At 42.4% G+C, this 72089-nt stretch overlaps 2 protein-coding genes across 2 annotated transcripts; both read left to right on the top strand.

Moving 5' to 3' along the window:
• Positions 1-19877: 19877 nt before the first annotated feature.
• On the top strand, positions 19878-32759 carry LOC145413475 (adipolin-like). The gene is made up of 6 exons (XM_080283173.1): positions 19878-20048; positions 26027-26270; positions 27183-27337; positions 28271-28464; positions 30741-30860; positions 32702-32759. Exons 1-6 carry the CDS (start codon positions 19878-19880, stop codon positions 32757-32759), a joined length of 942 nt encoding a protein of 313 aa, XP_080139299.1.
• Positions 32760-43909: 11150 nt separating this feature from the next.
• On the top strand, positions 43910-68736 carry LOC145413370 (uncharacterized). The gene is made up of 13 exons (XM_080283048.1): positions 43910-44059; positions 45774-45947; positions 46710-47021; positions 47615-47847; positions 49892-50059; positions 50330-50471; positions 50888-51100; positions 54375-54498; positions 55430-55532; positions 59395-59510; positions 64233-64324; positions 68004-68126; positions 68659-68736. The coding sequence occupies exons 1-13, from the start codon at positions 43910-43912 to the stop codon at positions 68734-68736; spliced, it is 2028 nt and encodes a 675-aa protein (XP_080139174.1).
• Positions 68737-72089: the final 3353 nt, after the last annotated feature.

The following is a 72089-nucleotide window of genomic DNA, read 5'->3' as shown; positions in this document are numbered from 1 at the left end:
ATCGTTGTCATGACCCTTTCATCCCCACCTGAGACTGGGGAGATATATAGTCCAAAAACAAGCAAGAATAAAAGTTTTACAAACTGATGTCTTCAACGGAAAGGGTTAACCGACGCTTTTCATGCCATTTATTTTTCTTTATGATGCAGACTTTTTTCCCTCTTTATTTTTCCTCCCGGTCAATTTTCTCACCTATATATCTTTGGTTTATTTTAAGGTCGAGATTGTTTTTTTTTTTCCTTTGTCGTTTTCCAGCCTTTAGGTTTTTCATTTCCTTTCATTCGCTTCTTTTTTTAAGCTAGATATTGTATCAATACATTGGCTTCCGTCCTTTCAGTTTTCTCATCTCGCATTTTCTTTTTTTTTAATCATAAATTTTCTTCTTCGCTGTTCTTTCTCTACATGTCCCATATCTGCCTTATATATATATATATATATATATATATATATATATATATATATATATATATATATATATATATATATAAATATATAGTGTATTGAATTTTTTTCTTGTGATTCTCAGTTTTTCCATTACTCCATATTTATTGTCCAATCTCTTCGTGTAGTTGTTTTTACCTTTTCTTTGTACTGTCTTCCAGATCTGTCTTCCTCATTTTGGATTCATCCTTTTTATTTTCGTCGTACAGCTCTCGTTTTTCATTCGATCCAAATAATCCTCCCTCCCACTCCATCTTGTCACCCTTCACACGTCAGTCGCGCACTTCAGCCACAAAAGACCAAACACACTCATGCGCCATCATTTCAAGCCCTGGCATCTCTCTGTCCCTTTCATCTCCCCTCCCCCCCAGTCCTTCCATCCCTGTCCCATTCTTGTGTGCCCTCCTGCCTCTCTCTCTCTCTCTCTCTCTCTCTCTCTCTCTCTCTCTCTCTCTCTCTCTCTCTCCTTCCCGTCCTTTCCCTCCCCTTCCCTTCCAGTCCTGTCCATTTCTTTCCTATCTTCACTTCTTTTCCTCTCCTGTTTATTTCTCCTTTCTCTGCCTGCACATCACATCCCCTCCATTCCATTCCATCCCCTCCCCGTTCCTTCCTTCTTTGTTCCATCCTTCTCTTTCTGTTGGCATCACTTCTATCCCTGTACCATCCCTCCCCATGCTTATCTTTCTCCACATCCGTTATTCCGTTTCCTACGATAGTGTACATTTTCGTTAGTTCTTGCAACCTCCAGACAATTTTATTTGGTTAAAACGAGAATTCCCAAACAGGAGCGTTGTGGTGTGGATGTGGATGTGATAGGAAGCGTTGGGAGGAACACACTGAGGTGGTTTGGCCATGTGGAGAGGATGGAGGGTGAAAGATTGACGAAGAGAGTGTATGTGAGTGAGGTGGAGGGTGGAAGAGGGAGGGGGAGACCGAGGATGAGATGGAGGGATGGGGTGGAGAGGTATATGAGAGAGGGGGGTGTGAGTTGGGAGCAGGGCAGTGAAATGGCGGGGGACAGGGCGACTTGGAGGCGATTTGTTTGTGGCCACCCCAAACGGAATTGAGGCGTCTGGCAATAGATAGATAGAGAATTCCCAAACAGTGATGGGGTTAAAGATAGATGGGAAGATGCATAGTAAGAGAGAGAGAGAGAGAGAGAGAGAGAAGGCAAAGGAGTAGCAAAGGTTGAACAATGCGTTAGGCACCTTAAAAAACCATGTTGTGACTCTCAGGCTAAGAACTGGGGATGGCGCCAAGCAGGGTGTTTGTGTGTGTGTGTGTGTGTGTGTGTGTGTGAGAGAGAGAGAGAGAGAGAGAGAGAGAGAGAGAGAGAGAGAGATGAGAGTGAACTTATTAACCAATGAGAGCAAGGTGGATGGAGAGAAAATGAAGGAAGAATGATGGAGGTGAGAAAAGGAGATGGAAAAGAAGGACGAAGGAGAATGAGAGAAACAGGATGAAGAGACAGGTGGATGGAGAACAACGGAAGAAAGGAGAGATGAATCGTGGTGAAGGAAGGCTGACAACTCTGAGGAAGGAGGATTTATGAGAGACGAGGAAGATGGAGAGGCAAAGAGGAATGCGAAGGGGATGGAAGGAAGAGGGGCAAGGGAAAAAAAGAAAGGAAATCATCTTAAATGTCAGGACCAACTGCCTACCCCCGGGCTCCTACGCTCCTCATGGGGCAACGTAGGATTGGATGATGGATGGATGAATGGAAGAGGGAATGGAAATGAAGGGGACAAGAAGGCATGAGGATGGGGAGTAAAGAAGAGAGGAATGGAAGTTAGAAGGAGAAAGGAAAAGAAGGAGGATGGAGTGAAATAGATTGAAATAAAAGGAAGGAAGGAAGATGGAGGGAAAAAGAAAGGAGGCAGAAAAGAAGTAAGGAGATGACTAGGGATGGAGGACGATGAACTATGTGGATGGAGAGAAAAGAAGTGGAGAAGGATGGAGGGAAAAGGAGTGGCAAAGGAAGGTATACGGAGAAGAGGACGGTAGGAATTGAGATTGAGAGAATTCTCACCAAATTCAGGAGTTGGTTGGAGGGACGTGGAGTGGGCATCTATCCTTGAAATGATCGGGACTGCTGTAGTAAATCCTCGGGACACTTCGAACACGTCCATTAACTCACTGAAATCGGCTTTTCTTTTTCATAATATTCTTGCCATCTCCTGGCGATTTTATTCAGTTTAGTTTTCGACTTTGATGGGATGGGTACAGCCTTAATAAATTCCCTTCAGTACGAGAGTGGTGCTGGAGAGGGACGCCTTCATATACTGGCACCAATGCAGCCGGGTGATGGAGCTGCCCAGCATCCCCCCAAAGGAAGATGGTGGGCTGCACGAAAGGGACAGTGTCAGCTTGCAGTCCACCCTGTTTATGTTCCGGATGAACCTGAGGCTGCAACTACTATAACCAATACGAGAGACCCTTTCAGCTCTGAAAATAATCGTCTGGAGGTAGCTTGAACAAAACTTAAATACGTCTTCGGACAGAAGAGGTTAAGGTGAAATATGCAGAATAAATCGCTCAAGATTTGCTGCGAAGCCTCCCATGGCACCTAGATTACGACCCTTAAACTATCCCCAAGAAACTCAATCCTGGGCATTTCTGTGTTATCTCTGAGCCGTATTCTCGTTGGCTTTAAGAGGCTTCATAGTGCTTCCTCCTTAGCTTTTGATTTTGCCCACTGCACCTTACTATTCTCTTGTATGCTGTGTCCTTTTAGTATTGACAGAGTTTGCATCAGTAACGTACAGTACATGGGAATATTAAATTATAATGGACAAAATTAATCGCTTATGAAGAGGTAGTGCATAAAGTTCTAAACGAACAAGAATATGACTATTGATGTGGCGAACAGATAATATTGTGTTGGTGATGGTGGGAGGAATCGGAGGTCCAGGTCAGTTCGGCTACGAATTGAGGAGAGAGAGAGAGAGAGAGAGAGAGAGAGAGAGAGAGAGTACGAAGGAAAATAAACATGAAAAGCACGATAGGAGCATGAAAATGTATTAAAATAATATGGAAACAAAAAAATTATGAGGAAAAATTACTCCAAAAGTGGAGAGTAACGATGATGAAAAAGGGGAAGATGAATGAAGATGAAGACACATAAAATGAAGACAGTTATACGAAAACTTGCAACATGGACGAAAGATGAGGAAAACAGGTTAGACGATAAGAAGGGAAAAACCTTTTCGTCTTTTCCATCATTTACCCCTCCCATTTTCTCCAGTTTGTCTTCCTTGTTCTTCATTTCCTTCACCTTCCTCCTCTTACGAGTTTCATGCTTCTGAGTCATGGGAACTTAATTCACTCTTTATTACTTTCTTCCCTCGCTTCCTCCCTCCTTCCTTCCTCCCACCCCTTCCCTGTCCTCCCTCCTTCCTTCCTCCCACCCCTTCCCTCCTTCTCCCACCCTTTCCTCCCACCCCTTCCCTCCTTCTCCCACCCTTTCCTCCCACCCCTTCCCTCCTTCTCCCACCCTTTCCTCCCTCCTTCCTTCCTCCCACCCCTTCCCTCCTTCTCCCACCCTTTCTCTTCCCTCTCTCTCTCTTTTATATCTCCTTTTTTCCCCCTCTCTCTTTTTTTTTTTTTTTTTCATTTTCTTGAGGAATTCACGTTTGTCTTATGTATCTCAGTGTGGGTGAAATATAAGCCAGTTTCTTAGTCCTTCATCTTTTCCTGTCTCTTCTTTCTCATTTTCTTTCATTATTCCTCTCTTTCTCTTTTTCTCTTCCGTCGTTGTAAGTCCATACCTTAGACCGATGTATCTTTCTTCTCTCATATTTTCTTTCACTATTCCTCTCTTCCATCATCTTCTCCCTTCTTTACTTTTACAAAATAGTTTCAACCCCACGTAGATCTTCATAATAATACACAGAATACTAGTATGTGGTAAATATTCCTACATGAATAGGCATACATTACAGCATCTTTGTTCTAACCTGAGAAATATACCGGGCCCCTTTCATGTCAGTTGATGGTCAAGTGTAGTCAAGACTTAAGGGTCGAATTTATTACTAACCAAGGAGACTTATTCCTACCTCAAAAGTAAGGCGCACTGAATTTCATGCGAAAACTACAGGCACTCCATTGTAGTGTGTACCTGAAGAAGACCCCTAATCTCGTTCATCTCAGTTGATAGCCAGATGAAGTCAGAATGAAGGGCCGAATATATTATTAACCCTACCTCAGAAATGAATTTCATGCAGCTACGACGTAGGATGCAAATCCCTAACTTCTCTCAGCTCAGTTGATGGTCAAGTGTAGTGAAATTGATGGGTCATATTTACTATTAACCAAGGAGACTCATTCCTTCCTCGTAAATAAGGCTCACTGAATTTCATGCAATCATAATATTCAGTTTTTGTGAGGGCTTCAGTTTCGTCAGGTAAAAACAAACCGTCAATAGGTTAATACCCGGCTATTCTTGACGTACGCACTCACCGTGAAAACATGGTGCCTCTAATTAGCTTCATTTTATCCACATACATCCACCTCACTGTTGCCTTTTTCCCTGGTGATTTACGCTTCGTCATCTCTATTTTCATCCGTTCATTCAGAGGCACCTGGTGGTATAGTGGTTAGAGGATCCCTGTCGGAGTGATGCTCTTGCATAGGGAATAATATGAGATTGGGGGTTACCAATTTTACAAGTTAGCATTCAACGTACAATTGCTATCAATAATTCATCATCATCGTTATCATCATCATCTTCATCGTCATCAGCCTGACTTTTTTTTCTTTTTCTTATTTTTTTTTTTTTCGCAGAACCCCAATAGGGGGCAGCCCTCTGGGTCCTCCTGCTGTTGAGTGGGACTACAGTTTTACTGTGTTCTTCTTCTTCTTCTTCTTCTTCTTCTTCTTCTCCTTCTCCTAGTCCTCCTCCTCCTCCTCCTCTTCCTCCTCCTCCTCCTCCTCCTCCTCCTCCTCCTCCTTTCTGGACCCTACCTCACCCCACCTGTGGGTTAGAGGAAGAGGCGGAATGACGACGACGATGACGATGATGATGATTGATCACTTTACCTCCCTTCTGTCATCACTTCTCAATAGTCTTCATCATCTTACTGTCTTTGTTTAGTATATCACTGCGTGTAATAACCTTTCCCTCTCACATACGTCAGTCCATGCTTTCCTGTTTTCATTCTTTCACGCTCCCATTTATCCTCCCTATAATTTTTTACGCCACCAGCTCTGGTGCCATTACCTTTTCATTTTCTTTTCCTTCATCTTGCACTGTCACTTTTCTAATTTCGTTTGTTTTTTCGTCTTTTCATGTTTTTTTGGCCCTTCCCCCCCCCTTTCATCTCTTCTGCCATTTTCGTTGTCATTTCCATTCTTCTTCGTCTCATCTCACACTCCCTCAGCACTTGTTTCATCGTCATTAGCATTCCCATTCATTTCTTTATCAATTTCTTTTATAGTACTTCCCCTTTTTCCGTCTTCTGCCCAACCATGGTCGGTATATTTTAATTTTCCTTTTTTTTTTCTTTTTTCTTTTTTTTTTTCCTTCAGTTCAGCTATCCTAAGAAAATGGATGAGGTATAGGATATAAGTCTAAGTAATGCATTAATTGAATGCCATTCTAGTAATATTATATGAGATGATTTTGTTTCAGCATTTGAGTTGACTAAATTTGTATGCAAAGCTACCAGATTAATACAACATGCAGAGGAGAGATTGATGCAAGAAAGGAGAATATCGAAAACAAGGAGTAAAATGACTTACTGTCACCGAGGTCGGATTCGGATATATTCTGACGCAAATGGTCTCATCGTGTAGGTTGGAGTAATGCAAGAACACTCGGTTTCCATGGGTCACCTTCAGTTCACTTCGTTTCTCAGTGTCACCTGCGGCATTGAGCATGAGAAGCTAAGTGACCCGTAACGTGGCCCAGTGAAACGGAGTGTTTTTTCACCTTTACTGCGACGTGCATGATCGGACAATAAATCTCAGTTTATAAGCTGTATGATCGTCGAGGGGGGAAAGAGGCAGACCGAGGATGAGGTGGAGGAATGGAATGAAGAGATCTGCGAGAGAGGGGATGTGAGCCGGAGAGAGGGCAGCCTAATGGCAAAGATAGGTATAGGAGTGATATATTTGTGGACACCTCATACGGAAATAAGGCATCTGGCTGGAGAAACGGCATAATAAAATTGTCGCTGGTTAGCATTTTTCTCGTTATGGTGTATTATAATTAAAAAATTATAAAAAACGTACAGCGGTATATTTATGTGGAACATGCACTGTTAATCGCAACTAGGTGTTACAAAGCGTCGTATGTTAGCAAGAAAACGACACTGTTCTGTTCCTCTCTCTCTCTCTCTCTCTCTCTCTCTCTCTCTCTCACACACACACACACACACACACACACACACACACACACACACACACACACACACACACACACACACACGGAGGGTGAATTACCATCTTATCCTAAGTCCCCAACACTATCACCCAGTACTACTCGTAAGAGTCGAGAGCTGAAGTAATGCACGTCACCCTTCTCGTTCAGAAAATCGTCCCATTAACGTATTGTTGTTATTATTATTATTATTATTATTATTATTATGATTATTTTCATCATTGTTGTTTTTGCTGTGTTCTAAATACCGTTGAGTGGTTTTCTTAAGTGTAGTGGAAATTTTTCGAAATGGAAAGGTTAGAAGCAGCTTCATTTAACCACTTCACCACTAAAGATCCGTCCTAAGATTAATGAAATGCATATGGTGGCGTAATCTCTTCAGCTTAATTTGGCCGAAATTATTGTCCTTTAGCAGTTTTTTTCACAGAGCTCATAGACAATATACGATAATGCTACATAAATTACATAAACTTCTTCGTCGCTAGCATCATATTCCGGCCTTAATGTCTTATTACAGCTCAGCGGTCAAGATAGACGGCAGTTGTGGGGCAAATGAGATTAAAAATAATGTAGATGGAGAGACAACAATTTTGGGCGAAGAGCAAAAGAATACTGACAGAGTGACGACATTTTTGGGCCAGGTTAGAATAAAAAAGTATAGATGGCGGGATGGTAATTTTGGGCCAAGTTAGAGTAAAAAGAAGAGAGATGGAGAGAGAGAAATGTTGGACAAGTTAGAGTAAAAACTGTGGAGATGAAGAAATGGTAATTTAGGGCCAAGTTCGAGTAAAAAGAGTAGAGATGGAGAGGGTAATTTTGGGCCAAGTTAGAGTGAAAAGAGTAGAGATGGGGAGAGGGTAAATTTTACCAGGTTAGAGTAAAAAGAGCATAGCAAGAATCAAATGAAGAGACGTCATGGTAGAAAATAAGGTTAAAGCACACTGTCGTCTTGAGTATGAAAACCGCAGCTAAAGATTTAAAGGTCCCATGAGGTGGCCATTTGGGGGAAGAGGAAGTGGAAGAGGAAATAGCAGGAGAGGAGGAGGAGCAGGGAAGGAGAGGAACGAGGAGGAGGAGAAGGGAAGAGCAGGTGGAGGGGGAGGGAGAGGGAGAGGAATAAAAGTAGAGGGTGAATAGAGAGAGAAAGAGAAGGAGAGGGTAAGTTGGGGAGAAGGACGAGAAGGAGACGAAGGAAAAGATGGTGTGGGGGAAGAGAGGGAGGAAAATGAAGTGGGAGAGAAGGGGAGAGGAGATAATGATGATGATGATGATGTTGAAGAGGGGGGGAAATGAAGGAGAAAGGAAGAAAGATGAGAGAAGGGGAGGCAGGGAAGGCTGTATACATTCACTTACGCGCAAACATTCACACACACATCTATCCGCAGTACAAACGTAAACGCTTACTCACATTATCAAAAAAAAAAAAAAAAAAAAATGTGTGTGTGTGTGTGTGTGTGTGTGTGTGTGTGTGTGTGTGTGTGTGTGTGTGTGTGTGACGATGTTTTTCCACTTAACTTTACGCTGCTTCGTTGCTTGTGTGTGTGTGTGTGTGTGTGTGTGTGTGTGTGTGTGTGTGCTTATGCGTGTGCGTGTGCGAGTGTTTGAGTGTGTTTGCTTTGAAGACGCTTGTACCTGAGCGCGTGTTTACCATTGTTTGCGTGTGAGAGATTGTGTGTATCAACTCGGATCGTCTCTGTATACATCTTTGCCCTTTGTGTGTGTGTGTGTGTGTGTGTGTGTGTGTGTGTGTGTGTGTGTGTGTGTGTGTGTGTGTGTACTCTTGAGTGCTTGTGTACGTGTGTGTACATGAGAAGTATATATTTTTGTAAGCTCGTACGTTTATAAATATACAGTCTTTGAGATCATATAGCCGTGTTTACGTGAAGACTGTATGTGTGAATATTTTGTGTGTGCGTGAATATGTGTACATGGGACGCTTGTGCGGGGAGTGAGTGCAGTAGACAGATTGACGGATTGAATTACTAATTGATAAATAAATAAATGGATGGGTGGATGGATTAATAGATAGATAGACAGATAGATAGACAGGAGAAAGGACGGATGGATATGAATGGATAGACAGATAGATTGAGGGGTATCTGTATCTATCTATCGATCGATAGATAGTTAGATAGATACAGAAAGAGAGAGAGAGAGAGAGAGAGATCTTTAGGCATATTAGTGTATCAAAAAAATGTGTTGTATTCTTAATGGCATATTAGACTTCATAAGACTTTTTCCTTTACTCTGAATTTTATATTATTTGATCTTGATTTTTCACTCGTGTGCTACCTCTAATGTATCAGATTCGACATAGTTAACATAATAAAGTGGTAAGGAAGAGGTGGTGGGGAGACTTCCGAGCCAAGTCAACGAAAACATGGCCCCGCGAGTACGAATGTGTGACGTGCGTGCGTGTAGGCGTGTGTGGCGTCAAGGGAGGTAATTACTGGCATCTCCTGGGGTCTGGGGTCTGCTCAGGGCTTCCGTCTTTACCCGTCACTCTCCGGGTCTTATTCATCCATCCTTTAATCATCTAATCTGTTTTTACCCCATTACGAGGGTATGAGCCCAGGGCTACGCTACTAATTCCCGACATTTAAGTCGAGAGTGACCAACCTCGTTCGCTGTCAAGTGGCATCATGGTAAATATAAATCACAACCATTCCTCGGATGACAACCCATACTAGCCCCATCCGATTGGAGTTCATTACCCCAGTAGATTACCAGGCGTTTAGTTAGTTACACGAGTATGGGTACCACCCATCCCCCTGGGCAACAGGAAATTATTTGGCCTGGTACCCAGTTCAAAGTCGCCTGAAGGTACCACTACATTGAGGAGTTTCCCCAGTTTCCCCTTTTTCTGTCCTTCCTCATGACTGTTCCTGATCTTGTTCTAGAAGAAATATTAGGACTTAGCAGAAATTGACTGTCGTAGTTTTACTCTGAGTGTCTGCCCTTATCCGTCAGTCAGCAGATTTTATCACGTGATGATCGCTCTTTGCCTGATGGTCTTATGGATTAAGGTGCTCTAACGGGATGATGTCCGTAACGGTCAACATCCAAGTGGTGGTGGAACATACTGCTCACGTAGTGACACTAAGAGGCGTATTTATAATCTCTCCTCAGCTTAAACTGCGTAAACAGTGCTGGTATATACGCTTGTTTATACATTCATAAGGATACCAAACACTTCTCCGTCGAAATAAATATTAGTGTAGCGGAGAAAAATCTGTAATATTAGTTAACCATTACGGAGACAAGTATGCAGTAAAAATCACCCCCCCCCCCCTTTAAAAAAAAAAAATCAGTCTTCTCTTCTTGTCATGAAAGCTGTTCACGATCGTATTGTTCTCAGCCTGCGAGTTCTTTCATCATCTAAAACATTAATTAGACTCGCTTACCTATTTTTACTATCAGTTGATCAAGATTCCCCCCCCCTCTCTCTCTCTCTCTCTCTCTCTCTCTCTCTCTCTCTCTCTCATGTAATTAAATCTAGACTGAAGCCAAAGGATGAAAAAGGAAAATGAAAGGAAGCATACGAAAAGGAGCGGGAAAAATGAAAGAGAGACTGGAGAAACGGAAACTATAACAAAGATGTTCAGAAATAGTGACAAAGAGAAAAGAAAGCATTATAATAGGATATAAAAAGGGAGAAAGGCTAACGGCAGAAACAGCAAAGAACAGAGAGCAAGCAGTGAAATGGTTCAAGGAAATTTATATGAAGAAGAAACCAAAGGGAAGAAGTTACAAAGTAAAATGAAGAAAAAAAAAAGGAGAGAGAGATCTACAAAGAAGGAAAGATAGGAAAGGAGATAGATAGAAGAAACGAAGGGCAGGGGAAAGGTGAAAATAAAAAAGAATGAAGATATTAATATGAAGAGGAAGCGCGGGAGGATTGAAATGGAAAAACGGGAAGAAGAAATATGTACAAAGAGGAAGGAAAAGTAGGCAAAGGACGTAAAAAAACACCACGAAAAATAACAAAGGTAGAGAAGATAGAACGAAGGTAGAGTGAAAGAGAAAAATATAAAGTGATAAGAAAAAATGATGAATGAAAAGATAAAATAGAAGATGGAGAAGAGAGGATACGATGAAGGAAGAATGAATGATACGAAAAAGGGAAAACTGAGAAGATGAAGATAGAAAACGGAAAAAATATGATAGGGTAAGGGAATGAAGTGGAGAGAAAGGTGGTTTCATATGTGTCTTCCAGCGACCTTGAAATGGAGGAGAGAGAGAGAGAGAGAGAGAGAGAGAGAGAGAGAGAGAGTGGAGGAGGGAGGTGTGGGAGGGAAAGGGATAGGAGAGAGAGTGAAGAGAAGAGTGCGAAGTGGGGGAAAGGGAAAGTGAGAGAGGGAAAAGTAGGGAAGTTCCCTTCCCGTCTATCTATCTCCCTCCCTTTCTCCCAGAATCTCGCTCCTCTTTCCCCCGTCCCTTCCTGCCTCAGTGTTGGCCTTCACTAAAGTTACGTCAGTCAGTCTGTGAGGATGCCAGCACGGGTATCCCCGCCCCTCGAGAGAGAGAGAGAGAGAGAGAGAGAGAGAGAGAGAGAAAGAGAGAGAGACTGGTGATATGAACGAAAGTGAAATTATACGAAAATATTGGAGAGAGAGAGAGAGAGAGAGAGAGAGAAAGCAGTAGTATTAGTATTAGTAGTAGAAGTAAAGAGCATCAACCAGGAAGAGAAGCAGTTTTAATGAAGTGGAGGAAAAGGGAAGCTCAGATTTTTGTTTGTTTAATTCACGTAGCTCAGTGGTGGAACCTGAAAGTACTGCAGCTCTGTATCATTTCCGTAGCACTTCACTGTGATTAGCATCGTAATCTGATGTTAATCCATTTGCAGCATATTTGACTTAGTTCATTGACAGAAGACGGCTGTGCTTTGGATCTACGTCCTTTCCAAGGCATTTGTTTGTGACTAGCATCGTCTCCTATAACTCAGCCTTCAAGACTTATAGAGGAATTATAGGACAGGTTTGAGTATGAAAGGCTTTGTATATGGTGAATGTGGGGGTTGTTTTTAAGAGGCTTTGGAAAGTTCGTAATACTAATTACTTCGCGATTTATTCTTTACATTACATATTTATTTTCTCTTCTGTGCTGTTGATTGAAACTGTGTCGACAGGAGAAAGATATGAATAGCAACAAAGGAATGTTAATATGTAAAACGCAGAACAAATCGCCAAAAAAAAAAAAAAAAAAAAAAAAAGGTGCAACGAAGCGTCCAAAGCCTGGATGTGGTGGCAGGGGAAATGACGGACACTTGGAGTGGGTGAGTGGCTGCTAGTAAACACAAGCCACTTAAGAGGACAAGACGGTGAAGTGGTAGAGAGAGAGAGAGAGAGAGAGAGAGAGAGAAAGAGAGAGAGAGAGAGAGAGAGAGAGAGAGAGAGAGAGAGAGAGAGAGAGAGAGAGAAGGAGGGGGGCAGACAGACAGACAGACAGACACAGAATTGCGGTGCATAAGGAAAGAAACGGAGCGACCGGGAGATGAAGAAGAAAATAAGGAAATGATAGAAACAGAAACATGGAGAAAGAGGTGGAGAAAACAGCAAAGAAGTAAGGAATTAAAATGGAACAGAGATGAAAACAGTTGTGAAGTAAACAAACGGAGTGGTAGAGGGAGGACGAGCGAATGAGGGAGAAAACAATGGAGATGTAAAGACAGAGCGAGAGAGGGAGGTGATGATTATAGTGAGAAAATTAACAGAGAAAGTGAGAGAAAGGAGATATAATTTGAAAAAAATCAAAAACAGGAAAGGGAAGAGAAAACTGAAAATACAAGAGGAACTAGAGATTAAGAATATGGAGAGATAGGAGTGAAATGAAGAAAAAGAGGGAGAGAAAAATGAAGAGACAATGGGGAAATAAACATTAGGAAGGAGGAGAGATTATAAAGACAGGAGGAGGGGAAGAAAAGGAACAGAGAAGATATGAAAAGGGTAATAGGAAGAAGACAGATAGAGATATGCAAGAGGGGAAAAGAGTGGGAAGGTGAAAGACGAAGCAAGGCCGGGGTTAGAAGTGTTGAAAGTTGATTAAGAATGAAAGGGAAGATGAAAGAGAGGGGAAGAAAGAGGAATGAAGATAGGTGTGGATATGTAAGAGGTATAATAGACGGGAGGGGAAAAAAGGTGAAGGAGAAAGTGGTAGGAATACTCAAGAGGGGAAAAGAGAGGGGAAGACAAAGGAAATGAAGATACAGTAGGTGGAGATATATCAGAGGGGAGGGGAAGCAAATTCAAGAGGAAAATGATGGAGCTGTGCAAGAGGGGAAATGAGGGGCAAGGTGAAGGACAAAGAAGGTTAAGGGCAGGGTCGAACGATTTTAGTTCTTTCATCTTAATTTGATGGAGATTTTCGTCTTCTTGCGGCTTATTTCCCGCAGTTCAGTGGCAGAATACGACAGTACTGCGAGTCTTCGTCCTCTCCATAGCACTCCATTAATAACATCTAATTCTAGCATTAATCATTTATAAAAGCTTGGCATTAAAGAAAAAGAGTTGGTAAAGTCACACCTTATAAAAGTGAAAGCAGTGTATGTCACACATGTTGTGGGGGAAGTGAATGAAGGGGAGAGGGAGAAGGGGTGATGGAGGAGATGAGGAGGAAGGGAAAGGTGAGGGAAAAGTGTCAAAGATAAGGGAAGCAAGGGGAAATGGATAGAGGGAAGAAAGGGGGAGGTAAAGAAATAGGGAGGTAAGGAAGAGAGAGAGAGAGAGAGAGAGAGAGAGAAGAGGGGGGAAGATGAAGGAAAAGGGACAGAACTGAAGGGAGTTGGGGAGAGTAAGAGAAGAGTTTTAGAGATGAGGGGGAAGGAGGGGAGGAGGAGTAGAGGAATCGGAGTTGGAAGGAAAAGTGTGTGTAATGGGAAAAAGGTAAGGGGTTAGCAGGGGAGAGAGATGGAAGAGAGGAAAGGAAGGAAAAGCTAGGCCCATTTTGTCGTCTGCTGAAGTTCCCGATGACCTTTTCCTAAGCGATTTGTTTTGTTTATTACCTCTTACTGTCCTCATGTGTGTTACATAAATCCTTCCAGTATCTCGAGACTCGGCATGAATAACGAACAAAAGAATATTAACTAGCCGTATCCAAAAATAAATCGTCAAGGAAGATGTGTTATGGAGCCTCCTTATCCGACGAGAATACGAGCCCTAGTGACGGAGGGGGAGTTGAGGGAAAAGGGACAGAGATAAGGGAGGTGAGTGGGGAAAGAGAGAGAAAGCGAGGGGATGTGAGTGAGGTGGGCTGGTGCCAAAGTAACAAGTGTACTCGTAAAGTCTTCACACATCACTCATCCCAGCACCTTACCTGTCTGTCTGTCTGTCTTGCTGATGTTTTGGTCCCATCTCGTTCAGGAGTCTCTTCAGCACGTCTTCTTTAGATTTTTCTTTTTTTACTATTACATTTTTTATTTCATGTCTTTTATATCGAGAGAGACCGCATGAATTGCACATGAATGAGCATTAAGACATTGCGACACGCACACCTTGCAATCGGTAATCAGGAACTTATTCTAAGTAGCTTTAGAGGTAGTGTAACTCCTTTTCCGTAATTATTTATTCTGAACATTACACTTCTGTATCCCCTTTTATGTTGGGAACTCTGTGGATACTGAACAGATTTAGTTGTTAAGACGCAATATGCAAAATAGATCGCCAAGGTAAAGGTGCTACTTAGCGTTCTGTGCTTCTTAACAATAAAGCCCTTAGGCTGAACTGAAGCTTTGGCCCTGCCCACTGACCTTGTCACTCGAATGAATGTCCCCATATTTGAATTGGGAATTTGCTAACACGACAAACTCTGGGACTGGGGATTAGATAACAGGGAGACAGAATACGGAGACAGACATACAAGAATATACGCTGGCGATAGATAAAATTGACAAGAAGAGGAGTCTGACGATAGATACATATATAATTAGTTTGACATCTTCATAATGGTTGTTCACATTTTGTAATAGGTTTCATAATTCTCTCTCTCTCTCTCTCTCTCTCTCTCTCTCTCTCTCTCTCTCTCTCTCTCTCTCTCTCTCTCTCTCTCTCTCTCTCTCTCATTGTTGTTTCTGTCATTTTAGTTCCCATATATAATGTTCTTCTTTCCTTATTGCTACCCAGACGGAAGGATGGAGTAAAAAAAGGAGAAAGAAAAGAAGAAATTATATGTGTCTGAGTAAAATTGTGTGAATGAATGGGCGGGCGCGCGTCCGTGTGTGTGTGTGTGTGTGTGTGTGTGTGTGTGTGTGTGTGTGTGTGTGTGTGTGTGTGTGTGATGTCAGGAGATTATCGTATGGCATTTGTTTGTGTGTTTGTCCAGTATGTTTAATGACAAGGGACTGTCGTATGGTGTGTGTGTGTGTGTATGTGTGTGTGTGTGTGTGTGTGTGTGTGTGTGTGTGTGTGTGTGTGTGTGTGTGTGTGTGTGTGTGTGTGATGGCAGGGGACTATCGTATGGTGAGTGTGTATGTGCGTCAATAGTCACTCAGTCGTGTCTGGTTTTGATAACTTGTGTGTGTGGCGGCTTGTGTGTGTATAAATGTAGTAGTCCCCCACTCCCCGCTGTCCCTCACCCTCTCCCTTACATCCTCCCTCACCCTCTCCCTTACATCCTCCCTCACCCTTTTCTTACTTTTCTCCCTTATTTCCCTTCCTCACGCTTCTTCTCCCTTTCTCCGTTTCTTACCTTACCGTTTCACCTTCCCATTACCCTCTTTCTTCCTCATCGTCCTCTTACCACTTCCCTTTCCCTCTTTTCCCCTCTTCCTCACCCAACTTCTCCTTCTCCCCTACCCTGCCACTCCCCTTCCTCATTCCGCATCATCCCTTTCCCTTACCCTCCTTTTTCCATTTCTTCCTTTCCCCTTTTCCACTCACCTTTCTCTTTCTTTCCTTCTTCTCCCTCTTTTGCTCCCATTTCTCTTCCTTTCCTTCCTTTCCCCTTTCCTGCCCCTTTTCTTTTCTTTTCCCCTTTCCCTCCTCTCCAACTCCCATTCTTGCTCCTGCCCTTCCTTTTCTCTTCCTTTCTCCTTCCCCCTCTTTCACTCTCCTTCTTCATCCTTACCCTCCCTTGCCCCTCCTTTTCTTTTCCCTTTCCTCTCCTCCTTCACCCTCCTTCTACGTCACACCTGCCCTATCGCCGCCTGCTGTGCCATCCTTTTTTTTTTTTTTTTTTTTTTTTTTTTTTTGTAATCAGAGTAGTGTATTAGTGTTATGGTCGGACCGCCTCATAGTGACCGTAAGACCTGTGTAGTCTGTGTATCAATGTAACTATGTAATTCTCTTATCCCTTCCCCTCATCCTTCATCCCTCTCCTACTTTTCTCATTGCTTCTCTTCCCCTCCACCCTTCCCTAGGCCCCTTCTCCTTCTTTTTCACCTTCTTCCCTTTTCCGATTTCACAGTCTCTCTCTCTCTCTCTCTCTCTCTCTCTCTCTCTCTCTCTCTCTCTCTCTCTCTCTCTCTCTCTCTCTCTCTCTCTCTCTCTCTCTCCACTACCTTTCCCTTTCCTCCTCTTTGCCTTTTCTCCCCTTACCCTTTTCTCTCGCTCGGCTTCTTCCACATCCCTACCCTAGGTTTTCTCTTCATTCTTTTTCCCCTTTCTTTCCTCCCTCACTCACCTCCCATACATCCCCTCTCCCCGTTTCCATCCTTTCTCCTTCCCTTCTCCCACAACTATCCTTCCTTTCTTTTTCATCTCCTCCCTCACACCTATCCTACCCTTCTTTTTACCCCTCCTCCTGCCCCTGTCCTACCTTCCCCTTTCCTTCCCCTCCCCATCCCCTCCCTTTCTCCCCGTTCTTCCCATTCCGTCCCTTCCCCTTTCCCTTCATTTTCCCTTTCCTTACTTTCCCTCTCCTTACTTTCCCCCTCTCCCCCACTCCCTCATCCCTCATCCCCTACCCTCCATTTTCCCTCCCCTTTTCCCCCGACCCTTCCCCTACTCTCATCCTTCTCTTCCGTCTTCCCCTATTTCCCTACATCCCCTTGTATTCGGTGGTGCATTGGTTAGCTTGTCCAACTTACAACTGGCAAAATCCGAGTTCAAGAGTTTCATTTCTCTTCAGTTTCGATCTTTCCACTAAGACGATAAATACCAGTTTCAGTCTTTTCTCATACTCCAGCCTCTTGAGTGGCACCTAATGGTCTAGTAGTTAGAATGGGTCAGTGGGAGTGATGGCCAGCATAGGTTTGATCTCCAAGAAGACTACCTGGAGTTAATATCCCCCGCCTTTAGAAGGCGGAGTGATACCGTAATGTTTTTGCCTGCTTCTGTGTGTGTGTGTGTGTGTGTGTGTGTGTGTGTGTGTGTGTGTGTGTGTGTGTGTTTCCATTATATCTCATGAACGGCTTGAGCTATCAACATGAAACCTTCAGTGTATCAAGATATGGCCAGAATCTTGGCCGAATTCGAAAATGGGCACTCGGGGTCAAGATCAAGGTCACCAAAACGGCTGCCAAAGGCCAACTAGTTTTTATCGCCCGCCTTTAGCACCATGATATCTCATGAACGGCTTGAGCAATCGACACGAAATCATCAGGGTATTAAGATATGACCTAAATCTTGGACTTGGCCAACAGCATATTCAGGAAGGCGATTAGCATTCGGCTCCCGAAACCTCTTCTTTCATTTCCTGCATAGAAGGCCATCAAGGGCAGTGGGCTGGTCATCTACCCTTAAGTATGCTGGACTGTTACCTACCCCTGAACCATTACGCATCTAAAGGGATAATATGACTTTTTTTTTTTCTTCGAGTTTATGAGATGGAATTAGGATTCAGGGGCTTGAATGGTGAGTAAATGAAAGTGTAGCCTATTTACTTTGACAGGTTGTTGATAGTTCTCCCTCTGTCAATTTTTCTTTCTTTTTTTTTTTCCCTTGCTCCCTGCACCCCATCTCGCCTCATTCTTGGGCGGTAAAAAAAGGTTGGGATGATGGTAATGATGATGATGACGGCTGCTTCGATCATACAGCTAGTGCATATCGCAGACTAATACTATTCTTGTTTCGCAGACAGACACTGAGGGCGCCTGCAGCTGAAACCAGGGAAACTGTAACTAAAATACAACACGGAAGTATCAGAGTGGACAAACTAACTGCTCTCACTGAAGGAGTATCAACAGAAACAAGAAAATAATAATAAGGATATACACTGCAAGAGATCTACCTCTCTATAGCCAGACGCCAGAATCCCATAGGTGTGGCCACAAACGAATCGCCTTAGGATCACCCTTTTCTCCGCCATCCGGCTGTCCTTTTCCAACTCGCACCACCCACACTCATGTATCTCTCCCTACCATCCCTCCATCTCATCTTCAGTCACCGCCTGTCCCTTCTCCCCTTCCACCTCACGCACATACGCATTCCTACAAACGCCAGTGTAGAAATTTAAAGGAAAATACTGCTTTTCAAAATAGACCAAATTATAAGGATTCATATTCAGTTACAGTGCAGAACAAGTGACCGTATCAGTGACTAAAGCTTAAAATAAATATTTTTAAGAAATTCCAGTCAACTGAACGAGGTTTGTTAAGACACAATCTATTTTTGCTGGGTCCCAATATCTCCCCAGAACAGGGCCTGCACTAGTCTTGCATCCAGGTCCTCAGTTGTACTGTCGGTTGAAGAGAGAGGAAAGGGGAGGGAAGAAAAAAAGTTTATGAAAGGAAAACTTTATTATACGGATTTTGATTCCGTAAAAACATTATATTCAATAGAGAAGGAGAATCAAACTGTTTTAGAAAATTATTAATTTCATAACTATAGTAAAATATTAGGATATAATATTTATGCAGATTTCTTAAACAAACTTTTCTTCGACAGATTACAGTCAGATATCAGTATTTATCTTATAACCAATCCAGTAATACAAATACGATTCATTTTATAACGAAGGAACCTCACGTCTGACAACCACTTAAATTGTACTGAAATTTCTTAAAATACAGTTGAGCTTCTAAGATTCTAGCTAAGTGTAAATATTTATCAGTTAATCGATTCATTTATGGGGAAAAAAGTGGATCCTCATAGAAGTAGTTAATTTCTGCCACAACGATACCTTCGTTTTATATAAATACATATATGTATATATAAACTGACCCTTTAATCTCAACCCAAGCTATACCACATTCAACATAAACGGTTCCAAATCCTTTCTGTGATTTCTACCCAGCTGATACTGCCAAGATCTAAAAGGATCCAGGTCTGTTCATTTCTGCCTGAATGGTACTTTCATCGTTGAAAAGGGTCCAAGGCCCTTCATTTTGATCCAAAAGAAAAAAAAGAACACAACTCATATATTTTCTACCCGAATGAAATCCTCATTATTCAAAATTTCTCCAGGCTTAGTAATTCCTATTCAGCCAAAGCCTTCATTATAGAAAGTTTCCATTTATTCCAACCCAAACAAATAATTCATCGTCGAAAAGAATCAGAGTCCTTCTATTTCTGCTTAGACGATATCGAGAAGCATCTGAGTCCTGTAATTTCTGTGCAGTAAGTAGCGTCAGTACCGGAAAGGATGGAAGTCATTTAAATTATATCCAAAGGGTATCCTTATGGTCACAAAGGGTCTAAGTCCCAAAACGATATCGAGAAGAATCAGTCTTTTATTTTCTTCGCAAAATAATACCTTCATTACTGAAAAGGATCAAAATAGTTTACTTTCTCTCCAGACCATACCGTCAGTTAGTGCAGATGATCCAACTCCCTCTAGGGATACACTGCATTCATTTTCACAAAGTATCCAAGTTCAGTTTAAAGATCCAAGTCCCTGTAGACTATACCTCCATTTATAAAAAGGCCTAAATTCACTTTTGCAAAGGATCCAAGTGAATTTTCACAAAGACACAAATCGTTGCAAAACATACCTGATTTTTTCGGAAAAGATCGAAGTTCTTGATGTAAAGACGCCAAGAATGCACTGAATAGAATCATAGTCGTTTAATCAACGTTGTTCACTTAAAGGTCAAGCTCCGTATAGAAAATAAGTATATAGATAAATAAGTAAATAATAAAGAAATAACCTTAAATATCGCAAAGGCTTCGATTTTGCTTTCTAAATGCGTGCGTGGGTGTGGGTGTGGGTGTGGGCGGGGGTGGTGGTGGTGCGAGGGACTGCGGGCGTAAGGAGTATGGTGCGAGGCGGGAATCGAGCCCGAGACCTTTCCTTGGACAGCAACACCCTGCAAAATCTTCAGAGCGTCTGGTTTAAGGACAGCAGGGAGGAGCAGGTGAGTGAAATTCTTTTTGGTTTTGTGGGTGGGCGGGCGGCCGGGCGCACTTTCTTAATTTTTTAATATTTTTTTTTTTAATGTGTCTGGCCCCAGGCTCAGCGGAGCGTGAACCTGGTGGACTGCAGGCTGTGAAGTTCCCCTCCCTCCCCTATTGTCCATCATCTGCCTGTTAGGGAATAAAGAAAGAGTTGAAGGACTTGTGTATAACCAAATGGCGTCGTCTTATCAAGCCTCGGAGTCCCCTGGGGGGGGGACCATAAATGCCCCCACCATCTGCCCGTCTCCCGGTGACGACTCAAGGTGCCTGGAACCACGGTCTGACTCTCTTCTTCTTCATTTCTGCAACATTCGCGGCCTTTCCTCTAACTTTCGCTCTGTTGAGCACCACGTCTCCTCCTCTAAACCTCACCTTCTTTTTCTAACGGAGACTCAGCTGTCTGAGGCAACTGACAGCAAACCCTTTTCTTTATCCTCCTACTTTCTCTATACTCATTTCAAAGCCAAAGGTGGCTGTTGTGTGTATATACGCAACGACTTATCTTGCTCTCGTGTTCCTGAACTTGATTCTTCTGAATTCTCCACACTCTGGCTTCGGCTTTCCTGTCATTCTCTGACTAAATATATCTGTGCTGTTTACTTATCCCCTAATTCTACTGACTATCAAAAATTCTTCGACTATCTTACTTCTACGATGGAACACATTCTATCCATTTCTCCTTTCTCTGAAATCTCCATTCTTGGAGATTTCAATGTTCACCACCACCTTTGGCTCTCCTCTCCTTTCACGGATCCACCTGGTGAACAAACCTACATCTTTTCTATCCTTAATGACCTAGAGCAGCTTGTACAGCACCCTACCCGTATCCCTGACCGCCTTGGAGAGAGCTCCAACATACTTGACCTCTTCCTCACAACTAATCCTTCTGCTTACTCTGTTAATCTTTTCTCTCCGTTGGGCTCCTCCGATCACAACCTTATTACCTTAACCTGTCCTATCACTCCGGTACGGCCTGTGGACCCTCCAGTGAAACGTCGTCTGTGGCATTTTGGAGCCGCGGACTGGGAGGCCCTCAGGCAGTACTTCTTTGATTTTCCCTGAAATGATTATTGCTTCCATGGCCGTGAGCCATCTGAGTGTGCCTTGCGCATTACGGAGGTTATTCTCTCGGGCATGGAAGCATACATTCCTTTCTCATATCCTTTGACTAATGCAAGAAAGCCTTGGTTTAATCACGCTTGTTCTAATGCTGTCCGCAACAAGGAGAGGGCCTACAAAAGGTACCGGAGCCAACCCACCCCTGAATCACATCATCTTTACGTTTCTGCCCGGAATCGTGCTAAGTCTGTTCTTCGCTCTACTAAAAATAATTTCATCCATATTAAATGCTCTCAACTCTCCGACTCGAATTCTTCCCGCTTCTTCTGGCATCTTGCCAAAAATCTTTCTAACGACTTTACCTCATCATCCTTCCCTCCTCTTTTCTACTCTGATGGTTCTGTAGCTATTTCTTCTACTGATAAAGCAGATCTCTTCGCACAGACTTTCTCCTCCAATTCTACCTTAGACGATTCCGGTGCTGTTCCTCCATCACTTCCCCCCTCTGACTTCCTCATGGCTGACATTAAAATTTCTTCAGTTGATGTTTTTTCTGCCATCACTGGCCTCAGTACTAACAAGGCATATGGGCCTGATGGGGTCCCTCCTGTTGTTCTCAAGAACTGTGCTTCTGTGCTTACACCCTGCCTAGGCAAACTCTTTCGCCTTTGTCTATCAACTTGTACCTTTCCTTCTTGCTGGAAGTTTGCTCTCATTCAGCCAGTCTCAAAGAAGGGTGACCACTCCCAACCCTCCAACTATCGTCCAATTGCTTTAACGTCCTGTATTACAAAAGTTTTCGAGTCAATTCCTAATAGTAAAATTTTAAGGCATCTTTCCTATCACAACCTTCTTTCCGATCGTCAGTATGGGTTCCGTCAGGGACGCTCCACTGGCGATCTTCTCACCTACCTTTCAGACTCCTGGTCATCCTCCTTTCGGGACTTTGGCGAAAGCTTTGCCATTGCACTTGACATCTCAAAGGCTTTCGATCGAGTCTGGCATAAATCTTTAATTTCCAAACTGCCCTCCTACGGTTTCTATCCTTCTATCCGTGCCTTCATCGCTAGCTTCCTTTCTGGTCGTTCTATAGCCGCTGTTGTAGACGGCCATCGTTCTTCTCCTAGATCTATCAACAGTGGTGTTCCTCAGGGCTCTGTCCTATCACCAACTCTCTTCCTTTTATTCATCAATGATCTTCTAAGCTGTACATCTAACCTTATCCACTCATACGCTGACGACTCCACCCTTCACCTTTCCATTCGGTTCCCGCAACGCCCATCTCAACAGTTACTTCAACAAGCAAGGGATGAGGCTGTGGCACACCTAATGTCTGATTTGGCTCGTATCTCTGACTGGGGTAAAAATAATATGGTTGTCTTTAATGCATCTAAGACTCAGTTCTTACACCTATCAACCCGACAAAATATTCCACAGGTATACCCACTAATGTTTAATAATATTCAGCTTAATCCTGCATCATCCTTGAACATGCTTGGGGTTTCATTTACTCGGGACTTATCTTGGAAAGATCACATTACATCTCTTGTAAAATCTGCTTCCAAGAGATTGGGTGTGCTAAGCTGACTCCGCTCTTTCTTTACCCTTGCACAATTGTTGACTCTATACAGGGGTTTTATCCGCCCCTGTGTGGAGTACAACTCTCATGTGTGGGGAGGCTCCCCACATACAGCTCTTCTCAATAGGGTGGAGTCAAAGGCTTTTCGTCTCATTAACTCTCCTCCTCTTACTGACTCCCTTCAACCTCTGTCTCTTCGCCGCACTGTTGCATCTTTATCTCTTTTCTATCGCTACTTTAATGGTCACTGCTCCTCTGAACTGTCTGCTTGCATTCTTCCACCTCTACGACGGGCGCGTAGCACCCGTCTGGCAGCAAACTCTCATCCTTTTTCTGTCCAACTCTCTAATGCAAGAGTTAACCGTTACTCCCAGTCTTTCATTTATGCAACAGGTCAGCTCTGGAACTGTCTCCCTCTGTCTGTATTTCCTGCTGCCTATGATCTCCAGTCTTTCAAACGCAGTGTGTCCAGGCATCTCAAAATGATCGGATCTTGAATTTGGCTCTATATTGTATTTTGTTTTTCTCTTGGAGGGAACTGTTACTGCGGGCTCATGGCCTTTGGTTCCTTCTTCCTGGCATAAAAAAAAAAAAAAAAAAAACAGGCATAGGACCTACCCATTTATATCATTGTCATCACGGATAGGCATCTCTTTCCAACACCATACTTGTTTCTTGCCAGTTTATTTATCCATTTGGCAGGTTAACATTCTTAGGTGCACTTACCACTAATTCTCAGCTTAATAAGGTTGTCTAAAGTAAATAGTATACTAGAGTTGGTTTGATAGCTGAAGCACAGTATGAGAGTGCTCCTGATTATGAGAAAATTAATGTTCTCGTCTAAGATGGATGTAGAGTATAGTTTGTTCATCTAACATAGCCCGTATATTCGTCTTTTTGTAGTTTATGTAGTTGAGTTGCGCCATTCTATGTCACTTCTTCATGACTTGTTATATAGCACAGAAGTCGAGGTGGCGAGATGGCAGTTGTAGGCCATGTTAACTCCGTCACTACGATTACATATTATAGCCAATTTGTTTTCATATGACGGGAGTGTGCCATTCACAACTCGAAATTCCGGTTTCTTAGTATTATAGTTGTGAAAGTGGCCCAGTTCCCTCAGGTGAAAACAAACTGGCCATAGTTCACGGGGTATAGGCTAGCGCGTTTGTCTTCATCTGACAAAGATCTCTAACTCCTTGGAGCTTGATTAATGGCCATGTTTAGTAATTTGTAGGAGGGATTTGTTTAGTTACCAAGGAGTTTCATTCCTACCTCATTTCTAAGGCTGATCGAATTCCATGCGGTCGCAACTTTGTATCTGAGTTGTGAAAGTGACTCACTTCCCTCAGATGAAAATATACTGTCTGTAGTTCCAAAGGCATGTAGTAACCGAATTATTATTCTTGTTGAGTGGCCCAGTTCCCTCAGATGAAAACAAACCGGCTGTTTTTAAAGTTAAAAGAGTAGAGTACCGTGAGTCAGTGAGGATGGCGGGTAGGGGGAGGGTGTCAGGTTCAAGGTCAGGCAAGGGATCAGATGGCCTCGTGTGGGAGCCGGACAGAGTGCCAGCCAGCATCCGGCAGGCGGCTCCGTGGCTCAGTTGGTTTAGTGCTGCCCCACATTTAGAGGACGCGCTGAGTGGCAAGTTCGAACCTCACCAACTGCCACTGAGTTTACAGGGTGAACGTTCATAAGTTAACGCCTGTCTGCAGCAATCTTAACCAAACCTACACCATACCTTTGTTTGCTTTAACCGTGTTTTGTTTCACTGTCTGTACCTTATCACTGTCCTGCCCCTTCCAAACCCTCCATATGACTACCAGCATCCGACAGGCGACTCCCTGAGTCGGTCGCTTTTGGTACAGCCCCGGCCAGGATTATCACTCCATCTCTCGAGGGTGGCGAACTGGTGGAGTTTTCCTTCTTTGTTACTCCTTAGGGTCCTGAGGCACGGAATGTTACTGGGCCAGGGGGGCGCGGCCATGCAGGGTTCTTCCCATGCACGACTGCGCCGCCCAGCCCTGTGGCAACAAGCCAGGCACCCTGCTAGCCCTGGAGAGGTTTGCTCCATCACTGAGATGTGCATCGCAACAATGAAGGCTTTCTTTGGGGGTGAGAGGTGGGCATTGGGCGTTCTTCTCCCTAAGATCTTAGGAGAATGAGGTGCCTCACCTTGTCATCCCTGAGTGCTTCACCCGTGATGTCCATTCTGCCTCTCATCGTCGAGAGCATCGGCCCCAGCCGTCGCAGCCTGTTATCTCCCGTCAGATACATAGGAAGTGGCGGTGGCTGGACGTCCCTTTGAATCTGCGCAACTGCCAACCGATCACTGACCCGGGTCGGGTTCAAACCACTGCCCTGTCTCCCGATCCTCCTGCCGGCGACCACCAGTTGCCAGCACATGAGGAGGGACAGCCCTCTCCATCCGACTCCATCTCAACGGCTGAGGATGCATCGACCAACTCTTCGGCTGAGGTGGAAGTAGACAGGTCCTCCCCACCTCCAGCAGCAGAGGACGGCTCATCTCGCCCTGTCCTTAAGGTCAGTGACCGTCAGCTCGAGTTCTCTGCCCACTACAACCTTTTGGTTCTTGGTGCCTACACCCGGTCGTACCAGATCGGCGAGTCTCACTATAAGACCCTGTACGACCTTCTCGGGGTGAACGACCTGGGTGTGGGTATTCCATCTGACCTGAGTGTCAGGAATGAGACGATCAGCCTTGCTGACCTTCGTGCTTATTTTATGCTCCCGGCTCGTTTGTTTCCGTAGACCAGCCGTCTGTCCTCCTGCCTTATTTGTCGTTTTCTGTATTTTCGTTCAATGTTTTGTTTGGCATAATACCCCTCCTAGTGGGTAATGGCCATTAAACCCCAGCAAGCAACATCAACAACAACAGGCCAGGGTAGAAGTGATGTGGTTGCTCCGTAAGCTACTATTGTTTTTCCCGTGTTTTACTGTTTATATGCTTGATCATTCATCTCCTTCCTTCTCTTATCACTTATTCTCATGTATGTTAGTTATATAGCTTTGAAATGGACAGTTTACTTTAATACCGTACAGAGGGATAGTGCTATGTAATGCGTAGACTAAATCGTTAAGAAAGAAGTATTATGAAATCTTCCAAAACTTCTTAGAATACAATGCCGTATTGTAAGCGGCAAAGGAAGCTTTGTAACATTTCTTCCTCACTGATTTATTTAGATTACATTCCCGTTGTAAAGGTGGAATTGGGGACGTCGTAGCACCTCTTTATTAGCGATTTCTTCTGCACGAACCTAAACCACCACCTCTCCCCAGCGCGGTGTGACCCTGGACCCGCGCAAGACGTGGGAGGCCTTCATCCAGAACTCGAAGCGTCAGAAGGAGCAGCGGCGCAACCGCAAGAACCGCCGCAACCGTAGCCGCAAGAACCAGATCCCCATTCCACGCGAGGGCCCTGTGGGGCCCCCAGGACGCAGGGGCCCCGCAGGTCCGCAGGGCCCAGCAGGCGGGACACTGAGCACCCATGAGATGGAAGAATATATCAAGGACTTTCTTACAGGTAGAGAGAGAGTGAGAGAGAGAGAGATTCGTATAAGTTGGTGGGAGTTACAGTAGAGGGGAAGAAGGATATGATTATTTTTTAGTTTGATCTAATATGTTTCAGATTTTCAAAAGGAAATAATGTACTTACGGTCGCCACTTATAAGAATGAGTTTTGTTAGCATTAACTTCCTTAGTCTGGCGACTTATTTATCATATTATTATATCTACCACTATTAATTTATTTGACGCAGGGAAGATCTCTTACAGTGAAAGGGTTAGTAAGGGCTGCATTTAACCCCTCCAGTTCCAGTAATCTGTAAGATGCAAAATCGTTTCAGTTAGTAAGAGCAGATAGAATACGTCATCAGATCGATAGGGTTATATAATAGTTCAGTCAGGGACAAAATTCCGTTTGATGTTGCACCTCTCCCTGCATCTCAGTTAAATCTGCTAGCGCTTACTGATATTCTTAAACTCTAAGAGGCTCGGTATGTTTCTGTGTCTATTAAGATTCCCTGTGGTATTATATGTTAGGTATGAATGTGATGGATAACCATGAGCTAAAATTCACTGACAGTCTTCTGCCTTACTGTGTCGATAGTAAAGCGACGCAAACAGATTATAAGATAAAGCTAAAGTATAATACGCAAAACAAGCCGCTTAGGGAGATGTGTCAGAACGCCTCCTAACCTCACAAGATTATGGTTGCGTACGTTAATATGATTCTGAGATGGAGTCAGGATTTCGGGGGCTTGAATGGGTGAGTGATGAGTGGTGAGTGAATGAGATTTGAGCTTGCTGTTCTTTTTCGTCCCGTCATCATTCATGTTTTTAATGCTTTTTTAACCCTATCCCACCCCACCTGTGGATGAGAAGAGGTGGGATGATGATGGTGATGATGACTGATGATGGATCATCCTGCCAACAGAGTTTCTGCGACCGAACAACACGCTGAACGTGACGGAGAATGCGTTGGCAAGGTTTTCAGGGAGAGGCAGGGTTAGAGCTGCATTCACCGCTACTCTTCCACGCCCCGCAGTGCTTAGGGCTTCCGCGCTTTCCATCGTCGACAGCTTCACTATAGTAAGTCAGTCTCTCTCTCTCTCTCTCTCTCTCTCTCTCTCTCTCTCTCTCTCTCTCTCTCTCTCTCTCTCTCTCTCAAAAAAAATAATAATAATAAAATAAAATAAAATTCTGTTTTTTTCCAGATTCCTCATATGCTCTTCACTTACTTTCTTAGTAATCTGTTAACCTCTCTCCTCATCTCACCTCACAACTGTCTCTTTCGTCACGCATATCCTCTAATCCTCTACTTCCCATCCAGTCTGTATGCTTTCCCAGTCGATTCTACAGTTTCTTTCACCACATTGATCCTTTTAACTCCTTACCTCCTTGTTTTAACCCAACACGCCACCTCTCATGATGCGCAAATTTCTTCTGTGTTCACCTTCCAACTTCACTTCTTTTATGTGCTCCAAATTGTATATGATCAGTTGCTTCTCTTCTCCTTTTACTCTACACCTTTTCCTCCTCCTCTAGTTTTTCTACTCATTGCAGCAACTGCTTCCTCGTATTTTCCTTTACCTCTGTTCACCCCTCGCTCATGTACACCTTTATCTTTAACACTGCTATGAACTGTAATAATCAGAGATCAGTGCCTAAAGTTGAACCATTTATTTCCCAACCTTCTTATTATTCTTCAGAGTCTTCATGTGTACTTGAGGTTCAACTTGCGCCTGAAAATGGTATTGGCTGTTAAACCCCTCCGACAAAAATGTCCACCAGGGCACCACCATTCCCATCCACTTCAGTTGATACATCCCACTGTCCAACCACTTCATTTGCTCTCGCATTCCCCACTTCATCATTCATATCACACTGCTACAGTCAGACGTTTCCAAGGATGATTGTACACTCTCCCAGAACTTTTTTATTATAGTCACGGAGTCCTTTGCTGATGCACACGGGCATTTAAGTTAATGCATACAGAGTATAAAAGCACAGTCTTTTCCTCAGACCTTCACGCCTGGAGTGTTCGAGCGTCGTATGGTTGTGGAACATGGCGGATTCACGGCTGTACGAAGAGGCATATACCAAGTGACCGCCTCACTTGTCCTGCATCCTTTGCCTCTCCTTGCACCTCCTCACAGAACGTCAGCCAATCAGGACATCAGCGTCTACCTCTGCATCACTACCTGTACCAGAGAGAGGTGAGGTGGGGAAAGATTTTAGGTAGAGAAGTGAGATAGGGAGAAACTGTTGTTTCTTTTATGACCCCAGGCTCATTTGAGCATAAACCCAGTGGACTGCAGGCTCAGCTTGCCCTCCTTCAGTTTACCAACCTCCTTTTAATTGAGGGGCGTTCTTATAACGCGGCAGCTGATTCACACAATTCGACATGTCACAGTTCCATCACCTCACGTCAACTTTCAACGTTCTGTCACCTGTGCCGTGTATTCACACCATCCGTCACGATTCCGTCCAGTTCTTGCTCATACTCAGAGTAGGCATGGTGCTTCATAGACTAGAGTTTAAGCTTCCTGCATTAATTGCACCTCTGTTTGATGAAGAAACTCGCCTGAACTCTAAAGAGAAATGGTTGTGGATTCTTACACCCTGAGAAAAAGACAATTGAAGGTAAATACAGTACTGGACACTTTACAAGGAGCTGGAAGATGATGAAAAGACAATTTTTTTTTTCTTAGTGGCAGAATAAAATTTTACTATGGCACTACAAATTCCACAGCTCATCGTAACTATACTCTTTTACCTTACCGACCTAAAATTGCCATCTCTCCGTTTTGAATGCCGAGTTGTAACAATAGTTTAACACTAGAATATAATGCTAGTTACGAAAAGTGCTATGAAAAGGATGTAGAGCCGTGGCATTGTCATGCTTTGCCAGTGAGTTACGTGAAGTAAGCTGTAAAAAGACGAATATCTGGACCAAGTTAAGGAGAAAGTACTATAGCGCCATATTATGATCTCTTGTTACAGGTTAAAGTTAAGAGAGTATGGTAACTGCTTCTCTTAGACGCCGCTGTTCTGACGCGGTACTAATGAATTATCATGTTGTTTCAAGTTTTTTTGTGCTAGTGGAGAAAACTGATGCTCTTGAGAAACTAAAATTCAGCCATTATTATTATTATTATTATTATTATTATTATTATTATTATTATTAATGATATTATTATTATTATTATTATTATTATTATTATTATTATTATTATTATTATTATTATTATTATTATTATTATTATCATCATCATCATTATTATTATTACTTATTTACCATCTTCATCAGTCATCATCGTCATCATCATCATTTACCATTTAACTAAAGTATGACGCCTGGTGGTCTAGTGGGCTAAGACGCCCTAACCGGACGGAGCTTGTATTTTCATTTAGGGGTCATTGGGGCGTATTGCTTTCATAATGCCACACAGGGAAAAGTGAGGCTGGTCACAGGCCATCTATTGCCAGATGCCTTGATCCCTTAAGGGGTGGCTACAAACAAATCGCTTCCATATCACCCTGTCCCATGCCATTTCACTGCCCTCCCCCTAGTTCACACACCCCTCTCTTATATACCTCTCCACTCCATCTCTCCATCTCATCCTTGGCCTCCCCCTCCCTCTCCTCCCTTCCACCTCACTCACACACACTCTTCTAGTTAGTCTCGTATTCTCCATCCTCTTCACATGGCCAAACCACCTCAGCGTATTTCTCCTAACGCTTTCCATCACATTCACATCTACACCACAATGCTCCTTCGCTTCCTCATTTCTCAGTCTGTCCTTCCATGTAACTCCACATGCTTCTCTCAAATAACTCATTTCCACTGCTCTCACTCTTGACTTGTGTCTTTCCAAAAAGTCTGGTCACCCTTCCCTTAAATGTCAAGACTGAGTAGCGTAGGCCCTGGACCCTACGCTATTGATGGGGCGATATGGGATTAGATGATGGATGGATGATTTATGATTATGATGATTATGATGTGGTGGGTGGTGACGACCATCATCCACTCACTTAATGTAGTGCTGCCTATTTCTTCTTTTACCTTTAGTATTCTTTTTCTGTGTCTGCCCTCCTCTCTTCCTATTTTCTTCATCATTCCTGTCACTTTTTATTACCTTTCTTTCCTTTTCAGGTGACTTTACAGAGAGTGACAAGCCTAATGATTTCCTGTAAGCCAGGCAACAATTTGCAGCGCTGGGTGGTAACCATATAACCAACCCACATGTGTTTCCCACGTGTCAACAAGTTGGTTGGCAGAGGGTTAGTGCCCCTCCCCTTAAAACCACTAACTCAAAGACAAACGGCCACCCCTTACGGGATTATGGCGTCTGGCTATAGATAGATAAATAGATAGAAGATTTATTATTATCATTGTTATTATTATTATTATTATTATTATTATTATTATTATTATTATTATGATTATTATTATTATGATTATTATTATTATTATTTATTATTATAACAGGCGACGGCTTAAATGGTCTGGTGGCATAGGTAGTGAGGGCTCCGTGACGGCAGTATTAGTGGGTCACGTTATGCTGTTGAGGGGAGACACGCTTCTCCTTGCTGTGGACAACCCGACCAAGTAAGAATTTTATCCCATATTCCCTGTTTAACTGTCTACCTATCAGCCTCTCTACAAATATAGCCAGACGTCTTAATCCAGGGATATGTGGCCACAAACGAAACCCCTCCATGTCGCCCTGTTCTCCGCCATTAGCCTGCCCTCTCTCTGCAGCACACATCACCCTCTGCCCACCGCCATCAGGCTGCCATCTCTCTCCAGTTCAAACCACCCTTACTCATATTCCTCTCCACTCCATCCCACTCTCGGTTCCCCACCCCCGCTCCCCTCCCATTCCACCCCACTCGCATACACTCTCCAAGTCAGTCTCTTATTCTCTTTGTGCTAAAAACCGCCTTTAAATGCTCTCATAAACTTTGGCACATGTTTTTGTCATTGCTGCTTGCTTTTGCCAGTGGCTTTGCTTTTTCTTTGTCGCTGGGTTTTGCCTTGATCTTTCCCTTTTTTTTTCTTTCTCGCCTTTATTTTGACCGTAACATTTGCTTGTTTCGTTTGTCGCTTGCTTTTGCCCATGACCTTTGCTTTTTCTTTGTTGCTTGTTTTTGCCCGTGACCTTTGCTTTGGTCTATTGCTTTCTCTTTCCCTTGACCTTTGCCTTGGTTTGTTGATTTCTTTTGTGCGTGACCTTTGTCTTTGGTTGTTTTCTGTTGCCCGTGACCTTTGCTTTTTTTTCTGTCGTTTTCTTTTGCCCTTTTCTGTATGCTTTTAACTTTGTTGCTTTTGTCTGCGACTTGCTTTTACCCGTGACCTTTGCTTTTGTCTTTTGCTTGCCTTTGTCTTGGTCACTTGCTTTTGTCTTATTGTTTTTTTTTTTTCCTTCTCTTTTCCCTTTAGCGAGTACTCTTGTCTTTGACTTCTGCTTTGCACTGTCGCTTGCTTTTGTCCGTGACCTTTGCATTTGCTTTTGTAATTGCTTTTGTCTTTGTTGCTTGCTTTTGTCTGCGACAATTGCAACAATCATTCGAGTGTCATGAACTATAATCCTGCCTATCTCATAGGCCTACTGTAGTTGTTTTGTGTTCATCTGACGGAGCTAAGCCACCCCCACAACTTGAATACAGAGTTTTGATTGAATGAAATTCGACAAATTTAATTATGAGTAGTGAAGGAATCTCTTTGATTACCTATCAAATCAACCCACCAGTCTGATTACACTTGGCTATTAACACTACTAAAAGAGGTTAGGAATCTTCGTCAGGTTAGAACATATTATGATCTGTGGTATGGTAACATATTCTTTGGAGCCTCATATCAGTATGGTGATATTTAAATCTAGTATCGTGACATACATTGCAGTGTTCCATTTATTATCCATCCAAGTTTGATTAATTGAACTTCTACAGTACAGACCGAACTGATATGCCACAAACCCATTCGGACATATCATGAAAAACACTCCAGCTCAGTGCATCAGTTATGGACGAGACAGTCCATGCATGAATTCAGTACAGACAGTGGGTATTAGTGCCTAAGTGGCGCGCGCACACACACACACACACACACACACACACACACACACACACACACACACACACACACACACACACACACACACACACACACACACACACACACACACACACACACACATTTTCATGACTAGTGTCTACCCTGCATTATTTTCCACCACCTACAACCCATCTGTTGCTTAATGTTGTTTGCTTTCATACGTCCACTCATTGCAGAGCTGACGAGAAATTTAAGAAAGCAGCCAAAATGTCTTAACACTTCACACCAGCAGACACAACTGTCCCCACAGCACACAAAAACAGGGCATATGTAATATATGGACAACACTGGTGTTTTTCGTCATGATATTAATTCCTTTTAACTTTCTCCAGGCGAGCACTGCAAGCCGGCACTGGGTCCAGTTTCTCGGCAGCGCTTATTGGGACATAAGAAAAAAAAAATAGAAAAAGAAAAGAAATAGCGGAAATTTATGAACAACGGATTTGATGCAATGGAAAGCTGCTTTTGCTTTCGTAATGAAGTTGTTGTTTTTTTTCCGATTGTGTTTGTGTTAATTTGTTAAGTGAAATCAGGAACTGTTCAAATCCTGCAGTCAGTATCGTCTCACTTCAATGTATATAGAGAATTATCGCAACTCGAGTTTGAGGTTCGAGATCTGTAGTAGTCAATTCAAGTTTGACAGGTTGTGTATATAGAATTATAACAACAGGAGTTTAATAGCACATGTTTGAGCTCTGACGTAGATATTGCAAATGAGATTTTCCTCTTGTACTGGGAAATTTGGGACACTACTTTTGTGTGTGTCTCGAAACTTTGGGACACTACTTTTGTGTGTGTCGCGAAACTTTGGGACACTACTTTTGTGTGTGTCGCGAAACTTTGGGACACTACTTTTGTGTGTGTGTCGCGAAACTTTGGGACACTGCGTTTGTGTGTGTGTCGCAAAACTTTGGGACTCTCTCTCTCTCTCTCTCTCTCTCTCTCTCTCTCTCTCTCTCTCTCTCTCTCTCTCTCTCTCTCTCTCTCTCTCTCTCTCGGCAGCATAGCATAAGATATCCCAGTATATACTCTTATGGTAAGCCGTGAAGAGGACGAGGTTTTTGGTCGAGGATGTAGACCGCCATTTTTGTTGGACATGGTGAAGTAGCACGATCTGTATGTTATAAATTCTCTTGGTTAGATGAGATTAGTTTGATTTATATTATCAAATCAATCCAAGTTTGGTTAAAAATAAATGGTAAGGGAAAATATCCATCAAAAAAGAGAAGCCCTTAAAGTAAATACTAGCCATGCACTGTTTATGGGGTAGTGATTGGGTCCGTGTGTTGTACTTTTGGTGTGTAGGTCATTTACATTTAAGTTATTAATGAGAAACTGTAGGCCATGGACCTGTAGATATTTTTTCTGGGTGGTCTCTGTGTTGAATGTATTGACTAGTCTTTTCACTATGACGTAGCCTAAAAATGTTATTTCTCCCTTTTGAATGCTGAGCTGTAACAAAAGATTAATACTAGAATCTGCTGTAGGAAGATTATGGAATCGTTGTATTGTCATTTTGGGCCATTGAGCTACATGAATAAGCCGAAAAAAGGGTGAAAATCTGGGCCAAGTCAGGGTGAAAGATCTATTGTATAGTTAATGATGCCACCATGCTGAGAGGGTTTTATAGCGAGAGAGAGATGTTTTGCGTCTTGCGTCCTTGCTGGTACAAAATGGATCAACTTTTAAGAGACTAGTATGCATATGGTCTTATTAGCAATCCCCTCAATCCGATGACGTATTATTTTTTATTCTTGCTATTACCAGACGGCTTTGTTCGACGTAAGTAAAGAGCTCTAGTTTGGAAGGAGCTAATGAACGCTACTTTCAGACACCTTTACTTCGCATAGGGAGTACTTTTTGAACCTTACTTAGGACCTTCCCTGGAGAGAGGCGCCTTCACACGGTGGCACAGATGTAACTGGACGGTGGAGTAGCCCGGTTATGCAGACGTCCTCAAGCTCTCTACTCTTCCTGCAGAGAAGGATAGTGGACTGCGGGATGAGGACAGCTTCAGCCTGCAGTCCACCGGGGTTCACGTTTAGATGAACCTTGGGTTACCACTACTACTACCACCATCACTACTAGCTAGCTACCAATAGTAGTTGTAGTAGTGGTCGTAGTGATAGTAGTAGTAGTAGTAGTTCCCCTATTACTACTGCTACTACCACTACTACTACTATTACTACTACTACTGCTACTACTACTACTTCTACTACTACTACAGTGACGAGAGGTAAAACGAAAGAAAGGAAGGGCCGAAGGGACGATTGTTATTAATGGTATAATCAAGAAGGAAGAAATTGTTATCTTTTTATTGAAAAATATTTGTTGAGTCAGCTGGGTGTGGATGATAATATAGAGAGGACTTTATGGCTTATTTTAAAAGTTTGTGGCGACGTGGTGTGAGGCTGTGCCCTCGTGTCTCATCTGTTTCACTGAGAAGACTTTTGGTACGGGTAAATAATGGGATCGGCCACGATGGGGCCCATTCTGTCTTCCTTAAGAAAAGCATCAGATAAATTCTTAGCAAACTTATCACTTTCATAATACATTAATATTGCACTGTTCCTTAGCAAAATTATTACTATTATCCCTATTATAAAAAACGTGAAAAGAACATTACGGATTCAGGGAACTAAGTCCATTTATGCAATCGTCGTTCCTGGTCAAATTATTGGATTTGTATTTTAAATACATATTTTAAAAGAAAAGATAGCAGTAAATGAAAGACAGTTTGGTCTTCGTCGTAACCTGTCCACGACAGACGCATGCTATGTTTTCAAAGAAATTATGTACGAAAACATAAATACAGTTAATAAGGGCCTTATTATATTTGTTGACTCGTCAAAGGCTTTTGACATGGTTGACCATTTCATCCTAGGTAAAAAACCTGTTGAACTTAGAATTCAATCTGATTTGATTTTTATAATAATGTATTATATACCTAACCAACTGGCAAATATTAAGTGGCAAGGTTATGAGGGGGATTTTCACTTTACGAATATAGAACATGGTGCAAGGCCGGGGGGAGTTTCATCACCTTTTTGATTTAAGTATATTGATAGAATTTTATGTGATAATACGTGTTTAAGCGAAGAATGCATCTTGGGTCATATCGTATGCCGATGACATCGTCTTACTTGCAAACTCATATCACAGTTTGGATGGAATTTATACAAGGTTTTGTGATAATATTCAAAGGCTTAAATTAATAATAAACAAAAATATTAAGTGTGTGGTGTATGGTAAGGTTGTAAATTACAGAGAAGAAACTTTTATAACGCTAGGTGATGATATGCTTTAAATTAAGTCCTGTGATTATTTAGGTCACTCTATATATTTCAACCTGAAAGATAACAAAGGTATAGAAAGAAAGGCTAAATCATTTTTATGGAAAATTTAACTATGTAAACGAATTTTATCTCAGTGAATGTCCATCCATCCACCCATCATCCAATCCTATGTTGCTCCATGAGGAGCGTAGGAGCCCAGGGCTAGGCAAGTTGGTCATGACATTTAAGATGAGAGTGACCAGCCTTACTCATCCCTGAGAGGCATTACGTGAGCAATAAGCCCCAACCACCTCATGGATATAAACCTACACAGGCTCAATCCAATTGGAGCGCCTTAAGTACCCACTAAACCACCAGGCGCCATAATTTGCTTATATGATTACCACCCAGCGTAATAAATGGTTTCGTGGTGTACAGGAAACCATTTGGCTTGTCACTCAATCTAGAGTCACCCATAGGCAAAAAGAAGAGGGAAGAATGAAGAAAAAAAAAAAACATGAGGGAGTGTAAAGTCACCAGCAGGCAAAATGAAATGGAAAGAATGAAGGAAAGAAAGACAGAAGAGGAAGGAAGGAAGAGAGGAAAGGGCAGACACCGAAAGCAGCACTACATCGAGTGAGTGGATGGTGAGCGCCCCCACCTACCACCTAACAATACAATTTTATTTATATTTAATGCATATTATAAGCCTGACTATGGTCTTTGTCTGTGGACCAGTAAGAATATTTTTAGCACAATAATTTTAAGAGCATACGAGATAGCCCACGCTAAAGCCTTATAAGAGATGATAGGTGTTCTAGCCAATGCCAGTAACCATGAAATTGCTGAGGCTAGTAATCAGCAACTCTTAAGGCATCGTTTGGCCCTTACAAATGTACGATACATTAAAAGACCACTCAGATCACCAAGCTAAATTATTAAATTAAACTTGCCTATTTTGACAGGCGGATATTTTTGCTTCCATGTTCTTAAATTATTTCAAGACATATAATGTAGATGTGTCTTCCCATAGCATGGATGTAGTAAGAGTCAGAACAGTGTGGGTACAGAGGCATAAGAAACGTACAGTTCCCTCACTGTTTTAGGATTCACTTTTTTATTTATTCTTAATCTGAATCATACACTGAACATAGATCAATATAGATGTCATTCATTATGTGTGTTACGTGATGTATTTATGTATATATTAATATTGGCGCATTAAAACGCACAGTAGGCTATGTCACCGAAATATTTTTTTTTTTACGAAGGGTTAGATTGATACACGTAAATGATGTATACATACAGTATTAAATCTGTATTCGTATAAACGATATATAATGATTTGTTCTTTGTAATTTATCTACGAAATAAAAGATTGATTGATCGATAGATTGATTGATTGATTGATTGATTACTACTACTACTACTACCACTACTACTACTACTACTACTACTACTACTACTACTACTACTACTACTACTACTACTACTACTACTACTAATGATGATGATGATGATGATAATATATCACTGAATGGGAGGTTAGTCATTAAAAAATGGAAGTCAACAGGGTCGGGTGATGACTGTATAATATTCAGTGTTATTCAGCCTTAGCACAAGCCAAGGGTAGTCCACTGTAGTACCTATACTCTTTTTACTCTAACTTGGCCTTAAAATTGCCATCTCTCCATCATGAACGCTGATGGTAGTCACAAAGAAGTGGTGTGGAAAGGATGTTGAGCCATAACATTGTCTTCTTCTGTCACTGAGTTACATGAAATAAGCTTGAAAAGGACGACAATCTGGACCAAGTTAAAATAAAAGAACTATAGTTAATATGAGCAACAGCTACTGGTATACCTGTTCCAAAGCCTGACCAGCCTCAGGATTCTAACCCCAAATCTTTATACTCTTTTTACTTTAACTTGTCCTAAAATTGCTAACTTTCCACCTTGAATACTTTTGTTGTTGCTGAGCAACCCCATTCTGTCTGCTCGAGCAAACCCATTAACCACAGGAAAGCAACTGCCCCAGCAGGGTGGTCTCGAGCATTAAACCGATGTTCCCCTGCGGCTGACATTGCCTCATGACAGCGAGACGTGGGGAACAGTGTGTAGGTTTGGTTCTTTTATGGACGCCGCATTTGCATCTCTCCACCAGTTAATAGGGGCACCATAATAGGCTTCACTTCACCCCGTAATTTGATTATATGGTCATCACCCAGTGTTGTAAATGGTTTCCTGCGTCACAGGAAACCCTCCGTCTTGTCACATAAAGCAGAGCCACCTTAAGTGGAAGGAAGAATAATAGAATGTGACAAGAAGGAAGGGGAAAAATTGGAAAGAGGAGGGCAGACACAGAAACAGAGCGAGAAAGTGGAAGGAAGAAGCAATCATTACATCCAGTGAGAGGATGATTGTCGCCAGCACCCGCCATTGCCACCTTGAATACTAGGCCGTAACAATAGACGTACGTTTAAGTACTTGGGTAGTGTGATGAGTAAGGATGGAGGTTTGGAGGGTGAAGTGCTTGAAAGGGTACAGCAGGGAAGAAAGGTTGCTGGTTCTTTGAAAGCAGTGATAAGAAACAGGGAAGTGAGCATGGAAGTGAAAAAGTTACTACATGACAGTATTGTGATACCAACTCTAACGTACGGAAGTGAAGCTTGGACGTTGTTGGAAGGACACAAGTCAAGAGTGAGAGCCGTGGAAATGAGTTATTTAAGAGGAGCCTGTGGAGTCACATGGAGAGACAGGCTGACGAATGAGGTTATAAAGGAGCGTTGTGGTGTTGATGTGGATGTGATAGGAAGCGTTATGAGGAACACACTGAGGTGGTTTGGCCATGTGGAGAGGATGGAGGGTGAAAGACTGACGAAGAGAGTGTATGTGAGTGAGGTGGAGGGGGAAAGAGGGAGGGGGAGGCCGAGGATGAGGTGGAGAGATGGGGTGGAGAGGTATATGAGAGAGGGGGGTGTGAGTTGGGAGCAGGGGAGTGAAATGGCGGGGGACAGGGCGACTTGGAGGCGATTTGTTTGTGGCCACCCCAAACGGGATTGAGGCGTCTGGCAATAGATAGATAGATAGATAGAACAATAGACTAACAGTAGAGTATGGGTACATATTCAGTAAAATCTCAGGTTACTTCTTCAAACACTTTCCATTGAACACTCCTGGCTAGATAAAATTGTGAGACGTTGGCTGGAATAGAATAGAGGTTTTCCGAATGTGAGTGGTTTAATGGTGACAGTGTTGACTCACTTAGGCTCCTATGACTCACACACAGCTGAGTGAAATCATCTAACGTTCACTGCAATGAAATGCTATAGCTAGGGGCAGACTTATGGCAACCATTACCCACTCACTTGATGTAGTGCTGCCTACTTCTTCCTTCACCTTTATCATTTTCTTTCTGTGTCTGACCTCCTCTCTTCCTATTTCTCCTACCCGTCCTGTAACTTCTTATTACTCTTTTTTTTTTTTTTCCTTTTCAGTTGTCTTTACATTGACAAGCCTAATGGTTTCCTGTAAGCCAGGAAACCATTTACAAAGCTGGGTGGTAACCATATTATAAATCTATAAGTGTTTCCGACGTGTCAACAAGTAGGTTGGCGGAGGGTTAGTACCCCTCCCCATAAAACAACTACTGTAACTCATAAATAAACGGCCACCTCTTACGGTATTATGGCGTGCAGAATTCGTGCTAGAAAAGGTGTTAGATATAGCCTTCAATAACACTCACAGCGTCGGCACAACTCTGGTATTCTATTCCAGCTTTACGCCAGACGAGTTTATTCAGGTCAGTGAGTCATAGGAGCCTGAATGTTACTAGTGTTACCATTAACACACACACACACACACACACACACACACACACACACACACACACACACACACTGTGTGAAGGATAGGTACGTCCATCTGACTCACGTACCGTACTTTAAAAATTGTCGTCAAAAATAGGGACCTTGCCATCCACTTAGCGGTTTGATGTTTAAGCATACGGCTACATCTTAACCTGTACAGTTTTCCGATTTATTCTTGTTAGACATGGTGCCAGCCGAGTATGGATTCAAGCACACTAAGGTACTGGACTACTGAGCCAATACCATCACGTAGTCGTCTGTGGTCTAGCGGACTGCGACGCCTTCAAGGTAAGAATTCATCCTAGTGATAGTTTATTGTTAAGGTGATACGAAGGCAAGGATCGTCGGTTAAGGAAGTTCCCTAACACCTCTTCCTAAGCGATTTATTTGGCTTATTACACCTACTGTCCTCTTCTGTTACATAAACCCTTCCAATATCGCCACGCACTGCATAAGTAACGTACCAAAGGATACTAACCAACCATATCCAAAAGTAAATCGCTAAGGAAGAGGTGCTAGAGATATATTAACCAGCATATCCAGAAATAAATTGCTAAGGAAGAGGTGCTAGATTTATGTTAACCAGCCATATCGAAAAGTAAATCGCTGAGGAAGAGGTGCCAGGGAACCTTCTTACCCGACGAGAATGAGGGTCACAATATTAGGTAAAGGAATCAGTAATGCAAAATGATCAATGTGGATTCCAGATTAACAAAAAATAGTTATATTTTCGTCCATATTATCAGTTTTCTTCTTTTGAATGAACTGTCTCTGTGGATTTTTTTTTAATTCCTTTGTCTTATTGTAATGTGTAGTGCGTTCTTGAATGCGAGGCTTGGGGGGGGCTAGGTTTACAACTGAAGAGTTGAGAGGAAGGATGAGACTGGAGTGTATTGGTGTTGTGATGAAGAGAGATTGAGATGGTTTGGGAGGAAGGATGGGATTGGAGTATGTTGGTATTGTACTAGGGGTTGAATGAGATGGTTTGAGAGGAAGGATTCGGCTAGATTATATTGGCATTGTGAAGAAGAGGGTTAGATTGAGATGGTTTGAGGAGAAGGATGGAAGTGGAGTGTATTAGTGTTGTGATGAGGAGGAGTAGATGGTTTGGGAGGATGGATGAAATTGGAGTGTATTGTTGTCATGAGGAGGGGTAGATTGAGACGGTTTGGGGGGAAGGATGGGAATGGAGTGTATTGGTGTTGTGATGAGGAAACGAGGAGAGGTAGAGATGGTTTGGTCTGCCTCTCACAACTCAATGCTGTACAGTAATGTATGTGTTCAATATCTGTCTGTCTATTTAAATGTACCTATATGCGTATGTAAATGTGGCTGTATGCGTATCTGTATGTAAATGTGGCTGCATGTGTATGTGTGTGTATGTAAATGTGCTTATATGTGTATATATGCAAATGTGATAGGATGTGTATGTATATGTAAGTGGGCCTGTATGTGTATTTATACGAGTATGTAATTGTGGCTGTATGTGTATGTGAAAGTGGCTGTATGTGTATGTAAATGTGGCTGTATGTGTATGTAAATGTGCCTGAATGTGTATGTAAATGCGCCTGTATGTGTATTTGTTTGTGTGTGTGCATGAATATGCCTGCATGTGTATGTGAATGTACTTGTATGTTTCTGTGAATGTAAGTGTGTCTGCATATACATGTCATGTGTGTGTGTGTACAAGTGTATTGTGAGCAGGACCAAGATGCTAATGAGAACGGCAATGAATGGTCAATAGGTCAGAGGGAGGGGGGGTTATGAAGTCAGGAAAGAAGAGAAGGAAGGAGAGAGAAGGAAAGGAGAGGAGAGGAAAGATAAGAAGAGACAGAGGGGAGGGAAACGAGATGAGAGGAAAGGGAAAAGGGAGAAGGAAGGGAAGAGGGAGGAGGAAAGGATGAAGAAGGAAGAAGAAAATGGTGAGGAGAGGAGAGGGAGCGAAAGGGGGGTTAGGATGAAGGAAATGAAGAGAGTGAGGAGAGAAGGGAGATGAGAAAGAAACAAGAATTGGAGAGAGAGGAGAGAAGGAATAGAGGAGAGAGGAATGGGGAGAGAAGAAGAGGAGAGAGAGCAGAGAGGAATGGGGAGAGAAGAAGAGGAGAGACAGCAGAGAGGAAGGTGAAGTAACAGGAAACGGAGGGAGGAAAGAAGGGGATGAGGGAGAGGAAAGGAGAGAAGAAAGGAGAGAGAGAGAAAGGAAAGAGGGAGAGGAGAAGAGAGAAGGAAGAGAAAAAAGAGAGGGAGAAAGGAGGGGGTGAGGGAGGGAAGAGGAGGAGGAGGAGGAAGGAGTGTAGAAAGGAATGAGGGCGAGAAGACGAGAGAGAGAGAAGTGGGGGGTAGGGGAAGGTTATAGGAGGAGTTTTACAACGATATATCCTAGGTAACAGTGAGGAGTGGCATGTTGATGAGAAAAATACTGACCCTACCTGAATAGGGGTCGATATGGCCATTACATACATACATTCTCTCTATCACACACACACACACACACACACACACACACACACACACACACGTACAATACTGTATTATTTATCTACCTAGTAACATACACATCTTTTACAACCTATGTGTAACACACACACACACACACACACACACAAACACACACACACACACACACACACACACACACAAATACGTACAATACTGTACTATTTATCTACCTAGTAACCTACATCTCATTTACAACCTGTGTGTAACACACACACACACACACACACACACACACACACAGGAAGAGAGAGAGGGAGAGCGAGAGGGATAGAGGGGAATGGAGGGGGCGGGTTGGAGTTTGCGCTATGAGGCCTGACACAGGGACTTGTGCTACAGCAGTGAGAGAGGTCAGCCAGGAGACTTAACACCATCAGAGTAACACAAGGAAACTAAACCAACACCTGGACTCGTAACACCGTGTACAGTGCTACACTAAAGTAGCACAGAAGTACACCTTTGGGAAATAAAACAACAGGTCGTCCTTCAGCAAAAACTGGGGTCTTGAACATCAGGAAACAAAACTACGGCTTTATAACCTTGCTGTGCACGGAAAGTGTACAGCTCAGCAGAGCACAACTGCTGCTCTGTACTATGTTCCCATCAACATCTAATTCTAACACCACCCCTGGAGTGTTCAAGAGGAAGTAGAGAAATTATTAAAGAAAAAAACTCATTATCAAAATTCTGGCTATGTTCAGTGACAGGTGACGTTGGCAGGTGTAGAAAGAGGAGGTGGAGGTGTGTAGAGTGAGGGGGTTAGAACTGAGTCGTGTTGTTGGTAAGATCCATTAGTGAAGGTGTGGTGTAGAGGAAAGAAGGCAAGAACTGGGAGGTGTGGAGTGGAGTTGTATGGAGGAGAGGAGGGTCTAGCAATAGGTGGTGTGAAGTTGTACAGTGAAGAACAGATCTGTCCATGGAGGTGTAGTGTAGAGGAGGAAATGTGTGGAGGAAAGAAGAAAGCTATATAACTGGGAGGTGTGGAGTAGTTTGGGGAGGAGAGAAGCTTCGGAGGTGTGTGAAGAGAAGAGAAAGGTTTGGAGGTTTGTGGAGAGAAGAGAAGGGTTTTGAGGTGTGTGGAGAGAAGAGAAAGGTTCGGAGGTGTCCGGAGAGAAGAAGGATAAAGTGGTAGCTGTTGAGAGGAGGAGAGACTTATAATTTGGAGGTGTGGTAGGTGTATGGAAAAAAGGAGAGTCAGAACTAGGAGGTGTGCAAGTATGTGAAGAGAAGAAAATAGTTGTAGGTGTGAGGAAGAAGGTGTGGAGGTGAGAGGAGAAACCTAGAATTTCCAGGCTTGGAGGTAGGAGGTGTTTGGAGAGGGAAGAAACCTACGAGTGACAGGTGTGGAGAGAGGGAAGAAAGGGAGAGAGAGAACTAAAAGAGAAAGGGAGAACCGAAAGGAGAGCAGAGTAGGAGTGTGAATGAAGAGGAAAGAAATAGAGGAGGGGAGGATGACAGATTTGGGGAAAGTCCCAGAGAAGGGAGGGAGTTAGAGGAGAGAGAGCAGAGCAAGAGAGAGGAGGGAAGAGACCGAGAGAGAGGCGGAGGTAGAGAGCCAGAAGAGAGAGAGGAAAGGGGAGAACAAAGAGAAGACAAGGGAGAAAGAGGGAGAGGATAGAGAGAGGAAGAGGGGAAGAGACACGAAAAAAGGGGGGGAAGGAGACAGAGACCTTGTCGAGGACGAGAGCAAGAGTAGGAAAGGAGAGAATAGAAGAGGGAGAGAAGGAGTAAAGGAGACATCTAGAGCAGGGAAAGGAGCAGGGAAGGAGAGACCTAGAAGAGTGAGAGAAGGAGGGAAGGAGAGAGCTAGAGGAAGGAAGGAGAGAGCTAGAAAAGTGAGAGTAGGGGAGAGCTACAAGAGTTAGAGGAGGAGAGAAAGAGGGAGGGATAAGGAAAAAAAAATGGGTGAGGTACGTAAAAACAAAATAGGAGTGGAATGGACGCGACAGAGGGTGGGTAGGAGACAGGCCTCCCCAGACCGTCCTCCACCCACATTGAAGCGATCATCACTTATCAGTTTCGAAGGAGAGGACGAAAACAGCAGAGTGGAGGTGAGTAGGAGGAAGTGGGGAGAAGTAGAGAGATGTTGAGCAGTAGAGAGAAGAATGAGTAAGTGGAATGAAGGAAAGGAGAGGGAGATGAAGGGGAGAGACATTCAGATGATCAATTAACAGCTTTGAAGGTGTAGATGAAACAGCAGAGTGGAGGTGAGTGAGAGGAAGTAAAGAGGAACAGAAAGCAGCAGAGAGAGGAATGAGTAGGTGCAGAGGAAGAGAGGAGAGGTAGAAGGAAATTTCTTCCAGTAGGATGTGCAACTTACATTAAAAGATTATTACAAGTAATAATAAATCACGAAAGGAAGAGATAATGAACCTTTCTTAGATGACAAAAACAACAGAGTGGAGAAGAGGAGAGTAGGGAAGTAAGGAAGAGAGTGGGAAAGTGGGAAGGAGAGAGGTAGAGGAAAAAAGGTGAGTTGGGAGGAGGTTGAAGAGGTGAGTAAGAGAGCCGATTGGAGAGATGGAGAGAAAGAGAAAAAAGGAGAGGAGAGTACAGAAGAGGTGAAGAGAGAATATGAGAGGGAAAGTGAATCATCTCTGGAAGAAAAAAAACTGTGATGACTGTAATCCATGGGCTCATTCTTTATTGCATTGAAAATACATCTATCTGGTAACACGCTGAAATGGGATGCTGTTGGCTCAGTTCACTAGTATCTTTTATTATATACTTAATAACATCCACCTGTCTACGCACACCTATTATTTTACCTAACCAACTTACCTCCCCATCTACCTCCCTCTCTATTCTATCCATTCATCCATCTATCCATCCTACTTATCTACATATCTACCTCCCTCTTACCTCTAGCCATCCATCCATTTATCTGGCTTTTATTTATCTACTGTATCTGCAGGTATGGACAGGTTGGTAGGTGGTGGTGACCATCATCCCCTCACTTGATGTAACGCTGCCTACTTCTTCCTTCCCTTTCTCATTCTGTCTGTGTCTACTATCCAGTCTTCCTACTTCTCCCATTCCTTCTAGTCACACTTTTATTAATCTTCTTTCTACTTCAGGCGGTTCTGCACTAAGTGAGAAGCCTAATGGTTTCCTGTAACCCAGAAAGCCATTTGTAATCACATAACCCAAGTATAGGGTAACGTAGAGTCTACTATAGTTCCCCTGTTACCTGGATGGAGAGACATAAATGTGGCATCCATCCAGGAACCAAACCTCCATATTCTCCGCACCTCACTGTGGTGAGGTGCTGTCAGCCGCAAGGGAACATCAGTTAACTGCATGGGACAATCCCGCAGGGGTTGTTGCCTGCCTGCAGCTGATGGGTCTGCTCAGACAGACAGACTAGGGTTGACCAAAATCAACAACAACAAGTATGGACAGGATGCTGTGGGCTAGATCCAACAGGCAGAGGCATACAAATACACCTCTTAACATATTTTGCACCTTCCCTTCATCCCTATCATGGCACTTATCATTCAGAACTGTATCAATAAATCTGTTCTGCCTATATCAGTCTGATTATACATCTGTCGAACACCCTACCCATCTACCTCTCTACCCACCATCTTTCACGTACTTGCCTCCAACACCCACAGTACTGACAAGACTCCTCTGTCCATCTATCTACCTACCTACAGGTATGCACAGGATGCTCTGGGCTGGATCCAACAACAAGCAGAAGCAAACAGATTCATCCTTACATCCCACCTCTGTCTATGTATCTGTCATTCTGTGTGTCTACAGGTACGAACAGGATGTTGTGGGTTGGATCCTACTACAGGACGAGGCAAACAGATTCACCTTTTACAAATCCTGCTTCTCCCTTTCATCCCTATCATGGCACTCATCATTCAGAACTCTATCAACATGGTGACAGTGTTGGAGTATCAGTATGACATGCAGGAGACCATTGACCAGGTGAGTGTGAGAAAAAAGAAAAAGTGAGAAAAAGAAAGTCAGAAAGTGAGACTGGGTAGGGTAAGGTAAGATTTGTTTAGGTTGGTATGATGATGATGATGATGATGAGCAGATTACTAACCAGGTGAAAATGTAAGAGAGAAGTTATACAGGGTAGGGTGACACAAGGATTGGTAAGGTAATGTTGGGTGATGATGAAATGCATGAGATTATGTACTGACCAGGTGAGATAGTGTAAACGAAAGTAAAAGGGTAAGGTGAGATGAGGTTTGGCTAGGTTAGGTATGGGATGGTGATGATGATGATGATGATGATGATGATGATGAGTGGCGTGCCAGTATGATATGCAAGAGACCATGGCTAAGGTGAAAAAGTGAGACAGAATAGAATGGGATGAAGTTTGATTAGGTTAGGGTGGTGGTTATGATGATGATGATACGCAAGAGAATACTGACCAGCTGAGAAAGAGACAAAGAGAAAGTGAAAAAAAAAAAAAAAAAAAAAAAAAAAACAGGGTAAGATCCAGATGAGATAATATTATTAGACTAAATCATATCAGTGAAGGTATGTACTAAGAATTGACAAAGGGCCCCGCACATTGCCATAACCACTTCAAACAGCCACTCCTTAATCCCAAGCATTCTCATTGCATACGTCACCCCCTCCCTTAGGAACTCTGTCAAAGGCCTTCTCCGAATCATCAGTTTTGCTTTCCCTTACCATTGCCAGCAGTATTTAAGTTTATATCTTCTTCTTCCCCAGGTTCAAATCAGCACAGGTCTGGGCAATGTAACAGAGGCACTGCAGTCTGAACGTGCTGAAATCGCGTTCTACCTCTTCACAAATGGATCCGTCATTCGTGGGAACCTCACGGAACACTTCAAGTACACAAATATGCTCCTGGATGACCTAACCTGGCCAGAATTTCGTCAAGAACATGAACTCTTCAACAACAAGATTCTGTTTCGTATTCGCCTTGATGATTTCAGGGATAAGATCACGAAATTTGACACCCCATCAATCGAAGCTGGAATTGCCTTCTATAACAGGGCAAATTATATATTTTTAGACCAGGTAAGGGGATTATCTATCAGTTTATCAGTTTATCTATCTGAATCTATTCTTCAGTCTATCTGTCCATTAAAGATGGAATTACCTTCTAAAACAGGGCAAACTGTATATATTTTGGCCAGATAAGAGAGTGTATGCATCAGTGAATGAGGCTATTACCTTTGATGCCTTGCTCCCTCATGGGAACCCCGAAACATTGTAAAGGATTTTAATTTCATTAAATGTACACCTTTCTGATCTGCCATAAAACGAACCAAGTGTCTTAAAACACCCCAGTTAACACTAATATGCGAATCCTAGTGAGACAGCCGTAGCATGTGTTCGTTATGGATGATGGGTATTAGTACCAATGTGATTACATGTGCAAGTGTATGGTACACAGAAACAGTCCTCTTCCTCTTCCTGCTATTATTATTACGTATCTTTTAAACAAGCGTTTCTTTCCTCTTCCTAATCCCATCCTTAGGTGAGAAAAGAGGTCTAGATGATGTTGATAATGATGGTGATGATGATGATGATGATGATGATGATAATGATGGTGATGATGATGATGATGATGATGATGATGATAGTTAATCATAGTACACTACCAACAGCTAACAAGTGAGATCAATGAAAAGGATGCGGCTGGAGTGTGGCGGCCTTTACTAGCCTACAAAAACATGATTCGCGCCATTGAACACCTGGGCATCTCTATGGTATTTGGACTTCAGTACTTTGGACGAGGCGCTCTGGACCAGAAGAGTTACATTGCTTTCGTCACTAACGATGCTCTTGGCTACGACTTCCTGAACACCAGCCAAAATTTTGAGTTTTGGATCACAGACAGGTAATATACATACACAAGTATTTGACTAGCAATCAAGGAGGCTCATTCCTACCTCATAATTAACTCACTTTGGATCACAGACAGGTAATGATGTATTAAAAAAATCTCAGTTTGTGGTTGCGTGAAATTTAATGAGTCTTAGATTGATACTGGCATAAGTCTCCTTGGTTACTAATCAAATCAACCCTCCAAACTGACTACCCCTGGCCATCAAATGACCTGAAAGGTGTTAGGGATCACTGTAAGGTCTGGGTAACTGCACAGTTGTAATAATCTTCTTCATCAGCCTAACACCACTTCCCATCCAATCTGCATCACCAGTTCTGCTTTAGATTACAATTTCCTAAGCAGATAATGGACAGTTACTAGTATACTGTACTATACTTGCTTTCTTGTTGACCTAATGAATAGACTGATAGGACAGATAGACAGACAGATAGATGGATAGACTGGGAGAGAAATAAATGTTTTCCATAATGCAAGAAAGAAGGAACCAGAGGCCAGGAGCCTACAAATTGTTTCCTAAAAGAGAGAGAGAGAGAGAGAGAGAAAACATAGACCCAAATTCAAGATCCGTTCATTTCGAGATGCCTGGATTCCCTGTGTGTGAAAGACTGGAGATCATAGGCAGTAGGAAATACAGACCGAGGGAGACAGTTCCAGAGTTGACCTGTTGCATACATGAAGGACTGGGAGTAAAGGTTAGCTCTTACATTAGAGAGTTGGACGGAAAAGAGATGAGAGTTTGTTGCTAGACGCATGCTACGCGTCCACCGTAGTGGTGAAGGGATGCAAGCAGACAGTTTAGAGAAGCAGTGACCATTGAAGTAGCGATAGAAAAGAGACAAAGATGTAACAGTGCGGCGAAGAGACAGAGGTTGAAGGGAGCCAGTAAGAGGAGGAGAGTTACTGAGACGAAAAGACTTTGACTCCACCCTGTTGAGAAGAGCTGTGTTGGGAGCCTCCCCACACATGAGAGCTGTATTTTACACAGGGGCGAATAAAACCCGTGTATAAAGTCAATAACTGTGCAGGGGTAAAGAAGACACGGAGTCGGCTTAGCACACCAAATCTCTTGGAAACAGATTTTACAAAAAAAGGAATATGATCTTTCCAAGAAAAATCCCGAGGGAATGAAACCCCATATATGTTTAAAGGTGATGGAGAATTGAGTTGAATATTGTTAAAATTTAGAGGATAGTCCTGCGGAAGATTTTGCGGGTAGAGAGACGTAAGAACTGAGTTTTTGATGCATTAAAAACAAGATAACTTTTACCCAATCAGAGATAGGAGCCAAGTCAGACGTTAGGTGAGCCATAGCCTTACCCGTTGTTTGTTGAAGTAACAGCTGAGATGGACGCTGTGGGAAGCGAATGGAAAGGTGAAGGGTGGAGTCATCAGCGTATGAGTGGATAGGGTTAGATGTACAACTGAGAAGGTCATTGATGAATAGAAAGAAGAGAGTTGGTGATAGGACAGAACCCTGAGGAAAACTACTATTGATAGCTCTAGGAGATGATGATGGATAGATAGTCCCTCTTACCCTTCCTCCAATCTCTCCATCCCGCCTCCCACAGATACCTCAGTATCCAGGAGTTAATCTGTATTTCTCTCTGTGTCCCCATTTCTGTCAAACTCTACCTCAGAATTTCCTTCAAATCTTTCTTATCTTTCGACCAATCTCTCTATCCCTCCTCCAACTCTCTCTCTTAATTTTTCCTTCAGATCTCTCTTACCTTGCCTTCAATCTCTCCATGCATCCTCTCACAAGTAAAAGAACCTCCAAGAATCATACTATGATAAGGCATGTAATAACATATTGACAAATTAACAGATAGAGATAGATAGATAGATAGATAAGTGATAGACAGTCCCTCTTACGTCTCGTCCAGTCTTTCCATTTCTCCTTCCACAGATACAAGAATACTGTATACAGAAGGTAATCTTTATCTCAGTTTATGTCCCCTTTTCCATCCAGCTATCAATTTTTCCTCCAAATCTATCCCTTATCTTTCCTCTCATCTCTCCATCCCTCCTCCCACAGGTACAAGAACCTCCAAGAGTCCTATGCTTGGTATGCCAACATTACGCGACGTCGTTTGGAGGTACTGGGACGGACGAAGATTGATCCAGACTTTGACAAGGCCACTGAATATTTCTACGCCATGTTGGGATACCTTGATGCCCTGCAGAAGATACAGTATGAGATTAGGTGAGACAAGGGGGGAGATAATTATGATTATAATTATTATTATTATTATTATCATCTAATCTTATGTTTTTCAAGTGTCAGTTCATCCTGTGGAGCTTACTATCATTCAAATCATATTTGGACCTATACAATTACAAGAATTGTGACAGTATTAATATGCAATGGAAACTTCATCCACAGAAGTGACAACAGCTGTCTGTCAAAAAAATTATCTCCATGTCGCCCTGTCCTCTTAATTTATGTGGGTCTTTCCAATTACCTCTCCCACAGACACGTAATTGAACGCACCCTGTTCTCTGAAATGAATGCGTCGAACAGCCATGTGGTAATAGGCATCGCTTTGCTGTGTGTGGTGTTGCTCATTTCTCCGATCATCATTCTACTAGTTCGGATGATGACGCGAACGCTGCAGGTGAGTAATGAGGTTATTTTGTATTATTGTGGTCCCACGCTTATCTGGATATGAACTCAGTGGACTGCAGGCTGAAGTTACGCTCTTATTGCCGTCCAACATTCTGCTTTTTGGAGGAAAGGAAGGTGGCTGAGGGAAGCTGAAACAGCATCAGCAGGTGTCCCCATTGGCTAATGAACCTCTCCCTCCACCTCACTCACATTTCTCTCCATTCCTTCACCCACCTCTTCCTCAGTCTCCCTCCACCTCACTCGCATACCTTTCGAACCCTTCTCGCTCTTATCCTTAGTCTCCCTTTCCTCCTTCACCTCACTTATATACTTCACCCATTTGCATCACCTCATCCTCTCTCTCCCACTCTCCCTTCACTTCATTTAATGTATATAATTATAAACTTTCTTCGTCTCCCTTTTCAGGCATTTTCTGACACGTTAATCCATAAGACACACGAGTTGGCCTATGAGCAGAAGCGTTCAGACATGCTATTGTACCAGATGCTGCCACCTTCCGTCGCCCAGCAGTTAAAACAACATCGCCAAGTGTCCGCAGAGACATACGAATCCGTCACCATTTATTTCAGCGACATCGTAGGATTTACAGAACTATCCTCGGAAAGTACCCCCATGCAGGTAAGTATTCATCCCTTCGCGTGGTGTCATTGATACAGATGGGTAGTGGAACTGCGTGGTTATATAAATCTCTCTTAGTGCTGTAAATCGGCAAATGGAACCCAGTTAATGCCGGAATCTGCATCGGAAGGGAAAAATAATCCTGTAATCGAATTCGTAATTGAACTGACTGAGTTGCGATGAAAAATAAATAAATATTTGTTTTACGCAATGACCTTCGGTCTTATAAATCTTCTAGCACTTATTTCTCCACAGATTTAAGAGTGAACTGAGGCTGTAAGGATAATTATTTTCCAAAAATACGACTGTATTCCATAGCCTGTTCACTGTCTTAAATTGTAAAATGTCTGAACTAAAACATAAAGAGTAATTAGACCATAATATTTATCACTGGCTAGGTTGAAACTCAATACAGAAACAATATCTAGACAGCAGCTTTCGGGGGGGGGGGTACTGAACTCTTCTTGGAAAGTACCTCCATCCTGGTGTGTGTTCACGTTTTGACTGATGCTAAAGAGAGAACTTCATGTGGTGGCACTGATATAGCATGGTGGTGGAGCTGCCTTGTTAAGGCATATAAACATCTTTCAACTCTTGCTGTCTTCTGAAATGGGTATGGTGGACTGAAGGAAAAGGACAACTTCAGCCTGCCCGGTTTTATAGAAAGGTCCTTAACTCCCTCCCTATCCCGTTGAAAGGAGGAAGGCATGAGAAGGGCAGTTTCAGTCTGCAATCCCCTATCCCTTGAAAAGGAGATGGCTGACTGCAGAGAAAAAGGGCAGCCTCAAACAACAGTCCACTGGGTTCATGTCCAGTGAGCCTGGGACGACAATAAGTGATATAAACCGAACTGAAATATGCTACCAATGAAGAAGGAGGAAGTTCTGGGATAGTGCTGTAAATGTGCAAGCAAAAGCCGATTGATATCGATATCGGTATTGGAAGGGAAAAATTGCCCGATAATCGGAGTCGTTTCAGAATTGGCTGAGTAATGATGAAAAATGTATAAATGTTTGTTTTACCTAATGACCCAAGACTCTAGCACCCTTCTCTCCACCATCCTAAGTGTGACCTAAGGCTGTAATGATGATTATTTTCCAAAGATTCGGTCGTATCCCACATTCTGTTCACTGTATTCAATGGTAAAATGCTTGTTCTAAAACATACGGAATATTTAGGCCATAATATTATATCACTGTGGTTAGAATGAAGCTCGACACAAAGAGCTAGACGGCAGTTTTCTGCCAGAAGCTGTATCGGACTGGTAGGAACTTGCGAGTGAGGCGGCATACATACATACACTGGCAGTGTCCCATCAATGGTATGACGTAAGCTTGATTTTTAATTTTGATGGTACAAGAGCTGTGGGCAGAAATTCAGGTTCTTTTTATTTTTTCTATTAATTTTTTTGTAAAATATATATAATTAAAAATTATACAACTCAGTTATCGCTGCCTTTCTTGGACTTTGAGGAGTTTAGTGCAAAATTTGAGTGTTGCCTGCAAATCCAACTTTGATTAGTGTACGTGAAAAAATGCCAATACATTTTTAAAAAATTATACTAATATACTGTATTAGGCTGCATCAAAATATCCCCGTTTCCTTAGCTTCTGTACTTGGATTTTTGTTGTAAAGATGCTGTAGATTTTTGTTTTAAAGAAGCTATAAAATAATAACTGTGCTATACTGTTATATATTAAAAATGGTAGTAAAACGCATTAATACTCATAAGTAACGTTTTTGCCACTGGGCAAACATAAAGCACATACCGTAGCTGTTGTGCTTCCCTTAAAGTACGGAACAGTCAGTCGTTAGACAAATAGGAAACAACATTTTAGCTTCTAAATCTAAGTCATTTCTTAGTAATTAACCACATATGAAACGCGTAATGCATGTAAGTTCGGGTCTTTACTCAATAAAATTCATCATTTATACTTGAAAGTAACGTTAGTAAATCTTGGCTGGCAGACCATTAGCCATGAAATGAAACAACATTTACCGGTATACTTAAAAGGTACATAACATTTTTACCACTACCCAACTCAGGCCAGATTAGCCTAGAGTTAATGTATTGTGGAAAAATGCACTTGCTTTAATCCCTGAGATTGGACTCAACACAATAATAGTCACAGACTGTTCCTTATGTATATCATGATTAAAACCACATTCCATAAAATAGTGCATGAGTGACTAAGCTCGATGTATACCAACCATATACATAGGTATTATAGTGTACTGTACTAGCTCACATTACACACACAAAAACGTCTTGCTTTTCTAGATTTTAAGGCAGTCTTCACTCAGGTACGTCTTATGTACTTTGAAGAGGTTAACATTAAAGGTTCTGTGTGTGGTTGAAGTGAGCATCGCTTTATGGTCACAGTGTCTTTTGCCAAGCTAAATATTTGTTCTGAAGTTACATTCGAATCTGTGCATCATTTACGCACACGAACACTAGTAGCTTACAAACGAAATTGCGAGATATCGTTCATCTTATTGTCTCAGAGTTCCTGTTCCTTATTACCCCCACCACTCCTTTCTTATTATATGCAGTAAATCACTTTTTTTTTTTTTAGAACACAGTGAGAAGAGTGATTTGAATATTATGACTAAACAAAGAATATAATAACTAATGGGTGCGTGGAGGCATGTGTACACTATATACCAGTACATAAACCCACACAAGCATCACACTTTCTCACCACCATTACACAGTATACCACACACAGCTCGCTGCTTTCGGCCTTCATTTCTTTTCTTTCTTTTCCTTTTCTTTCCCATTCACTCATTTATTATTCTGAACCTTTAATGGTTCTCAGTAACACTTTATTAAGCTGCAGTGTCAAGGTAACAACATTCATTTGCGCAGAATCAGGCAAAACAATGAACGGAATCTTCAGTAAAGTCTTTTTAATGTTTCTTCCGACCGTAGCAGATATCCCGATATCGACAGTAAATATCGGTATCGGAAAAATGCAAATACAGGCGACAAATCGGTTCGGCGAATCATATCTATAACAGCACTATTCCGGGATATTTGTATAACCATGAAAGTGCACCAGCCTGGCATTATCACTGCCACCACATGAAGGCTTCCCTCACCAGTAGCATGGTGGTATATAAATATACAAATAAAAAGGGTATTAACACCAGCTGTAATCATCATCATTATAACCCGATTTCCTGTCTCTATTCACCTTCATGTTACCTCTTACCATCATCATCATCATTATCATGACCCTCCTAACCCTCTATCTCTCTCTCTCCCCTACAGGTAATTTCTCTCCTGAATGCTCTCTACAAGATGTTTGATTCCCGTATTGAACTTTATGATGTGTACAAGATTGAGACCATTGGAGAAGTATACATGGTTGCCAGTGGAGTGCCACAAAGAATAGGTGGGTCTCTCTCTCTCTCTCTCTCTCTCTCTCTCTCTCTCTCTCTCTCTCTCTCTCTCTCTCTCTCCAGCAAACTCATCAATTTTATATCCATCATAATCAAAGCATGGAACAAGACACTCTTAATGGAGAGGGTTGCCTTCACATGGTGTCACCAATATAGCTGAGACACTACACAGTGGTTATTAAAACATCCCTCAGCTCTCACTAACCCCCAAAAGGAATAGGGTTGGCTGCAGGAGAGGGGCAGCTTCAGCCTCTAGTTCACTGGATTCACAGGCAGATGAACCAAGGCCTACAACTACTGCTACTGCCAGTGCCTCCAAATACCCTACAGTCTGACTACACTTGGACGTCAGCTAAGCTAAAAAGGGGTTGTGAATTCTTGTCAGGTGAAAACAATGAAACTATATCTGCTCTTTCTCCAACAGGCAAAGGCCATGCAGCAGATATTGCGCTTGTAACGCTGAGTCACCTTTGATGTTAGTTGAAAAAGGGAGCATGGAGAATGAGAGACTGACTAGGACAGTGAATGTGAGTGAGTAAAGGGGAAGGGGAGACAAAGGATGAGATGGAGGGATGGAAAGCTATATGAGAGAGGGAATGTGAAAGTTAGAGGGGGGGGACAGCCAAATGGTGATGTGGAGGGGACTTGTTTGTGGCAACCCTTCATGAGATTAAGGTGTCTGGCAATTGACTGCAGAAAGATAGATAGAAAAACAGACTAAATCCCTGTTCTTTGTCCAGCAGACAAAGACAGCACTGCAGAAACAGCATCTATGGCCCTGGGTTTGCTGGTGTGAAGCGGGAATGAGTCTCCTCGGTTATTAGTCAAATTACCCTGGCCATCAAGTAAGATAAAAATTGGCAACATCTTTCTGCCAGTTGCAGACAAACACACTGCAGGCTAATCTTGCTCTTTCTCCAACAGGCAAAGATCACGCAGCAGAAATTGCATCTATGTCCCTTGACCTGTTACATGGTACAGAGAACTTCCTTATTCCTCATATGCCGGGAGAGAGAATCCAGATCAGGTATGTCATCATCATCATCATCATCATCAATATTATCATCACCACAACTGCCACCATCACCATCATAATTATAAACAGCAGCATCTTCACCATCACCATCTTCACTGTCACCATCACCACCACCACCAGTATTTACATAATAATAATAATAATAATATAATAATAATAATAATAATAAATTATCGTAATCATCCTGCCTCATTTTTCCCTCAGGAGAGACAAGCGAGATCAGGTAGAGTTACTTTTTGTTTACAGTTTTTCATAATGAAGTTGATGATGACCATTACACATTCATTTATTTAGCCATTTTAGTTTGATTAAATATTTCGTGTTTATTGTTACCATCTTCATACGACTTCACTCACCTTAGGGTGGACTCTTGGAAATGGAGTTAGACTGTGACCTAAATTGCCCCTCTCAATAAAAGATATTATTGGGTGGAATCACAGATCAAATGTGTCCCTCTTGTGGAATGGCTTGCACGGTTTTAGAGGGCGGGTGGGGACACATGTCCCCATGTTTTTGGCAGACCAGTTTTATTTGCCAGCATCTACGCAAGAATCATTACGTGCTGTACTAGAATAATGTCAAAGAAAGGGGGATTAAGTAATAAAAAAAATTAGTAAAATACAAGTGTATTTCGATTTGACTGCTTAAATTGATGTGGCCTTCCTTTTCCAATGTGCTGGCGCTGGCTCTGAATAGGCTCACACAGCGTAACACACATAACACCACTGAACAGCACATGCCATACCAAGATGCAGACACAACATCAACGGTGCAAGGAACCCGTGGGACAACGCACAGAAACAGTTATGCGCCTCATATTACGGTATCACACTTGCTGAATTCTTACCCTGATGGCAAGCAAGTAACTGACCCAAAAGAAAGAGAAATCTCCAGATACACCAGTGCCTCCAAGAAACAGGAACAGCTGTGGGGTTCTGAGGAAAGACTGGATCCCTTTCAGATAGTTTTCTTCAATGTTAGGTCAGTTAGAAACCAAACTGCCGAAACTCAATGCACTTATGGCAACAGAGCATATCAATGGTGTACCCATTACAGAATCATGGATTCGTCGTGATAGTAGAAATTTATGATGGAGAGTTTGAAATTCACAGCAATAAAATATTCAGTGAAGCTTGTACTACACGAGACAGGGGCATGATTATAATGTACTGTATGTCAGTGACAAATTTTGTTGACCATAAAATTAGGTCAAACCACGAAATAATAGGTGTGGACCGTCATCTAAGCAGCACTAGATATGTTGTATCCAGGCCTCCACATCAACTGAATGACAAGGTAGATCAGCAGTGAACTTAGTGGTAAAACCTCTGTAATTATGCCTTCAACTGTCACATAAACTGGGATGACAGAACAAGAGATGCTGAAGGTACGAGTCTTGTAGGTTTTGCTGATGAAACTTATTTGTCCCAGTGGGTAAACAAACCAATTAGAAGCAATGGCTTTTGTGTTCATTAAGGATGATGAAAGTGTTAGCAGCTTGTCTGTTGGTGAATCACTGGGAGTTGTGACCACAATCTGATTAGGTTCTCTGTGTATTTGTTGTAAAAGATCATCTGAACCTTGTAAAAGAAAACTAGAATAAGCTGATTTTGTAGGTCTTAGTGACAGTTTTATGAGCGTAGTAAAGTTCACAAAGCCAAACTCATTTAAACCTAAATGGTTCATCAATGAAAAAGCTGCTTCATTAAAAAAAAAAAATGCATACAAAAGAGGGCCAAAAGCAGCCAGGACCAAAATGGTTTGGACTCCTTCACGACCGTATGTAGGAGAAATGAAGAAATCAGGGTGGCATTGTGATGCAAAGAGAGCCCTAAAGAGTTTTTCAGCCATGTAAACAGTAGAAAATCTTTCAAACGTAGCACTGGACCACGTAAGAAACAATCAGATGTAATGCAGTTCTCAGACTTGGATACGGCCAATGCTTTAAATGACAGTTTTGCTTTGGTCTTACTTTAGAAGATGCTCAAGATATGGCAAGACCAGTTCTGGCCCATGAGAACGAAGATTCCGTTGTCTTTAGATGTATACTTAAGGAGGTGCCAAAAATAATCAGTAAGCTAAAATTATATTTACAAGTCACCTGGTCGAGATGAAATCCTTCCAAGAGTACTTAAAGAGGTATGTAACCAGGTAGATCCAAACTTGCAGAAATCTTCAACAAGTCACTGGAAACAGGGGAAGTACCAGATTGCTGGAAGTTACCAAATATAACCACTAATCTTAAAGAGAGGGAATCAAGGATGTCGTGAGAATTACTGTCCAGTTAGCTTAACCTCTGTCAGAGCAAAACTGATCGAAGGAATAAGTGCTGACAGTATTGTCAAACACCTGGTAAATAACAACCGATTACAGACTCCCAAAATGGGTTGAGATGACATGGATGATTCCTAACCACCTTGCTCAAAATTTTCCACATATGTCGAGTGAGTGTAACAGGAATAAATCAGTAGACTTCCTTGTTTAGACTTTCATAAGACACTCAACAAAGTCAAGTCAGGCTAATGCCAAAAGTGCATGCATTCAGTATTACTAGGGAGATTTCACACTGGACAGAAGACTGGTTAACAGATAAGAAACAACAAGCATTGGTCACGTAATTTCTTCTGACCAGGTTTCAGTCACCTGTATAGTTCTACATGGATCAGTCCTTGGTCCAGTCCTGTTCGTCATTTTTATGAATGACATAATAAGTGTGATCTCAAGTTTGCAGATAACATCAGACTTGGAGCAAATGTGAGTAGTCTTGAAGTGACTGTAAAACTCCAGGCAGACTTGTGTAGGCCAAAGGAATGGTCTGAGACATGACAAATGCCATTGAACTTGGAGAAATGCAAGGTGATGCATATTGGCCATGCAAGTCCTGGGTCAGACTACTGTATTAACTTTTGGGGAAAACTCTGAGGATGATTAGGAAAAGGATTAAGGTGTATTGATCAGTAGTGACCTAAAATTTTTCAAACAGTACATCATAGCTGAGAAACAGGCGCAGAAGTTGCTAGGTTACATCCAGAGACATTTTCGCAATAGGAATAAAGATACTGTTCATACACTCTGTGGCTTCTTAATATGGCTGTTTTTGGAGGATGCTGTGCAGTTCTTGTCACTTACACTTAGGAAAGACATAGACCACCTTGAAAGAGTACAAACTATAGCTACAAAACTAATTCCATCTTTCAGGACACTGAGTTATCAGGATCACCTGAGGGCTCTGGGGCTGTTTTCATTAGAAACTCATGGACTATGATGTCATCTCATTGAAGTGTCTGAAATGCTGACTGGGCTTGACAAAATTGACCACAGAAAGTTGGTTGGTCTCAACACAAACTCAACATGTAACCATGATTGGAAGCTGGAACTGAAAAGATGTAACACCAGCAGTTACGAGAACTTTTTCACATACAAGTTCTACTTCACCTGGAACAGACTTCCCATGGATGTTTTTAACACTATTCCGGGCCGATGACGCACCGTTGCATCATTTGTTGGCCAACCAATTCCAGGCCGATGGCTCGCCGGTGTGTCATTTGTTGGAGCGATTTTTCAAGGCTCAAATACATGGCACAATAGTTTGGTGAACACAGGCAACTAATCTTCATCTTGATGGAAACTTACCTCGGCCCGGGAACAGGGTAGAAAAGTTACGCAAGGCTGCCCCGGGAAAGGGTTGATAGCACTACAATAAAGCAGTTTAAAAGAAACCTCAATAGGATCTTACTCACACAAGAATGAGTGTATAGTGGTTATGCACTTCCAAGCCTACACAAGGATATGCCCTTGGTGTGGACTGCAGGCTCTCTGAGATACTAACTTTTCCTTGTAACTTTTCTCACAGAATTGGTGTCCACTCTGGCCCTGTAGTAGCAGGAGTGGTGGGGACAAAGATGCCTCGATACTGTCTTTTTGGTGATTCAGTCAATACCGCTTCAAGAATGGAGTCGACAGGCTTGCGTGAGTCAGTCAAAGTTTTGCTGCAGCCATGTGGAGAATGGAGAATGAGAAACTAACTATGAGAGTGTATGTGAGTGGGATAGAAGGGAAAAGGCGGAGGGGAAGACCAAGGGGTGAAGAGACATAAGAGACTTAGTAGAAGAATGTGAGTGAAGTGAAGGGGGAGAGGAGGAGGAGGAGGAGACCAAAGGTTAAATAGAGGGATGGAGTGGAGAGAGGTAAGAGAAAATTACAAGAATTTTGTGAGTGAGGTGGAGGGGGAGAAAAAAGATGAAATGGGGAGATGTCGTGGAGAGATTTAAAAGTGGGTTGTGTAATAGGGAGGACAGGCAAATGGTAGGGGGCAGGGCAACATGGAGGCAAATTACTTGTGACCAACCCTTATGGGATTAATGTGTTTAGCAATGACTAGTTAGACACATAAATAGGCAGCTTACTATAGTCTGTTCACCTGAACTTGACCCCAGACTTTTAACGTCTGTCAGTTTATATCATGCAGTTTAATGGTAACAAAAGACTATACTTTGGCAGAAATTCTATCTATGAATCTGTCTCCAGATGCCTTACTCCATGCCTCCCTGTCCTCTGCCTTCTGGCAGCTCTGTTGCCAGCTTAAAACTCCCCTACCTCATTTATATTTGCTTTGAGTGTTTTTTATGCAACCTAGCTGCACTCTGCCACCCTCTCTACCTTAGTCATCATCATCATCATCATCATCATCATCATTACCATCACCAACCATCATCATTACAATCATCATCACCATCATCATCATCATCATCATCATCATCATCCTCATCATCCATGATCCATCATCATCCATCATCATCATCATCCATCACTATTACCATCATCATCATCATCATCATCATTACCATCATCATCATCATCATCATCCATCACTATTACCATCATCATCATCATCATTACCATCATCATCATCATCATCATCATCATCCAAACTGTTTTCCTACCTAAGGATGGGGTGAGTTAGGGTCCAGAGCTATATCTATCTATCTCTCTAATTATAAAAGTCGGAATGGGAACCAATACTGGGACTGTTACTACTGAAATAATAACAGTTATAACTGGAAGCCAGCTCACGTTGGGATCTCACCACCCCGTAGCCGGAAAGCTTTTCCTTGGCATATAATTTTGCATCTCCATTTCTGATTTGACGCAAATTCAGGATATAAAACATACACAAACAAAGCCAGCCAGCCAACCTCAACTGAAAACATTACCGCTGCACTCTCTTCGCCAAGCGGGTGGTAATCGAGCGAAGTGGCAATGTTTTTAGTTGTGAGGTTGGCTGGCTTTGTGTGTTGGTAAACAAGATATCTCGTGAACTGCTTGAGCTATCAACATGAAACTTTCAGAGTATCAAGATATGACCAGAATCTTGGACGAGTTCAAAAATGGGCACTCAGGGTCAAGGTCAAGGTAACTAAAGGTCAACTAGTTGACCCTTGGCAGCCATTTTGGTAACCTTGATCTTGCTCCGAGTGCCCATTTTCGAGCTCGTTCAAGATTCTGGCCATATCTTGATATCCTGAAAGTTTCATGTCTAACTCAAGCCATTCATATCTTCCTTACTTACTGTACACACAAACAAAGCCAGGTAACCAGCCTCACAACTGAAAACAATACCACTCCACTCGCTTCTCAACGCGGATGGTAAAAATATGAAGAACAAAAACGACAATATTAAAGATAAAAATAATAACGATAATAACGATAATAATAATAAAAATAATAATAATAATAATAATAATAATAATAATAATAATAATAATAATAGTTGCAGTAGTAGTAGTAGTAGTAGTAATAGTAGTAGTAGTAATCCATCCATCCATCATCCAATCCTACATTGCCTCATGAGGAGCGTAGGAAACCGGTGCTAGGCAGTTGGTCCTGACATTTAAGATGACAGTGACCAACCTCACTCATCCCTGAGTGGCATTACGTGAGCAATAAACCCCAACCAACCCTTGGATATAAGCCTTCACCGGCTCAATCCGATTGGAGCACAATAATTACCCACTAAACCACCAGCCGCCAGAATTTGATTATATTGTTACCACCCAGTGTAGTAAATGGTTTCCTGGTGTACAGGATACCATTTGGCTTGTCACTCAGTGTAGAGTCACCCACAGGCAGAAGGAAGAGGAAAGAATGAAGGAATGAAAGACAGAAGAGGGAGTGTAAAGTCACCCGTAGGCAGAAGGACGAGGAAAGAATGAAGGAAAGATAGATAGAAGAAGATGGAAGGAAAGAAGGATGGAGGAGGGGACAGGGCAGACACCCGAGAGCAGCACTACATTGAGTGAGTGGATGGTGAGCGCCCCTACCTACCACAAAGTAGTAGTAATAATAATAATAATAATAATAGTAGTAGTAGTAGTAGTAGTAGTAATAATAATAATAATAATAGTAGTAGTAGTAGTAGCAGTAATCCATCCCTCATCCCTCATCCAATCCTTTGTTGCCTCATGAGGAGCATAGGAGCCCGGGGCTAGCTATGTTGGTCCTGACATTTAAGATGAGGGTGACCAGCCTCACTCATCCCTCAGTGGCATTACGTGAGCAGTAAACCCCAACCATCCCTTGGATATAAACCTACACGGGCTCAATCCGATTGGAGCGCCTTAATTACCTGCTGAACCATCAGGCCCCAAAATGTGGTTATATGGTTACCACCCAGCGTAGTAAATGGTTTCCTGGTCTACAGGAAACCATCTGGCTTGTCACTTAGTGCAGAGTCACCCATAGGCAGAAGGATGAGGAAAGAATGAAGGAAAGAAAGACAGAAGAGGGAGTGTAAAGTCACCCGTAGACAGAAGGAAGAGGAAAGAATGAAGGAAAGAAAGACAGAAGAGGAAGGAGGGAAGAGAGGGAAGGACAGACACCAAAAGCAGCACTACATCCAGTGAGTGGATGGTGAGCGCCCCCACCTACCACCAAACAATAGTAATAATAATAATGATGATAATAATAATAATAATAAAAAAATAATAATAATAATAATAATAACAATAATAATAATAATAATAATAATAATAATAATAATGATGATGATGATGGTGACGATGATACCGGTAATAATAATAATACGGTACTGTAATACCAGAATGCACAACTTTCCCTAACGAGCAGTCCTCTTCGAAGATGGATTTCTAAATGTAGTTAGGAGTAGCTGAGGATGAATCTCACAGTTTCAGTGATCCCCATCCATCCTGGAAAACCTCTTCCAATTACAGTAATTTGTTTGTTTTCACCTGTGGGAACTGGGCCGCCCCCTGAACCCTGATGTCCATCCGCCCTGGAAAAACAAGAGCATGTCGAATCTGTTATCACCTGACGCAACTGGCAGGCCCCTCAGAACCTGAATACTGAGATTTAAAAATACATAAATAAATAGAAACGTATTTTTTTTTATTGAAATTGGGTTTTAAATGCAATTAATTTTTATGTACGGCAATACATTCTTTTTCCATCCATATCTTAATTAGGATTAAAGGAAAGTATTGATGCAAAGCTGTGTGGAGAGGAAGGAGGATGGGAGACTGTCTAGAAGAGCGTATGTGAGTGAGATGAAGGGAAGGAGGAGAAAAGGAAGCTCAACAGTGAGATGGAGTAGCGAAACACAGTAAACCCTCGCTTTGCCGTACCCTGCTAGACTGATTATCGGATTTAACTAACACACTGAGCTCCCTGGACAAACGGTCGTGCATAACGCATACCATCCAGTAAATGGGAAAAACCACATCAACCTTCGGACAACTCTGGCCTACTGATTCAAACCAGATCACATCGAATGTGGTGCAATTCATCCATAGAAAGAGATCAGTATAGGAAAATAAATTTGTATCCTTGGTTACAAGTTATATTACCCTCCCATCTTACAACATCGGGCCAGCAACAGAGCTAAAAGATTTGTGTGTGTGTGTGTGTGTGTGTGTGTGTGTGTGTGTGTGTGTGTGTGGTTATAAGGTAGAGTCAGGAGTCTGGAGACTTGAATGGTGAGTAAATGAGTCTGAGGCTTATACTGTATCATTCAGCATGCTGTTGAGCATTTCACCTATATCATATTTTTCCTTTCCCACATTTTTAGTATCCTACTCCACCTTGTCCTTATGTGGTAAAAGGACCCAAGATGATGATAATGAACAGAGAGAGAGAAAGAAAAGATTAGTTCTCTTATATCATATTTTTCCATTTCCTCATTTTTATGATCCTACCTCACCTTGTCCTTAAGTGGTAAAGGAGCTCAAGATAATGATGATGATGATAAACGCAGAGAGAGGAAAAAAAGTGTATAGTTTTCTGATCAAGTACAAACTCTCAGATTCCAAATGCATTGGTCCAAAGGCTTTATGGAAAATGAAATATTTTGGAAGGTGGAATTATAATGATTACTATAAGAAAAATCTGGTAAAAAAATAGTCTAGAGTACCATGAACAGTAAATGCAAGGAGGCAACTTGTATTAGTAATATATCATCTGTTGCTATTCTTGTCCACAAGTAAACTTTAGTTTCAGATATACATTGATTGGGTGAGGACAGATGAACACCCACCCCAGTGCATGAAAAAAGTATTTTGAAAAATGCAAGCTTTATGAAGTCAGACGTTTAGATTTGGGAGGTTGTACTGTGTTACCTTCCAGTGTTTCCTTACATGGCCCTCGCACCCACACTTCCTCAATCTATCTTTCCACCAGCCTTCAAGATCCACATTTCCTCGGACACAAAGGAAGCCCTTGACAGAGTAGGAGGTTTCATTGTCAAACTGCGGGGTGAGATGGAGATTAAGGTGAGAATATGAGATTATCTGTACAATAATTCTTTGCTTATCACAGCTCACTATGCAAGATGGAAAGATGGCAATTTTAGGCCAAGTTACAGTAAAAGGAGTTTAGTTCTATGATGCATACTCACTGAATGCTAGACCTTCTCTCAGTAATTATAGTGCATTCAGTTTAAGCAGATGGAGGTTTTCATTCTTTTTGCAACTCATTTCCGGTTGCTCATCATTTGATTTCCTTTTATTTTGTATAAGCTCCAACATGCTTACTTACGTTAGCCTTGGTTACTTAATGGCAGCTCTTCACACTGCTCAGTCTCTAGCAGTCTCTTTATTCTGTCCCTTATCCACGAGGTCAACTGTATGACGTCATCCCAGGTCTTTTTAGGTCTGCCTCTCACAATTCTACCCTCAACATTCACACTTCATTGGCAGAATAAGGTGAACACTGCAGCCCTGCACCCTTCCCATAGCACTTCTTTCCTGATTAGCTCTGTATTCTAGTGTCAATCAATTGTTACAGCTCAGCATACTACATTACATCCCTGCAATATATCCACAGAGCTTATTCCTGACGAGCACTATATTCGTGGATGAGTAAATTGGGAGTGTGTCGTCCTGTCTCGGCTACCTGTCTTTCTTTTGGGGAAGCAGCCTAGGTATATAGATAGACTAGTTAGCGGTCAAGATTAAGAGATGCCTTTTTTTTCTTTTTTTTTTCTTTTTCAAAGCTGAAGTGAACCGAGTACAGTATTATGGTTAGGTTAAGGTTAGGTGATGTGGCAGTGGGTAGGATTAATGGCAGAACATGGTTTTTATACTGATTTTGGTCAAATTAGGTGAATTTTTTATTCTATCCATCTAATGCCAAACGCCATAATCCCGTAAAGTGTGGCCACAAACAGATCGTCTCCATGTCGCCCTGTCCCACGCCATTTCACTGCTCTTCTCCCCAGCTCACACACACCTTCTCTCAAATAACTCTCCACTCCATCCCTCCATCTCATCCTCGGCCTCCCCCTCCCTCTCCGTCTCCTCCCCCTCCACGTCACTCACATACACTCCTCGTTAGTCTCTCGCTCTTCATCCTCTCCACATGGTCAAACCACGTCAGGGTATTTCCTCTGACACTTTCCCTCACAGCCACAGCCACACCACAACGTTCCTTCACTTTCTCATTTGTCAGTCTGTCACCCCATGTAACTCCACATGCTCCTCTCAAATAACTCATTTCCACTGCTCTCACTCTTGACTTGTGTCATTCCAACAAGGCCCAAGCTCCACTGCCATACGTTAGAGTTGGTGTCACAATACCATCATGCAGCGACTTTTTAACTAACATGCTCATTTTCCTATGTCTTATCACTGCTTTCAAAGAACAGCAACTTTTCTTCCTTGTTGTACCCTTTCAAGCACATCCTCTTCCAAACATCCACCTTTACTCATCACACTACCCAAATACTTTAATGCACTGCATTTTCCATTTCCTCATCATCCAACCTTACTGTACATTCAGTGACTTCATTTCTCTCGAAGACCATAACTTGACTCTTCCCTACATTCGTCTTAGAGTCCGTTTCATACACACTCTCCCAAACTCATTCACCAAGCCTTGCAATTCCCCTTCGCCTTCACTTAGCAACACAGTATCATCTGCAAACAGCAGTCCAGAAAGTTTCCAAACTCTTCCCTCTCTCATTAGGGTCTCTCCAACATCCACTCCTCTACCGTGTATCTCTTTTATAACCCCATCCATATACAGATTGAAAAACCATGGAGATATTATCCATCCTTGTTTCAATCCAACATTCAGATAGAGAAATTCACTCAGTTCACTGTCCATACGCACTGAAGCCTTAGTATCCTCATACATACTCTTCATAGCATTCAGCAACTTCCGATTTACTCTCATATGTTCTTAAAATTTTCCACATTCCTTGTCTATGCATTCTGTCGTATGCTTTCTACAAATCCACGAGGGCCATATACAACTTCTTTCCCCTCCGTTGAAACTTTTTCACTATAGGCCTTAGGATGAATACCTGATCTACACAATGTAACCTCTTCCCCTTTTAAAAGCTCTCTGTTCTTCTCCAACTAATTCCTCTGTTATTTCTCGAACCCTGTCATTAAGTACCTTACTATATGCTTTCTTATTACACTAAGAAGACAGATGCCCCTATTGTTACCACACCCTTCATTTTCCCCTTTTCCTTTGTACTGGGGAATAATATACCTGACTTCCAATCCTCTGGGACATAACCTTCTTCCCAGGCCAGTCAGCACATCTTCCATATCCATTTTACAACTATCTCTACCTCATACTTCAGCATTTGACCAGACACTCCATCAATTTCTGTGGCTTTCCTCATTTTGACTTTCATCATTGCTTCTACTGCTTTCATCCTGCTGATCTCCTATTCCCTTCTCATCTCCCACCTTCTCCAAGATTATTCTCCAGCCACTTACACTGACACTACTTTCATTCTCTATGTTTAACAAGGTCTGTAGGATCTAAATGAGTGGATGAGGCTACGGCATTTGAAACTACAGTATTCACTTCAGAGACAACAGGAAAGATATATCATAATCTGTGTCTGGAAGGTTTTAGAGCAACAAGTCCCAAATGTGGGTCTACAGGTCAATTATGTCTCAGAATGGCAATCATAATCAGTGGGAGTTTTACCAACAGTGGGACACGGCTTTATCACTCTTTGCCTCTGAATCTTCCAGGTCTTCCCTGGGATGTTCTCCAGATACTCTGTAATGTGCCACAGAAATACCCTGACATCCAACATGATGTCAAAGCTTGCACATATCACATTTTAGTGCAAGTCACCCTTACCTTACGGCTCGACTGCATGTGCCGCAATCACAAGTTTCCTCAGCACTGCCTCCTTCTGAGGGGCTACGTCTCTCATGTCGGGGGTCTCCCTTCTCTTCTATTTTCCGTTTGTATTTTCCATACTCTCCATCTATTTTGTTTCATTCTTTTCTTGTCTGTCCTATTTACTACACTCTCCACCCATTTCTTGCTTTCTTTACTATATCTTCGAAAAAAAGTAGAGTAAAACAAACTCTGCTTTCAAGAGATTAGATGTGCTAAGCCGACTCCGTACCTTCTTTACCCCTGCACAGTTGATAATTTTATACACTGGTTTTATTCGCCCATCCGTAGAGTACAACTCTCGTGTGTGGGGACGCTCCTCACATACAGCTCTTCTCAATACGGTGGAGTCAAAAGCTTTTTGTCTCATTAACTCTTCTCTTTCCGGCTCCCTTCAACCTCTGTCTTTTCGTCGTATTGTTGGATCTTTATCTCTCTTTTTTTTTTTTTTTTCAATCGCTACTTTAATGGTCACTGTTCCTCTGAACTGTTTGCTAGCGTCACTCCACCTCTACGAAGGGCGCGTAGCACCCGTCTAGCAACTACTACTACTACCACTACTACTACTACTACCACCACTACTACAACAACAACAACAACAACAACAACAACAACAACAACTACTACTACTACTACTACTACTACTACTACTACTATTGTTACTACAACTGCCACTAATAATATTATTATTTTTATTATTTTTTATTATTATTATTAATAGCAGAACATGTACCAAGATACCAAAACCTTATATGGCCTCATTTGCTACACCTACTCCTACATTCTGCTATTTTTCCCTAGGGTAAGGGCTTCATGGAGACCTACTGGTTAATTGGAAAACATGGGGTGGTAGGAGACCGTCAGCCATTACAAGAAAGACAAGAGGAGATGGATGTTATGGCAGAGAATCCACACAGTGAGAAGGTTAGCCCCCCCTCTCTCTCTTTTCGCAATAAAGGGTCACCCACAGACTTCTAGTAGTAGGAAATATGACAAAAATAATTATTACAGGATTGCTGGGTTTGAATGGTGAGTGAATTGAGAGTGTCAAAATTAGGCACAATGTGGACTAATTTGTCCTTGTATTTTTTTTTTTTTTTTTTAAATCTGGACCCTACCTAACCCCATCTTTAGGTGGGAAGAGATGTCTGAATGATGGTGAAGATGGTTATGGTGGTGGTGGTGGTGGTGGTGGTGGGTTGGAATGGTGAGTGAATTGAGGATGTGATACATAATTATGCACAGCGTTGACAAGTTTGTCCTTGTATTTTTTTTTTTTTTTAATCTGGAGCCTACCTCACCCCATCTTTAGGTGGGAAGAGAGATCTGAATGATGATGAAGATGGTTGTGGTGGTGGTGGTGATGATATGATGATGATGATGATGATGGGTGGTGGTGGTGGTGGTGGTGGTGGTGATGGTGATGATGACGATTATTATTGATATATATCTACAGGTTCGCCAGGCGCAGAAGAAGGCATACAACCCTGCAGGCATACTGGAACTTTTCAACAAGCTTAGGACATTGTGCTGAGATTTCAACCATGCCTCCCCTACCATGTCATGCTTCATCTACCATGCCTTATAGGTATTAAAGAGCTTCTGTACACACTTAGGGCATTATGCTGGAACCCCTAGCCTGCCTCCCTTACTATGTTACCCTTACCATGCCCTGCCATACCATACCTATCTACCCTGTCAGACTCAGAATAACACCTACAACCTTACTCGTATTGACAGTATGTTGAAACCACTACACGCTTCCTCCACCATGCCTCTTCTACCTTCTCCACCCTGCCATGATCGTGTGCCATGCCTCCTCTACCATGTCTCTTCTACCATTCCTCGCTACCTTGCTCCTCTACCATCTCCACCCTACCATGTTCCTCTACCATCTCCACCCTACCGTGCTCGTCTACCATCTCCCCACACCATGCCAGGCATAGAATAACGCCTACAGGCCTATTTTATCCTCCCGCTATGCTGAAATCTACTTCATGCCTCCTTTACTATCGCCACTCTCCCATGTCCTGCCATATCGTTGCTTCTCCTACCATGTCCTACCATATCATTCCTCCTCTGCCATCTCTAATTCTCCACCCTACCTTGCCCTAATATACCCCCCAAAAGCCAATAACCCCTGAAATATGCCTGGGCACCCCTGAAACATATGGTGCATGTGATGGATTATAAGTAATTTGCTTTCACTCTGTATTTTTAAACATGACTATGGCCAGTTTGTTTTCATGTGTGGGAACTGGGCCAGTCATTACTTCAGTTCTAAGTCAGGGTTACATGAATTTAATTAGCCTTAGCTATGACAGAAATGATACTCCATGGTTACTGTTCAAATGAAGTCATGGTTACAAAATTTTTGAAGAGCCTTAAATTCAATAAAGAAATGAGTCTCCTTAGTTAGTACTTAAATGAAGTCATAGTTACCTCAAAATTTGATTAGCTTAGCAATGACACAAATGAGTCTCTTTGGTTGCTAGTGAAGTTTACAGTCTGATCCTATTACTCGCATTTTTTGCCAAGTGGAAATAAACCGACTACAAAACGTAATGTAGGATAGATATTTCACTGCATATGATTCTGAACTACATGTACTCTCTTCATTTTTAACTATATCATTTTCACTTCTACTTAGCCCAGAGCATCGTCATTTTGCAGCTTGTTTCTCCTAGTTCAGTGGTTCTGCATTCTCTCCATAGTACTTCTTCGTGACTTGCACCATACTGTGTTAATAACTTGCTACAGTTCAGCAAAGAAGACAATTTTAAGCTAAGTTCGAGTGAAAAGAGTATAGCCGTAAAACTGCCTATCCTGAATGTTAACTTTCAACAGTAGATTAAAATATATTGCTGGTCATTAAGAAGTGATGTGGAGAGGATAAAGGGCTGCAGCATTAGTCTGGAAAAGGACAAAACTCTTGGTCAGGTTCAAAGTGAATGTACTATAGATGTCTGTAAATTAATAAGTACAGCACAGTCTGAGTGGCTTTGAGATTCATAACACACATTCCTTAGCGATTTATTCTTGACATTACACCTCAACACCCTCCTGAAGGTGCTGGAATGGGGAGCCTTCATGAGGTAGCACCGATATAACCAGGCTGCTTCACTGCCTTGTTAAATACAAATCCCTCTCCCCCCACCCCCTATCGCCCAAAAGGATGTTAGTGGACTACAAGAGGGCATCTTCTGCCTGAAATCCATGTTCACGTTCAGTTGAGCATAGGATTGTAACTACTACAACTGCTGCTGCTACAGTATTGCTGCTGCTGCTACCGCTGCTACGAAGGGGAAACGGCTTGAGATTCTAACAAAGATGTCTCGAATACGACCCTGATTATTTACCATACAGTTATTACCACTACCACAACCACCAGCACCCTCACTGATGCAGTTATGCCGATAATGAAATAAAATAGAATGTTAAGTTGTAATATACAAAATAAATTGCTAAATAAGAGCTACGGCGAAGCCTCTCATACCACTTAGAATATTAAAACGTTTCAGAGAAATAATATGCAGAATAAATCGCCAAGAGGAGCTATGAAACCACCCGTACTTGGGTTAAGATCGTAAGAAATTCACTGTCTTAAGAAATTCACTTCTTTCTTCACTTTAATTTGGCCTAAAATTGCTATATTTCTATCTCAAATGTAGTGTTGTAACAATAGTTTAATGCTAGAACGATGCCAGTCACGAAGAAGTGTTGGTCAAGGATATAGAGCCATAGCTTGGTCCTCTTTCTGTCACTGAGTTATGAAAAACTGTGCTACAAAAGTACGAAATTCTGGGCCGAGTTACGGTGAAAGAACTATAGAAATGGAGGGGGTTAGTTGTAAACACCTTCAGTGCGACAGGGGTGCTGAAGAGCCATGCTTTCACATGATGGCATCGACATTTGAGCAGTGGCGTTTACAAGCAGTTTTCTTGGGGGGGGGGGGGCTTAAAAAAAGGGGAAAAAAAATGAGAGGGTCACCCTCTGTCAGCTGTCGGTTACTGAGACAGAGAGAGAACCCTTTGGAGTCCAGGCTGACATGCTTCTTTTAGTGGATGGGGAGGGATGTGATAAATGTTTATATAACCAAGTTGGCCTAGTGGATCCAGTCAGTTACATAGGTGCCGCCCCGTGAAGGCATCTCTTCAGCACCTATAGTTCTTCCAAGCTGTAAATTGTGCTCTAAAGTATAGCAATAAATGCATAACCTAATGTGTTGTTTGAATACCAGAGTAAGCTATCTAACTACCTACCTACCTATTTACTGTGCTTTCGATAGGGAAAAAGCCAGATATGCAACATTTTCATCCCCTGTCATGGCACACACACACACACACACACACACACACACACACACACACACACACACACACACACACACACACACACACACACACACACACACACACACACTCTCTCTCTCTCTCTCTCTCTCTCTCTCTCCAGTATGTTATGAAACTTTAAATTCCACGTGTAAGGCAGAAGCGGGTGATTATGGCGTGGTTAGCAGCAGGGTGAGAAGAGGCAGAGCAGAGGTCAAGCAGCTGTATGGGTTAGGCAGAGGATGGTTAGGCACGTAACTAGGTCGGTGGTGAGGCAGGCTGTGGTGAGGCAGCGTGTGTGGTGAGGCAGGGGGGAGGAAGGAGAGAAAAAAGGAATGAGAGAGAGAGAGAGAGAAATGATCTGTGGATTGATGTCAGTGTCTCTACTACTACTAGTACTACTGGGGAGCGCGGTAGCTCGGTGGTAAGGTGTCGGGCTCGTAATCGTGAGGTTGCGAGTTCGCGCCCCGCCTGGTGGCTGCTGTGCTGGGAGGGGTAGCGCTCTCCTGTAACCCTAGCAGGGCTATATGATCTGATGAGGTCTAGCTCGGGGATT

The sequence above is a fragment of the Coenobita brevimanus genome, chromosome 96, assembly GCF_032717465.1.
Source record: "Coenobita brevimanus isolate Jiangsu-jjx chromosome 96, ASM3271746v2, whole genome shotgun sequence".
Lineage (NCBI taxonomy): Eukaryota > Metazoa > Arthropoda > Malacostraca > Decapoda > Coenobitidae > Coenobita > Coenobita brevimanus.
Note: the sequence above shows the minus strand (reverse complement) of the source record. Positions and strands in the feature narration are given on the sequence as shown.

Bases quoted from the DNA above. Each gene is read 5' to 3' on its own strand.
- LOC145413475 (XM_080283173.1), top strand. From the start codon at position 19,878: ATGCGTGCGTGGGTGTGGGTGTGGGTGTGGGCGGGGGTGGTGGTGGTG. The intron at 26,271-27,182 runs GTAGAGAGAGAG...TCCTGCCAACAG, and splicing joins TATCAAGGACTTTCTTACAG to AGTTTCTGCGACCGAACAAC. The intron at 28,465-30,740 runs GTGAGGTGGGGA...TTATTATAACAG, and splicing joins ACTACCTGTACCAGAGAGAG to GCGACGGCTTAAATGGTCTG.
- LOC145413370 (XM_080283048.1), top strand. From the start codon at position 43,910: ATGGGTGAGGTACGTAAAAACAAAATAGGAGTGGAATGGACGCGACAG. The intron at 47,848-49,891 runs GTAATATACATA...CTCCTCCCACAG, and splicing joins GAGTTTTGGATCACAGACAG to GTACAAGAACCTCCAAGAGT. The intron at 68,127-68,658 runs GTTAGCCCCCCC...ATATATCTACAG, and splicing joins AGAATCCACACAGTGAGAAG to GTTCGCCAGGCGCAGAAGAA.